Below are 70,580 nucleotides of genomic sequence, written 5' to 3'. Positions count from 1 at the left end.
TCTTTTTTAGTCTTCTCTTTTTTTGTTTTTTTTGACAAATGAGGAGGAGCTCTCTATTTATAGAGTTAGGAGAACCCTAGGGTTTCCACTTGACCTACCTCTTGGGCCTCACAGACATAATAGTCCAACTTTCATTTAATGAGTCCAAAACTCAATAATAAATGATTTAATTAAAATAGGCCACATTTAATGGTGAACCCAAATTAATTATTTTAGATGATCATTTATTAACAAAAGTCAACATTTGACTTTAATGTGTGACGTGGCATATAATAAAAATTTTATTCCTACAGGATTAACTCTGAATAAGCAAATCTTATGAGGATATGATCTTTTAATGTGTCAACAGGCAAACAACTTACTATTGTAGGTAACCTGTCCACATGTCTTATGTTTATTGGTTTAGATTTTCAATTCTAATTAATTTTCTTTAAATTCTAAATATTAATAAATTCAAAAAACATAAATAAAAAAATCATCTACGCTTCCCACCTAAAACCCCTCCCCCGCCCTCGCGAACACCCCCTCCGATCCCCCACCCCGTACAATCACCCCCTCCCCACCCTTATGCGATTCATAATCGTCGTACTGAAGCGCCGATTTCACCGCATTAATGCAAGCGGATTTCTGAGAAATATCGTCAAGGCGGAAAAGAGTGGCGGAAACACGAAACTGAGTTAGGTCGAGTTGGCGGACTTTGGCGGAGAAATTTTCAGCAAATACAAAGGTGTATCGGATAGAGAAGAGGATATGGTCGGAGTGATCAGATCGAACGATAGAGAGGATTTAGGCAGATTTGAGAAGAGAGAAAATGTTGTTGTCGATGGAAGAGCGTCGCAAGAGGAAGGATTCGAGGTCGAGATCGAGGGATCTTGTTGGGCAATGCATTCGTGGAGGATACATGCTATTGTGTTTACGTCGATGAGGGACTTGATTTGGGAGAGGGATTCTGGGGTGCCGAATATAGGGGTGAAAGTTGTTGGAGTTAAGGCTTAGAAAAGCCTTGGCTCATTTTCTTGTTTGTCCCACATTGCTTGTGGGAGGGAATTTCTTCATGTTTATATACTTCCTCCCTCCTTCCATCTATTGAGTTGTGACTAGAGATGCTTTTGTGGTTGGATGATATGTTTGGTTTGGGCTTGCTATCACACACGCGCGCGCGCCGCCCGCCCGGACCGAGCCATGGGCCTTGGGCCTTGGGCTTTGGGCTTTGGGGAATAAACTTAACTTAACTAAAGTTTTGGACCCGGGAGCTATGCGTGTGTGGCTGTTGGAATTCTGTAACCGTTACATTATTCATGGCAATCCCTAATTATCCGCCCAATTAATTCTGTCTTGATTGTTGCCCGTTTTTGGCCTGATTTTTCCCTATAAAATCAGTGCCTTCTGTTCAGTCAAGTACACACACACAAACACTCTTCTCTCTTCTCTTCTCTTCTCTCTTCCTGGGTTTTCGTGCTATTCTCTAAAGTTTAGTTTGCTAGTGGTGGTCTGAGCTACTGTGTTAACCTTGGGGAGCATTCCGGCCAAGATCGATAACCACCAGTGTCGGGCCGTAATTGCTTTCAAGTCAGTGATCTCCTATCACGGCACAGTTTTTTGAAAGCTTAATTTCTGCCTTTGCGAACCGATTATTCCAACAACTTGAAAGCAATTACCATTATTTGCAATGGCAGAAAGTTCAACCAAATCAATGGCTCATCTGTCCAAGCTTGAGTCTCTTGATGGAAATAACTACAAACGCTGGGCTCAAAAACTTCTTATGTTTTTCGAGCAAATGGATATTGACTATGTCCTGTTCAACTGTCCCACTGCCATTACGGCTTCTGCTGATTCACTTCTCCTTCTGCTGCTGTATTAAGCAGAATGAGGATAAATTCTAAATATGAAAAAGATAATAAAACAGTTCGTTTCCATCTCCTTAATCTGATGACTAATAATTTGTTTGATTTGTTTGGTTCATAAGATCTAAACTGATTTGGGAGGCCCTTGAGAAAAAATATGGGGCTGATGATGCTGGGAAACAGAAATACGTTGTAGGAAAGTGGCTGGCTTTCCAAATGGTTGATGACAAACCTGTCATGGACCAAGTTCATGTCTATGAGAATCTGTGTGCTGATGTTTTAAATGAGGACATGAAAATTTGTGAGGTTTTCCAGGCCAATGTTCTGCTGGAAAATTTCCTCCTTCCTGGAGGGAGTTCCGTAACAATCTGAAACATAGGAAAGAGTTCCTGTCTCTTCAGGATCTAATCAGTCATATGAGGATCGAAGAGGCCAACCGAATCAAGGATAATCAGGACTCGGTTCTTGTCAATGTCTCCAAAGCCAAACTGGTGGAATCTGCTGCTGCGCCAGGTTCTGACAAGTTCAAGGGTAAGGGTAAGAAGGTGTTCAACAAGGGTAAGAAGCAAGGAAAAGTGAACAAACCAAGTGGTAAGATTCAAAAGAGGACTTTTGTATGCTATGTGTGTGGAAAGCCTGATCATAAGGCTTACCAATGTCCTCAACGCCAAGGTTCTGTCCAAAAAGAAACTCCTCAAGCTAACCTTGCTGTTTCGGATGAAGTTATTGCTGCTGTGGTTGTTGAAGCAAATCTGGTCGAAAATCGTTCTGACTGGATTCTGGACACCGGGGCTTCAAGGCATTTCTGTTCGAACAAGGAGCTGCTCCATGACTTCCAGGATGCAACAGAAGGTGAGTGCGTCTACATGGGGAGACCAGCAACTGCTGGAGTGCTTGGACATGGAAAGGTCACTCTAAAACTTACCTCTGGAAAAACCCTCTCCCTTTCAAATGTCTTGTATGTTCCTACTATGCGTCGTAACCTAGTGTCTGGTGCCTTGTTAAACAAAGCTGGTTTGAAAATTGTTTTTGAGGCTGACAAGGTTGTAATGACTCGTGGTGGGGAATTTGTGGGGAAAGGGTATCTGAGTGGGGGTTTGTTTATTTTAAATGTTGCTTCTTCTGTATCTGCTATTAATAAAACTGTTTGTGGTTCTGCTTATATTGCTGAGTCTTTAAATTTATGGCACGGTAGATTAGGACATGTGAATGTTGCTTCTATTAAGAGACTAAGGACCTTAGAATTGATTCCTAATCTGTCCTCAACTGAGTTTTCTAAGTGTCCTATTTGTGTTGAAGCAAAATTTACCAAGAAACCTTGCAAAACCGTGACTCAAAGGACCACCCAACTTCTAGAATTGGTTCATACAGACTTAGCTGACTTTCAGAACACTAGAAGTAGAGGAGGAAAATTCTGGTATATTTCCTTTGTTGATGATTACTCGAGGTTCACTAAGTTATACCTTCTTAAGACCAAAAGTGAGGCAGGGGAAGCTTTTTTGAAGTATAAGGCCGAGGTAGAAAACCAACTTGATAGGAAAATCAAGAGGGTTAGGTCTGATAGGGGTAGAGAATATGAGAACTTCTCTTGGAATGACCATTGTGAGAAATTGGGAATCATTCATGAACTTAGTGCTCCTTATGTACCCCAACAAAATGGTATAGCTGAAAGGAAAAATAGGTCCTTGAAAAATATGATGAATGCTATGCTTGTAAGTTCTGGGTTGCCTGATGAAATGTGGGGGAAGCTGTTCTTTCAGCTTGTCATGTTCTTAACCGAGTTCCTCACAAAAGTTAGATAAGACCCCTTATGAGCTATGGAAGGGTTATCTCCAAACTTGAGTTTCTGAGGTGTGGGGGTGCTAGCCAAAGTTGGGCTTCCTGACTATAAAAGTAAAATTGACCTAAGACTTTTGATGCTGTGTTCATTGGTTATGCTCATGCTGCTTATAGATTCATGTCTTTGAGTGATAGGTCTATTTGAGTACAGAGATGCTGAGTTTTTTGAACATGTTTTTCCTTTGAAAAATGTGATGTTGCATCTGTGCCTTCTTGTTCTTCTCCTGCTGTTGATTTATCTACTTGTTCTACGCATGATGTTGTTTTGCCTACTATGTTACTCCTGATGATTTGACTTTGAGTAGTAGTTCAGTTGACATTCATGCTAGTAGTTCTTGTGTAGATGAGCCTAGGAGAAGTAAGAGACCTAGAGTAGCAAAAGACTTCGGTTCTGATTTTGTTACTGCTTTTCTATCTGAAAGTTCTTGTGTTGGACTTGTTGAGTGATGAACTAGTTTATGCTTTCATGATAGAAGAGGACCCAAAGACCTTTGATGAGGCAATGAGATCTGTGGATGCCAGTTTTTGGAAAGAGGCCATTAAGAGCGAGTTAGATTCCATAGTGTCTAACTCTACTTGGGAGTTGACTGACTTACCTAAGGGATCAAAGACCATAGATAGTAAATGGATCTTTAAAAAGAATTGAGACCTGATGGAACTATCGAGAGGTTTAAAGCTAGGCTTGTCATCAGGGGCTTCACTCAGAGGAAAGGACTAGATTACTTTGACACTTATTCTCCTGTGACTAAGATAGCCACTATTAGGACCCTGCTTGCTCTTGCTGCTATTCATGACTTAGTTATACATCAGATGGATGTTAAGACTGCTTTCCTGAATGGTGACTTAGAGGAGGAGATTTACATGTCTCAACCTGAGGGTTTCGTGGTGTTAGGTCAAGAAGATAAAGTGTGCAAATTGAGGAAGTCCTTATATGGTCTCAAACAAGCACCAAAACAATGGTATGAAAAATTTGATAGTACTGTGGTGTCAAATGGTTTCATTGTAAACAATTCTGATTCTTGTGTTTATTCAAAATTGATAGGATCAGATTGTGTGATTATATGTCTTTATGTGGATGACATGCTGATTTTTGGTAACTTAAAGGTGGTTAATGATACTAAACTTTTCTTGTCTTCAAAATTTGAGATGAAAGATTTGGGGGAAGCTGATGTGATTTTAGGAGTCAGACTTAAGAGAGTCTCCGGTCGCATTTCCCTTAGCAGTCTCATTATGTGGAAAAGGTGCTTAAAAAGTTTAATTCCTTTGATGTTGTTCCAGTGAGTTCTCCCATGATTCTAGTATTCATTTGACCAAGAACTTAGGTGAAAGTGTCTCTCAAAGTGAATATGCGAAAATCATAGGTAGTTTGATGTACCTCATGAACTGTACTCGACCTGACATAGCTTATGCAGTGAGTAGACTTAGTAGATATACACATAACCCTAGTAATGAACACTGGAGTGCTCTTCATCGTCTTCTCAGATACCTAAAAGGAACTGTTGATTTTTGTTTGCATTATTCTAAATTTCCTGCTGTTCTTGAAGGATTTTGTGATGCAAACTGGGTATCTGGTAATGATGAGATTAGTTCAACTAGTGGCTATGTGTTTACCCTTGGTGGTGGTGCTATATCGTGGAAGTCTTCGAAACAGACTTGTATAGCACGTTCCACCATGGAGTCTGAGTTCATTGCCCTCGAGTTGGCAGGGCAAGAAGCTGAATGGTTGAGGAACTTGTTGTCTGATGTTCCTTTATGGGGTGGACAGAGTTCACCTGTCTCTCTTCATTGTGATTCTCAAGCAGCCATTGGTGTTGCTAAGAACAGTGTCTACAATGGTAAGAAGAGACACATACGGATCAGACATGGAGTCGTCAAACAACTCCTGAAAAATGGGGTGATTTCTTTGGACTATGTGAGGTCCGAAAGAAATCTTGCAGACCCCTTTACTAAGGGGTTATCTAGGAGAGTTGTCCTAGAGTCGTCGAGGGGGATGGGGCTAAAGCCCATTAGTTGAGATCTTATGGTGGATACCCGTTTGTGGTCAAACGAAGCCATGAAATCTTAACTTGCACTACATTTCCCATCCCTATGACACATGGTAGTGCTTTTATCCATAGCCTATTGGTGGTGCTTCTGAGACGCACTTGATGGATATACATTGAGAGGTTGAGCATTTTCTCTTAATAGTTCCATATCCCTTCGGGGTGGTGTTATTGAGAAACACTTGATGGACTACCTACGTAAGTGTGGAGGTTAAGCCGCCTTCTATGAAAGACTGGGCTGTCTTTCTAGAGCACTTATTAGACCCAAGGAATGCGCATGGCTATAAAGCGCTTGTGATGTATCGCGGAGATTGCACGATCTTAAGGTAGGTATGTGTTGTGGGGGTCTCAACGGAACTCTGGTGAGTTCAAGAGTAATTCACTCACTAGATAGTAAGTTGTTGCCTCATTTCACTATGCATCAATTCAAATCGAAAGATATTGGTGCTTAAGTACTTTCCTTTCCTTACCCAGGAATTTCTTTTGCTTTTCTGAGCCTTTGTGGGGGATTGTTGGAGTTAAGGCTTGGAAAAGCCTTGGCTCATTTTCTTGTTTGTCCCACATTGCTTGTGGGAGGGAATTTCTTCATGTTTATATACTTCCTCCCTCCTTCCATCTATTGAGTTGTGACTAGAGATGCTTTTGTGGTTGGATGATATGTTTGGTTTGGGCTTGCTATCACACACGCGCGCGCGCCGCCCGCCCGGACCGGGCCATGGGCCTTGGGCTTTGGGCTTTGGGCTTTGGGCTTTGGGGAATAAACTTAACTTAACTAAAGTTTTGGACCCGGGAGCTATGCGTGTGTGGCTGTTGGAATTCTGTAACCGTTACATTATTCATGGCAATCCCTAATTATCCGCCCAATTAATTCTGTCTTGATTGTTGCCCGTTTTTGGCCTGATTTTTCCCTATAAAATCAGTGCCTTCTGTTCAGTCAAGTACACACACACAAACACTCTTCTCTCTTCTCTTCTCTTCTCTCTTCCTGGGTTTTCGTGCTATTCTCTAAAGTTTAGTTTGGTAGTGGTGGTCTGAGCTACTGTGTTAACCTTGGGGAGCATTCCGGCCAAGATCGATAACCACCAGTGTCGGGCCGTAATTGCTTTCAAGTCAGTGATCTCCTATCACGGTACAGTTTTTTGAAAGCTTAATTTCTGCCTTTGCGAACCGATTATTCCAACAAAAGTTATTCGGATAAAATCCAAAATCCAATCTAATCCAATTCAAATTAGTAATTCGGATCGGATTCAAACTGTGTTCGGATTGGATTCGGATTGAGAATTTTTGAAAAATTGGATTTTCGGATCGGATTGGATTGAGGGTAATTGGATCCAAAAATCCAATATAACCGAATAGTAATATGCCTTGTATTATGTATTTGAATTGGGCTTAAGTTCTTAATTGATTTTTCTATTATAAAAGAACGTACTCCATAGTCCAATACACATAGCACTTCAATCCTTTCCCTAAAACACTAACTGCACTTAATTCCTCATTTCCTAAACCTACTAGGCTGCTGTTGTTCTTAATTTATTTCATCGAAAAATTAATGTTTTGAAAAAATCGGATTTTCGGATCGGATTCAATCTAGGGTATGAAATTTCGGATTGGATTGGATCGGATTCAAACCCTAATTGGTTTGGATTCGGATTGAAAAATTGAAATCCAAATTTTATTCGGATCGGATTGGATTAAGCCCTAATCCAAACCGCACACCGAACTTTCACCCCTAGCCGAATATGATAGAGAATTGTTGGTGGTGTTATTATTCAGGGTGTTGGTGGGTGGTAGGAGAGTGGGTGGTGAGGGTGATGGGTAGGGATGTTAGTGGATAATGGACCCTACACGGATATGTGGATCTAGATCTGTTTTTAGCAGACATCGATCCTCAAATTTTGGACCCAATGGATTCGGCTAGGAACAGGATCCTAGAAAACGAATTTGGACGAGGTCCTAAATTATTACCCGAATCTGTTTACCCGTTTTTTATAAGTTATTTTAAAATATATAATTAAAAGGGTAAAACTTATTATTTACTTCAACATCGACACATGAAGATGCTAAATGGCGTTGTTTTGTTCTTTAGAATCTTTAATTATTGTGAAAATAAATTAAGTTCGTATGAAGAAAATAGGTTAGGAACCGTTTTGGATCCGGATCAATCGAATTTGAATCCTCACTTTTATCACCCATCGGATTTGGGCCGGATCTGGACCCATGCATGAAAAACGGATCGGGGTCTTAGAGGATCCGACCCATATCCTAATTGTTGACATCCACAGTGATGGGGGAGTATTGGACGCCATTGATAAGATTTAGAGAGTCAATGAGGTGAGAAATTGATGGTAGTTATTTGTTTGTTTAATATGTCGATTGGTTTGAAGAGTCATGAAATTGTGATTTGGTTTAGTAGTTGTAAAAAATTCTTACCAGTTGGCAGTTACCACAAATTACAATATTATGGGTTTCAAGTTGGTTTTTGTTGGCTTGGTGGGGCTAGGGTGGGGCTGGAGTGTTGGTCTTGGTGGTGGGGAGGAGCTAGGGAGAAAAAGAGGCTGGAGAAGATGGTGAAGTGAGAGAGGGATGGAGGATGAAGAAAAAAGGGAGGAGGAGAGAAATTAGTAAAAAAAAAAAAAAAAAAAAAAAAAAACTAAAAATAGAACTTAAAAAACAGATTTTTCACCAGGTATCCCTAAGGTTTCTTAATATCCACCTGGTACCCTTGCGTTTTCCAATATTCACCAGGTATCCCTAAGATTAAGGAAAAATTCTTGAAATGCCCATGCCGTTAAATTTCCGTCAACTTCGTTAGGTTTCCGTCGAAATCATTCATATTAACCCAAACCAACTCTAATTAAACTCTAATTAACCGTAATTAACTCTGATTAAACTTTAATTATCTTTATTAACTTATCAATATTCACCAGGTATCCTTAAGGTTTGGAAAAATTCCTAAAATGCCCATGCCGTTAAATTTACGTCCAAATCATTCATATTAACCCAAACTAACCCTAATCAAAATCTAATTAACCGTAATTTACTCTAATTAAACTTTAATTATCCCTATTAACTTTAAACCTCCACCCACCATCACCCCAGCCCCCCCAAAATCACCCACCCACCCACCTCCCCACCCCCTCCCCAAAACCACCCACCTGCATCCCCTGCTCTCGAAAACCACCCAGATCCTTCACCACCCCTCCCTCCCCCTGCGAATGACCCCCCTCCACCACCCCCTATGCAAAACTCCCCCACCCTTCCACCACCACCTGCACAAGACTCCCTGTCATCCCTCCACCACCCCTTGCGCAAGACTCCCTGCAACTCCCCCCCCCCCCCCCCCCCCCCCCCTACGTACAATGCCTTACCACCCCTGTGCTGAAACGGGGGAAAACCCATGTGCTGAAAGTAGCTCAACTCCATCTCAAAATATCAGAAATCAAAAATAAAGGAAAAAGGGGAAGAAGAAGGTCATCTTCGTCCTTTGCCAATGGCGTGCAAGACCAAGAAAGAAAAATAATAGTTTTGACTTAAATCCTCCTGTTTCAAATGGTTTTGAGAATTTAAAATTCTGAAAATCCATCTTCTTCGTAAGCCATGGCTCTATAAATAGGGAAGAATAAACAAAATTTACATCACAAACAACAACCTAACATTCAGAAACTAATTCCAATAAAAATGAGTTAAAAACTCCTATCTTCATCATCCTCTGTTTCGGTATCATAGCAACCACCACAACATCCACCATTGCTCCACCGCTCGATCGCCACTGGCGAGCTCTGCCAGCGCCACCAAAATTGGCTCCCAGCAGTCATCTCCCTCCTTTTAATCTCGCTGCTTTCCCTTGCTATTTCTCTCACCCTCGCCCCACTCTCTCTCCTCTTTGCTGACAGCACTACAACACTCCCTACAACCTCCCTCTTGTCGCCTTCTGTCGCCACCAACACAAGAACCCCATTTCCTTTCCTCATCCCTTGTTTTCGTGGGTGTATGGTTGTAGAAGACCAAGCTTCCTTAGCTCATTGTGTTAGTGTGAGGAGAGAATCTAGACTGAATTATCTAGTAACAACACTTTATTCATAAGGTTGCTTCCAATTTGGCTAAAGTTTTGCAAAAACTTCAAAGAGGTTAATTTCAATTGGAATTCATGGGTGATTGGTAGTAAGTAGTAACAGTGGTGAGTTGTAGCGAGAGAAATGAAATACAAGTGAAAATGTTGGCAATTGTCGAATCTTAAATTCTCACAAACCAGTGAGGTAAATGGTGAATTAAGAATGTGACGGAAACTTAACGGTAAGGGTATTTCAAGAATTTTTCCAAACCTCAGGGATACCTGGTGAATATTGGAAAACGCGAGGGTACCAGGTGAATATTAAGAAACTTTAGGGGGTATTTGGTGAAAAAACCGTTAAAAATAATTCTTTTGTAGACCCATCATTCAATTTTTTTAAGAGTATAATAGATAGATATTATCCAATTTTTTTAAGAGTATAATAGATAGATATTATCGAGATGGAGAGAGAAAGAGATTTAGAATATTTGACCCACTCAAGTGACTCAACAATTTAATTTATTGGATATTTTGGCCACCATATCATTAGATATATTTAAACAATACTATACATAATGTTATGTTTTTATAATTTTTTTCAAACATATAAATAAGGATTTAATCTCAAATATTACGTTAATTTTGATTATTGTACTTCCATATTGTTAGTTGCAACTATACAGAATTATCCGAAATAGAAAATATTACAACTAAAGAAATCCAAGATACAATTTTATAGAAGTGAATATATTGAGTTTTGACCGAGATGCATTCGCAAAGGAAAATGCTAGTTGAAGAAAAATATTACTTCCTATTCATAAATAACTATGAAAAGGACTGGTTGCCTGGTTGGTCGATATACCCAGGGTTTGTAGTTGCAGGTGTACAAAGAGCCACTTCGCACATGGCCTCAATCTAAAATTGTTTGGTTTTATTTGAAAAGTCCCAATTTCAAAATTATCATACTTTATATAAACGTCAAACACTCCAGTACTCCATATATTCACGCTATCCCCTATCATCTTGCTCAATCTCTTTCACTAAAAATTCAACCTTTTATATCTTTAACTTTAATATTGTCATCAAAACTTTTTCATAATTATCAATAATAAATTAATCTATCAATTAGTATTAATTTTGTGAAAAATTGCGGTTCTTTTCTCTCATTAAGAAAAAAGAAAGGGCATGATTTTCATTATAAAACAGAGCTCCATAAATATCCAAGACGACCCTACATATCCCTAATACAAATATACAATCTTAATGTATGAAATTGTAACGAATAGATATCCTGTTACTATATTGCACAATGGAGGTACAAATAACAATAATTGACAAATCAAATCTAACAAAAAGTATTAAAACTCACCAAAAATGAATAAAAATCAACACACCCAAAACACCCAACAACAAAAACTTACTACAACTCATACTATTCCCAACTCCTGAAGTTAGCTTAATCCCTTTTTTCTTCTTCCTCTTTATCAAACTCCCTTGTTCATTGACTAATAAATCAGCTTTCAAATCCAAACGATGTCGTTTAGTCTTCCAAAACACAATCTTAAACCTCACTAATGTATTAAGCTCCACCCTAAACACAGCCGTCGTTGCAGTAGCATTTTCCCATTTTACCCCTCTAGCATCAATGCTTCCTTTACGATGAGTGTTCTTACCATACCCTTGATAGAAAGGGACATAAGTGGCATTTCCAAGGGTATTAATTAAGGTAAGATTAGGCTTATAATAAAAAGTTAAGTTAAGGGTATCATAGTAAATACCCTTATCTTTATTACCTTTGTTGTTAAGCTTCAAATCATAGAGTATAGTATGGTTGTTTTTGAAGGTGGAATTTGCAGTTTTGTTGAGGATAAAAACATCAAAGTTTTCAATGGAACAAGTTGGGTTTGATGGGCGTAAACTTAGCCATAAAAATAGAGCTGTTAAACCTGAAGTGAATATGAAACTTATGCAACATCTGCAACAACTACTTTCTTCTTCTGCCATGAAAATTAATAGAGCTGTTTTCAGTTTTTCAGGGTGGTTTTTGTGGGGTTTATGAGTGGTTTTCCGGTGATTGAAAAGTGGTTTTTTTTTTTGAATGTAAGAGGAGAGGGGAGAGAAGGGTTGATGTAAAGGTTGAAAATGATTGGACTGAGCTGAAAAATGGTGGGAACAAGGTTCGATTTAATGTGATAAAAGTGTGGTTCTAAATAGGAGGACTGTAGGAGTAATAATATTTATAGATAGGATTTTTTAGAACATAAATGTATTTTGTAGACTTATTTACATGTAACATTTTAACTTTCACGCTTATATTTAAATTATTTATATTTTTAATAATTAAATAATGAAAAGTTTTTGAAAAGTTCTAATATTTTGAAATTTTGCATTATTGAAAGATTTGAAACCGATGCAACATTTTAATTTCTAATTTTCTTTTAACAAAAAAATAAATATATTTTGTTTTAATTTATAATAAGAATAACCAAATGTTACACTTGTAAAATATACTTCCTCTGGTTTAAAATAGTTGCACCATTTGGCTTTTAGTCACTATTCATGAACCAACTTTGACAAGTCTTCCCTCACCATTATATAAGAAAAAACATAGTCGGGTGGGATCTTGTTAAATTCGTCTCAATACGAGGATTTTAAATATCAACTTTTTATAATTTTTACTTATACGCAATTAGAGAAATTAACGTTTAAAAAAGCGTATTAACAAACATGAAAAAGCAAACGGTGCAACTATTTTGAAACAAAGGAAGTATGTAGGTAAAATGAACGTCCCTTCGATTTTTTATAGATGTCGTAATTAAGTGATCTTTAATAAACTCAGTCCATGTAAGTAATGAGTAAGTATCACATTTATCCATAAAATTCAATGGACAATCTATATAGTACTATCTATCAAGGGGGTAGATAATTTCTCTAAGATAAAGGAAATAGGTGAGAAAAATTATACTACAGTTCCTTAACGTCCAACCAAGTAGGCAAGTATGCTAGTCTTAAGAAAATAAAATTATTATTACCTTAGACTAGTAATATTAAAACACTACTTGTGGATTAAGCTAGTTGTCTAGTTGGATGATGTGGTTAGTTCTTGAAAATTACGATGAATCAATGAGAAATTAGTCCGAGTCTAATTGTACTTTTGTGGTATATACAAATACAATGTTAAACGCGCTTCCTTTCTATTGATTTTTGATAGTGGACGTTGATGTGGGAGTGTGGCCCAAATGAGAGTGCAACACAGACTAATTAAACCAATGAGGAATTACCTTAGACTAAACAGACTAATTAAAGAGATGCTTTCTTTAAAGTATGGTGAATTTGCACCACAAGTGTGTAAACTTATGCACGACCATATAGACATCTTTGCACACAAAAAAGATGGGAAAAAATGGATCTCTTTATTTTTTTTCCATGGCACATAATTATAATGTACTTATTACATTGTATACAATATTATAAATATTTTAAATAATTACGTTTGATAAAATCATAAATATCTTGTGTGTATATCGAGATACAAGATTACTCAATCCGTTTTGATATAAAATTGTCTTCAGTAATAATAGATGTATCAAGTTTACATACGATGTTGTTCATGAGAAGAAATAAGAGATGTAAGACTACATAGCAAATTGAGACATTCATTAACTCATAAACGTATCACATGTAAGAGCCAATAATCATCATAAAAGAAAAAATAACAATTTTTCCCCTTAAGTAACTCAAGCACAACTAAATTTTCCTATTGCCACCACCACACACATAAATGGAGCAACACTATTTCTATTCTCATCATAGTTAATCAAGCCATAATTTATCAACTGTCAATCTAGCATTTATTACCCATTTTGTTTCGAAAGAAAAATAATAAGAAGGGAGTAAATTCACCAAAAACATGAAAAAAAATTTGACAACTTTAACAGAACAACTTCTCGCCCGATACATTTACTATATCCAACCTAACAATAAATTTTCTACTAATCCCATTAGTTCTTCTAATAATATACTAAAAACTTATCTTCATAGATAGTCACATGTCAAGTAGAAATTTTTAAATATAGGTAAAACATTAATGACATCCATTGATACATAACTCTATTTTAAATCCTAATTAAGTCGACCTTGTCATATATCCTAAGCTCCTTTTATTGAAAAGAATAGGTCTAAAACTTCTAATTCTTAGTGGAAGAGTTTGCAAACATAATTTTGTTTTTGATAGGAAAGTTAGCAAACATATTACTATTGCATACTATATACTTATGAATCAACACAAATAGACAATAATTGTTTGACCCAGATATCATAATTCACTTACCCCCGCGCTAGTGTAACCGTGTGGGGAATAATTTGGATATCAAAGACAGGCGACAGCCCGGGTTCTCAGAACATTCACCAACGCTTCTCAGCATACTCCTTGGTTCTTACCCCCTAACTTGCCGAGTATGCAGTACACCACAAAATTTCATTAATACAACACTTTGCTAAGCAAAGGCACATTAGTTAAAGATTACTCCCTCCGTTTTTTTAGATGTAACATTTGATTTTTCATATTTGCCGAGGCACAACTTTGACCGATAATATCTCCAATTGTATAAAAGTAAAAATTGTTTACGTGACGAATCAAACAAGATCCCACATGACTATATTTTTTCTTATGCATAAATAACAATGAGTGGTCAAAGTGTATTTGATGAATAGTGCCCAAAGTCAATATGTTACATCTTAAAAAAAACGGAGGGAGTATATTACGAGGGGAAAACAACATTAAAAAAACAGTAGATAAATTAATTCATCCTGCGGAAAAATACTTGAGTGGGTAGATAACCCGCTAGACACAAACAGTTAAAAAATAATTTTTGATGCTAAGTTATAATCAACTAATTTTAATTTAAAATGGGTCATCTATTCACTAGGTAAACAAACGATAGAAAAAAGTAAATCTCACATCAAAGCTTATAATGTGACTCACTAAAAAAATAGTCAATCAGCAATCTATGCAACTCAAATATCCTTTTAACCTGGAATCAATTAGTGCCTTCGATCCGTGTCTGTATTACCTATTAAATATAATCAACAGCTCTCTACCATCAAACCCACAAAAAAAGCTTCAAACCTTCAGATTTAATAAATTAATTTCAGTAACACATACACAGGCAAACAACAACCACACAAACATCTACCATGAATACATAAAATGCAAAGTTCTACATCTGGAAAAATCAAAGACATATATCAACCATAAAAACATCTACCACAAATACTTAATATGCCAAGATCTTGGAAAATCAAACTCATATTCACATCATCATTCCTACAATCGGTCGAGCCTCACAAACCACAAGGTCATACGTCCAGAAAGATTATGGAAAACCTAAAAAGAATATCAACAATTATAAGATGAAAGAACTGTTTTCCTATCACATCAAGTTGAAAAATAATATTGCCTTGTAATCTATTTCAACTTCAGAGAAGGAATTAGTCCGAGATAACTACATGAAGAACTTACAATAAACTGATCCAATAGGAAAATGGCAAAATTTCCTTGCCAAGCTGCATGAAACAGATTCCGAAAGTCCACAGAAAAATAATTACTAATTGCCCAAAGTGAGAATCAAAAATATTCTGATAAAGACGTTCTTTAGTAATATCATCATGACTCTCGAAGTCATATGCAGTAGCAATAACAAACCAAATATGACGAGTAGTGAGATCTTGAGTTAAGCCTTAGCTAAACCTTGAAAATCTTGATGCCATAATGCCTTTCAAATCCTCCTAGCCATTATCCTACTGCAATAATTCTTGCTAAGAAGAACGCCCATGTTGTGGCAATTCCACCTAAAAGGTAATGGGTTACTCCTACATGCACGTCCTTACACAAATCTCTAGCCTTACACAAATCTCTAGGCTAGCCTAGTGACACATAATGCACAAAATACAGCGTCAAAATCCACAATGTATTCTGACAAATTTTGAATCACTATATCTCAGCAACCTCAAAAAATAGAATGAGAGAACTAATTACTCTCTTCGGGGGTAAAGGAAGTAAGACACAACTCGAACAGCTCAGAGCTCCCTGTTTCCTAGTAATCACCTCAGAACCAAGTAGAGTTTCTACTGAACAGCTCAAATAACAGGCAAGAAAAGTACTAAGCACAGTAATGAGAACCGACCTCGCTAAAGTGCAAACATCAACCAAAAGTTAGAATAGAATTAATACTGGGTCGCTAAAAGTACCAAGCCTAAATTACACCATACAAACAGAGGTGATTATTTTGCGAACTTGGACGAGTTGTAAAACAGGCCTAACTTTTGATGATTTGTCCAACGGACCTAATTTTAAATTTTTGTCCAACGAGCCTAACATGTCTAGTCCAAACTTTATGCAGACTTAACTAATTGTTCATAACCCGTCCTAATAAACGGACAAGCTTGCTTGCAAGCCAATTTTTCAAATAATTTCTCTTCAGCAATGCCAAAAGAAATGATCGTATTTATTTTGAGGGAGAGGAGTGCAGCATGAGGGAAAGGAGTGCAGCACACAGTTCCAAAAGCTGATCTACAATCAAATTCCATACAAGAGAACTTACCAAACAGTACAGAGAAGACGGACCAAATTTTTGCAAGTGATTATACATGAACAAAGAGAGTAAGCGCAGCGAAAATAAATTCACACCAAGTTAGTGACAACAGGAACTGCATCAAACTTCTTTTTGTACATTCCAAGCACCATAACTGTTATACAAGTTATTAAGCAAGCAGCAAGCTAGACAGAGTAGGCACACCGAGAATAAATCTGTATGATGTTGGTTATAACATACCGAGTTGAAAACTTTTGGTCTACACTCCAGGGTCTGCAAGTAACATCAGAAGGGCAAAGATAACTACTCTAATAAAAGAGAACATTAGATCAGAAGCCACAAAATCCCTTCGATTATATTTTCTTCCTTAGCTCCTGTAAGTTTAACAGTAATCAAAGTACTGCAGAAATTATAGTCCATTGTTTGATTTCAAAATTTCAGATCAGCTCAAAAATCAGCATACACTAGAGACGACTTATTTAAAGTGAAATCTCAATGCACTCAATTTTCAGCAGTGGGACTCATAAAGCTTATGAGCAAAGGTGAGGCTTACCCAAAATGGATTAGGCTCATAGCATCTCTTCACATTTAGATTCAACAGTAAATATCTTTCCTTCCCCATCGGCATTTATGTTATGAATCACATTTCAAAGATATCAAAAGGGATCAGCAACACACTAACGGAACTCCTACAATGCTGTAACATTGGTAGTAATGGAAGATGCACCAGCCCGAACTCTCAGATCAATGTTCAATTACAAATATACTTCAAAATAGCTCACAAGACATACCGTAACAGTGCATACAAGCCAGAACAATAGACACAACATATGTGCAAAAGCATCAGTCCTCGACTCCTCGCATACATCAACACCACCATCACTCAAGGTCATCAAAAAAAAAAAAAAAAAAACAACCAGAAAAACAGAGATGCACCCCCTTGCCAAAATCATCACATTTGTTTTAGGTGAAACCACAAATGAGAACAGAGTATACAACCAAAAAAAAACCATAAACAAGAGTGTAGCAAGATAAATGGCACACAATCTGCAAACACAAAATGTGTGCATACTATGTGAACACAAATTTTGTTCCCTTTATCTACAATCAACAAGCATAAAAAGCCAGACAAAAAGTTAGGTAACAATAAGCTGAGCAATATCATTCTGGAGAATATAATCAAACATACTCCACAACTCCACAAGGCAAGGCATGAAGCATGATAATGCCACTTAGAAATCAGGAAGATAAAGTGAAACATTAAAAACATAGTTGCAACAAAAGGAGAACAAAGTAGACACAAACAGAGAATATTATTCACAACTGAACCTTAATAGTTCATAGTAACCCAACAGACATACGACGATATAAAACCAACATTTGATAACCAACATTTGATAACCAACTGAAATTAAAATTGTTCAACATAAACTAGATGATAGATGAATTCACAGATTATAGGGGGATAAACACCCAACAAAGCCATTGTTCCAAGGCCAACAACCAACGACGAACCACCACAAGCTTAGAAACCACCACGAAGACGGAGGACAAGGTGAAGAGTGGACTCCTTCTGAATGTTATAATCAGCCAAAGTACGTCCATCCTCAAGTTGTTTCCCAGCAAAGATCAACCTCTGCTGGTCAGGTGGGATACCCTCCTTATCCTGAATCTTCGCCTTGACATTGTCGATTGTGTCCGAGCTCTCAACCTCCAAAGTGATGGTCTTCCCGGTCAAGGTCTTCACAAAAATCTGCATACCACCCCTCAAACGAAGCACCAAATGAAGAGTAGACTCCTTCTGGATGTTGTAGTCAGCCAAAGTTCTTCCATCCTCAAGCTGCTTACCAGCGAAGATCAACCTCTGCTGATCTGGGGGAATACCTTCCTTATCCTGGATTTTCGCCTTGACATTGTCGATAGTATCGGAACTCTCCACCTCCAAGGTGATAGTCTTGCCAGTCAATGTCTTGACAAAAATCTGCATACCTCCCCTCAAACGGAGAACCAAGTGAAGGGTCGATTCCTTCTGGATATTGTAATCAGCCAAAGTACGGCCATCTTCGAGCTGCTTACCAGCAAAGATCAACCTCTGCTGGTCTGGAGGAATACCTTCCTTGTCCTGAATCTTAGCCTTAACATTGTCGATCGTATCCGAGCTTTCAACTTCCAAAGTAATCGTCTTCCCGGTGAGAGTCTTCACAAAGATTTGCATACCACCCCTAAGACGGAGCACAAGGTGGAGAGTTGACTCCTTCTGGATATTGTAATCGGCGAGGGTTCGCCCGTCTTCGAGCTGCTTTCCAGCGAAGATCAGCCTTTGCTGATCTGGTGGAATGCCTTCCTTGTCTTGAATTTTGGCCTTGACGTTGTCGATAGTATCGGAACTTTCGACTTCAAGGGTAATTGTCTTGCCAGTAAGAGTCTTGACGAAGATCTGCATACCTCCTCTTAAACGGAGGACAAGATGGAGAGTTGACTCCTTTTGGATGTTGTAGTCGGCGAGAGTTCGGCCGTCTTCTAGTTGTTTTCCGGCGAAGATTAAACGTTGTTGGTCTGGAGGAATTCCTTCCTTGTCTTGGATCTTTGCCTTTACGTTGTCGATGGTGTCGGAACTCTCAACCTCGAGAGTTATGGTCTTGCCGGTAAGGGTTTTCACGAAGATTTGCATCTACAAAATCGAAAGAAAAGGATCAGAAATCATAAATCAAAACAACAATTTGCAAAATTTTGAAATTTGTTGACGAGATCTTTAACCCTAGATTAACCTATTCAGAAATTAATCGATTAGAGAATTGCGATAAATTGTGGCAAGATTTTTAACCCTAGATTATTCCAAATCGAAAATTAATCGGATTGCAGAATTGTGAAAATCTATGGCGAGATCTTGAACCCTAATTTTTCCGAATTAAAAATCAATCGACTGCAAAAGTGCGAGAAATTATGGCGAATTTTCAAACCTAAAGTTTAGAAATTGTAACGATGATCAGATCTGTATTCCAACAACACAAGAAAGATCAATATGAAATGAAAAACACAAATTTGATTAAATTTTTTGTCGAATAAAGCGACTAAAAATCAAAATCCTGAGAAATTGAAGATCGAAAATAACAAAATTCCAAACGAATTTCATAGATAAAATCAATCTTATGCTAATTATGTTGTTATCTTACAAACAAATCAGATGAAAATTTGTGAAGAAAATTGAGAAGAGAGAAAAGGAAATTAGGGATTTACCTTGAAAGAGAATAGAGAGAATAATGAATGATTGTTTATGTTCAAATGAAGGATGAGAAACCAATGAAGGGAAGAGGCTGTATTTAAAGACTTGTTTGACCGACTTAATTAAGACAATTATCTCTAGTTTACCAATCATCGTTTGACACGTGTGATGTATGACGTGTCTTGACCTAGCCCTCACGGGTAAAGCTACTTTTCTTTGCTTTTGAGGCGGTTCAACTAAGACGGAGATTCTCACGACTTCCCGAACTTGGGAAATTATATAGTACGTGCTACCTACAAGATTTATGGTGAGGGTTTAATCTAACTGTCTAGATTAGTGGAGGTGGACGACGCAGTCGTTATTTTTCTTATTCATATGAGCCACGAAGTCAGTATAAAGTACAAGAATGAGGAGGGGAGATTCGAATCTGTGATCTATCGTTCACAGCACTTCAATTTTAACTATTAGACCAAGACATTATTAGTTACGACGAAGTCGTTATTAGATGGTAAAGAAGTTGTGTCGTGTCAACTTCATTGCTAAGATAGTTCATGATTTTTGGGCTCCAAGAAGCGGAATTAATTATCGATTCTTTTATTTTTTGTTCAACTTCTTATCAATCCATATCCATTATTTTGTGGTAATGGACTCTTTCAATTTATTACCTTTCCCTGCCACTGCCACTAAAGTAACAAAAAGCATTATTTGGTGGTAATGATTACCATTCTATTTACATTACATGACTTGAACCAAACACATAATAAAGATAACCGTTTTTGTTATCATTCCTCTCCTCTATTTGTTTCCATTCACTTTCATTCCATACATTGAACCAAACAACGACCTCTAAATGGGTTGAAAACTCTCAATCTTTACCCGACTTGTTTACTAAATGGGTTAAAAACACTCAATTCTAACTCGATGTATTTATTAAATGGGTTGCTTGACTCGTTTTCCAAGCGTGCAATGTGCATACATACGTAAACTAAATAAACTTATGGCATGTATTTCTTGACCCATGTTTCATAAACTTAATTTTACCTAGATATATCAAAATTGCACAACCAAATAATTAATCTATTTATGAAAAATGTTCAAATTATTTCAAACCCAACTATAATATTGATGGAAGAGATAGTAGTGAAACGAATGCAATGTCGGTTTCGGATTAAAAACTTCAACTCTATTCGAACAAGTTTAATAAACGAGTCGTGTTGGATCAACCCATTTTCTTAAACGAGTTGAAGACCTTAACACAAACCCACCAATTTAGGATTCGGGTTGAAGTAGCGAATTGTGTATTTTTTACCACCTCTAGTTGTTATGAAGGTCAATAACCATTCCTTACATTGTATGTACAATAAATTTATGGTCAACCCATTTCATTTTTTTGCTAAATATTAAGCACTTTATACGAATATATAGCAGTGTATCTTGCATGTGGCTGGCGACACGCGAAATTACAAGTGTGGTCGCGCGCGACACGCTGTCAACTCGTCAGCTCATTTTCAAATGGTCATATCTCACTCGTTTAATCATACGAGTAATCTCATTTTATCATATGAGTAACCCAATTAATTCATGCTAGTAATGTCATTAATCTATGAGTAACCAAATTAATTCATACTAGTAACCTCATTTATCTATACAAGTAACTTCAACAAATCATACAGTAACCCCAAAGGTTCACAAAAGTAACCGCATTTGCTTATAAGAGTAACCACGTTTCTTTATAGGAGTGACGCCCTTTTGTTGTTAAAAGTAACCAGATACTGGTCATAAGAGTAACTCCATGTGTTAATAAGAGTAACTCCATTTGTTTATAAGTGTTTGTGCATAAGAGTAAACTTTAAAAGATCATATCTCATACCACACTTAATATTTTGGAAAGTTTCAAGTTGAAGATAAAAAATTGGCTCGATAGTTTTCCAACGCTTGGTAAAAAGCTCGATTATGATGAAAAACGAGTGAGATATGATGATTTGAAAATGAACTGACGAGCTAACAGCGTGTCGCGCGCGTGGCCACACCTGTAACTTCCTATGTGACCGGCCGCATATAAGAATTTGTGATATATTAGAATTTGTGGTATATTAGAATTTGTGGTATATTAGAAGGCGTCTCTAAACAAAGAATTATTTCACTTGACCTCATCCATTATAATAATTATTTCATGTACTTCACATACAATACAAAAAATAGAAAATAGTACATGATATAAGAATAGATCATATTACTTCAAAATAGTTCATACAAAAATTTAACAAATGCTAATTACCTGAAACATTATATAGACCTAAAAATTAGTTTAAGTTGAAAATTTATTCTTATTTCACGATAATTTATTGTATACACGTCTTGTTTAAGAACTTGGTTACGAAAGTAGGGTAGGTGTTGATAGTTGATACATTGGATTGGTTCATTGTTTGGTGATTATCCATTGGTTAGGTCGCCGTTTGTTGTGCCGTTAAGTGAAACGACTATTGTAAGTGGTGACGTGGGGTAACAAGTTGAGAGGTGGGTGGGCCAGGTAAATGCCGTTGCCGTCACTTGCGAAGATTTTAAAATCGGTACTCAATTATTAGCCATCCATTTAAATATATAAAGTTGATGATTGATGAGATGAGACTAGATATTCCCGTTTGTTGTTTAGCTTTATTGGGGCTAGTTTTACATTTTTTATGCTCACAATGATCAACACATAAACCTTTACTTTTATTTTTTAAAAGTTGAAGAGGTCTTATAGATCAGTATATTTGGCCTCCAAGAAATGAAATATTACCGATTTTCTTTCTTTTTATTTGATACTAGTCTTCATCATCTGCTACAAATACTTTGTAACAATGGATTTCTCAGCTTGCTTGTTACCTTCCCTTAAGTAACAAAATATATTATTTGATGATTGTTTGGTATACATGAAAATGACCTTAGAGGTTGTTTGGTTAACATTATTTAATATAGGAAGTTAAAAATCCTTATAAATTGGAATTGTTTAGTGTTGTTTGGTTGATGAATTCATGGAAAGTAGAAATTCCTAGGAAGTTCCACTTCCCACAAAATGGAGGAAGTTACTTACCTATGGGGACCTAGGTAAGTGGAAATTCTCATGGGAATTTTTATTTCCCTTGAATCACCAAACAACATCAAGCAATTTCTAGGAAATACAATTACATGGGAAGATAATATTCCAAGGAATTTGCACTTCCTACATTCAACCAAATGAGCACTTAATATATTTAGTTGACAATAAGGAATTTGCAATTCTCAAGTATTGATGTGGGGATTCTGAATGACCAAGGGGGGGGGGGGTGGGTGTATAATTTTTCACGTTTTGTAGGAATTTCAATTTGTTAAGGAATTTTCATTGCACCCGTTGTACTTACTTCATGAGAACCAAACAATTACCGACATTAGGAAATCATGATAAATTTTATTGCATACATAATTTCTAGTTACCATTCATGTCCATTCCTTGCCTAGAACCAAATGCTCAATAAAAAGTATCATTTTTTTCCATTCCCCTAGACTCTACTCTATTATTTGTGTCCATTCCATTTCCACTTCATATCTTGAACAAAACAACCTGTAATTACTCTTTTTGTTCATTCTCTTTTCAATTGTTATTTTTTTTTCGAAGATCACTAAACTTACAATTTCTAGTAATGGTTTTGAAATATAAAAATTATTAGAATTGACAGTCTAATTTTAATATAAAATTATTCAAACCCAGGCCATACATTCTCCTAACTAGTTCATTCCATCTGACTCCAACCAACACCATCCCTGAAAATGTCGCACCAATCTACTCGTCTCTTTTTCCTTTGTTTCCCTTTGAATCTCGTATTACAACGGATGCTTTTACCGAATTGATTATGTTATTTACGACTTGAAATCTTGTGAATGGCATAAGGCTGAATTTGAATGCACATATCTCTCAATATATATGGTTTTGATGTGATTCAAATTGGAAATGATAGCTTGTTCAAAGAGCTATCCAACGATAGGTCATATGCCTAATTTTGCTAAGAAACGAGAAGGTTATGACTGTTTTACGAAGAACTGACGAAACTGTTTCCCCTCGTGTCCGACCCTGTTGGGCGGAGCACCGGTTTTTGCGGTACATGCATTTTTTTTGGTATTTTTGAGTTATTTTTAGGGTTTGTATATGATTTCTTATGATTATAAAGGGGCATCCTGGTGTTCATTATTATTGACACAACTTGTATTATTATCCCTGATTTTCTCCATCATAGTGAAGAAGCTCTAATCCCCAAGTTGTGGACGTAGGTCAAATTTGACTGAACCACGTAAATTCTTGTGTTCTTTGTTTGTTCATCTTTATAGTTTTCTCATCTTTATTATTTCATTGGTTTTCCGTTCCGCATTAATCAAACTACAACACCCTATTTCCTAACAGATTAAGTTGTTCACTAAATGTATTAAAGAGTGTGATTACTAGATGGATTAATCTGGTCACTAAATAAATTTAAACTAGTTAGTATATTAAAAAAGCCGGTACATCTTCTTCTTAATATTGGATTTAAAATATTGTATAATTTGAATTGAAAGTAGGAAGTCTCTTGAAAGACCAACTCGTCAATTATCACGCAATTAAACGGGAACGCCATTCTTTTGGAACTCGCCAAGTATCTTACATGAGAAACGTCATTCTTTTTGAATTTCTCATCATATATATCAATTTATCGAAAACCCTTTTCAAATCCGTCAAACCTTACTAAACACTAACTCATAAAATATATCCAACTATACTCCTAGTAGTTGTACAATAGATAAACTATATCTCCTAATTCTATCATATGAACTTTACTCATATCTCCTAATAATAGAATTCCATTATCATAATAATATCATATATGATATTCTATCAACTAGGATAACGAACATATGATGTTATGTAAATCTTGTTTAATTTAATATATGTAACTTTTAAAAATTATTTTTCTATAATTGTTACCAATAGAAAATCCAAAAATATGCTTGATATCTTGGAAATTGTAGAATGTTATAGACGAACTACACTTAATATATTTAAAAGTAAGTTTTCAACAAATGAAAAATTAATTGGACAACCATTTTTTTGGAAGTTTCCTATTTACTTCTGGAAATAGCTAACCATCATTATGTGATCAATAATTGTGTAGACGAGCAATTTGTATAATGTATCTTGTGCCTATTTCGCTCTTATCATTTTTGCATACATGTGAGCAAGACACACTCCCCTCAGGCCTCAAGTAAACCGTAAACTAATGTATTGTTTTTCCACAATTTGTTTAATTATTAATATCTTCAACTTTTAATCTTCTTTTTTCTTACCTTAATAAAAAAAAATATCTTCAACAACATATTATGTTGATAAATTATAAAAATATGATGTTAAATTATTTATTCGTAAAAACCTACTAAGATCACCCATTATTATACTGTTACTTTTATATATGTTTTCCTATTACAGTCAAAATTTGTATAAGAAAGCCCTAATGTTTATATGGGAATTCAATATTTTAGTTTTTTCTGTTTTGATATAATGAAGCGTTTTATTTATTTCAAAAATTGAGGATGTATTAATTTCAATGGTTCAAAACTTAAGAATGGTAGTGCTTCGTGTGATTTTTTTCATTAGAAATTGGAATGGTGGTGTGACTGGTGTTATTGTGATGGGTGCTCTTGCTCTTTCATAATAGTACTTCTATTCTGTTGGCTTAAATGAGGGAAGGGATCTGTGTTGATGTGGCTTATGGTAGTAATAATGTTTATGTGGAAGGAGATAACCTTGTATTCATTAACTGATCTCTTCGGAAGGTCTGGAAAGTCTTGTGAGAGATTGATGATGTTGACAATGTTGATTTTCTTAATCTTGGGAATGTTTCATTATCCCACTGTGTCAGAAGACCAATTACGCGGTGGACTTCCTAACTCATAAAGGCCATTCGTATCTTTTTCTTCACCACTAGTTTGAACTTCCTGATCTCAACTTTCTTTCTATAATCTGTACTGTAAAGATGTTTTAGAGCTAACCTAGGTTTCTTTCCTCAATTAAAAGATTTTTTTTTTCTTTTTCATGTTTCTCGAGGCACTTTTTTTAGCGTTCATGTATCTAATTGCATATAATAAGTAAAAAAAATAATTGATATTTAGAATCCTCGCATTGAGAAGAATCTAACACATCTCACTTAACTTTTTTTTAAATATATCATGGTGAGAGAAAGCTTATAAAAGTTGGTTGATGGATAGCGGTTAAATGTCAAATAATGCAATTAAAAACACATAGGAAGTATATAGTGAAACTATTGGATAATATTATATGTAAAGGGATAATATTATATTGTAAAGGGTAGAATGGTACTTTCATAGTCATAGGTCTGTATTGTAAACTCTATATATATTGAATGCTAGGTTAACCTACAACAGGTTAACACAATTATTTCCCACACTTGTACATGGTATCACAGCCAGAGATTCCCTAAAAGAATTTCTATTCTTTTCCATATTTTTTTCCAAGAATTTTTTTTAATTCTCAGATTTCTTTTACGTGCTTTTCTTTCCTGGCCATGGATTCCTTCTCACCAACTTCCGCTGTCGCTGCCTCCTTCACGCAGCCTATTCCGGCATCTTCCTCCGCCGCCTCGCCGTCTTCGTCGGCGCCCCCAACCACAGCTCCGGTGTCCGTCGTTAATGCTAGCCTGCAGCCATCTGCCGCTGCATATTTCTCGCGCCCTCTCTTTTCGGGCCTCGACTTCTCCCAACCTTGGTCGGCCGAAGTTTCATCACCGGCATCCGCCTCGCGAGCAACCCCGCGCTTTCCGCCGGGTTTTCCGGTCCCCTCCCACAGTGGCGCCACGCCGGTTTCCTACCACGTACGCCATGTCAACCACCCCTCACGGTTGGCCGAACACCACCCCGTCCATGCCTCTCTTCAGTTCACCCAATCCAACAACCGCTTTCAATCTTCCGACTTTATCCGCCCCTAATTTGACGAATCTGGTAACCATTACTTTATCTTCTCCTGAAGATTATTATGGGAAACACAAATAACTTGGCTATTACTTTCACATCAATTACTTGGCATTGTTGATGGTACTGCTATTATTCCTCCTGCTACTGTTATTGATGAATCTGGTAATACTGTTCCCAATGTTCACTTCTATGAATATTTGCGTATTGATCAACAAGTTAAATCATGGATTTTTGCAACTTTATCACGTGATGTATTTGTGGATGTTCATGATTTGCATACCTCTGTGGATATTTGGACTAGATTACAATCTAGATTTATGCATGCTAGTATGGCCAGATCAATGGAATTAAATGGCCGGTTAACTCGTATTAAAAAGACTGCTTCCCAGACCATGGATGGATATTTACGTGAGATAAAGGTGATTGCTGATTCCCTTGCTGCTATTCAGTGTCCTGTGTCGAACCAGGATTTATGCTATTTGCTGCAGTGATATTGCTGCAGTTTTACCTATATGCAGCAATATAACACGCAAAAAAAAAATAAAATAGAAATTGACAATATTGCTGCGGTTCCCGCCCAAAACCGCAGCAATATTGTTTAACGGATACTTTTTAAAATAAAGTGGAGCCTTGAACAGCTAATATTGCTGCGGTTTCCAAGTAGGACCGCAACAATATATTAAAAAAATATTTTTTTAATATATTGCTGCGGTCCTACGTGGAAACCGCAGCAATATTAGGCTCCCCATATTATTTAATAGTATTTAAGATGACAGTCATGGCACCTCTCTCACTAAACCCTAAAGAAATCGCTCACATCTCTCACTCTCCTCTCACGCCTCCCTCTCTCCTCTCTCTCTTCCTAAACTCACGCATCTCGCTCTCTCCTCTCCTTTCACGCATCTCTCTCTCCTCTCTCTCCTCTCTCTCCTCTCACACATCTCTCTTTCTCCTCTCAGATTTAACCACCCACCACATCAGTTTCACACCTCCCGTCGTTGTTCCGTTCCGGCGAAACCACATCTACGTCGTTCCAGTTCGTTCGTCGTCCCAGATCGTTCGTCGTCCCAATTCGTTCGTCGGTCCAGTCCTTCGTCGTTCGTGCGACGATCCAGTCCTTCGTCGTTCGTGTAGCGGTCCAGTCCTTCGTCGTTCGTTCTACTCGCGGTCCAGTCCTTCGTCGTTCGTTCTACTCGCGGTCCAGTCCTTCGTCGTTCGTTCTACTCGCGGTCCAGTCCTCCGTTCTACTCACGGTCCAGTCCTTCATTCTACTCGCGGTCGAGTTGTTGTTTTGGAATTTCTGTTTTTTTTTTTTGAAGAGATGTTATATTGTAAATGTTGTTATTTTTGTAATTGTTGTTATTGTAATATTTTTGTAATTATTTGTATACGATTACTTTCATATCTAGTGTTATATGATATTTCTATATTATAGTTGTTGTATATATTTTTTCTTATAGTTTTTTTGGAGTTACATTTCTATTCTTTTGTTGGGTGTTTTTTTATGATAATTGTTAGAATTTCTTTTTAGATTTGTTTTTTTGTACTATAATTTTAACTTTTTTACATCTGCCTTAAATATATTATAATAATATATTTCAATCTGTTTTTTTGTATTTTTTTATATTTTTGAATTTCGTATAATAATTGTTTGTCATTGATTTCAAGCAGTAATGTTTTATTTTCTTTTAGTTTTTTTGTCTTTCAAATTTAATGGCAAAATGCAAAAAAAAAAATTTTTTTTTTACCTGTACCAGTACCTATTGCTGCGGTTTTGACTTGAAACCGCAGTAATAGGTGTATTATAAATCTGATATTAAATTATTATATTACTGCGGTTTCACCTAGAAACCGCAGCAATATGTTCAAATATTGCCACGGTTTAAAACCGCAGCAATATATTAATTACCTATTGATGCCCCCTTAATTGCTGCGCGTCCAAAACCGCCGCAATAGGCCACTTTTTGACCGCAACAATAAGCATTTATTCTACTAGTGTACCCTTTTTGGTTTGAATCGTGATTCTGAGTATGATCACATTATCACTACTTTGCTGCATTATCCGTTCCCTATCAGTTTTGATGATTTGCGTCCTAAGTTGCTCCTTCACGAACAACGTGTTAATTATGACTTGAAATCTTGTGAATGGCATAAGGCTAACTTTGAATGCACATATCTCTTAATCTATAAATGATTTTGATGTGATTCAAATTGGAGGTGATATCTTGTTCAAAGATCTTTCAAACGATAGGTCATATGCCCAATTTCGATGAGAAACGAGAAAGTTATGACTGTTTTACGAAGAACTGACGAAACTGTTTCGTCCCGGGCCCGACCGGGCGGTTTTCGCCCGACCCAGTCGGGCGGTGCGCGGTTTTGAGCGCTGAACGCGTTTTTCGATATTTTTTCGTTTTAATGTTATCTTTTAGGGTTTGTACGTGGTTCCTTTGTTATAAAAGGGCTTCCTAGTGTTCATTATTATTGACACAACTTATGAAACACTTTTAGCATCTAGATTTAGGACTCCTTGTATTATTCTCTCTGATTTTCTCCATTATAGTGAAGAAGCTCTAATCCCCCGCCTGTGGATGTAGGTCAAATTTGACTGAACCACGTAAATCCTTGAGTTATTTGTTTATTCATCTTCATAGTTTTCTCACCTTCATTATTTCATTGATTTTCTGTTCCGCATTAATCAAACTACAACACCGATTTCCTAACAAATTGGTATCAAGAGCCTGGTTGTTTATGATCTTAGGTGTTTTTAGAACAAGTTTGATTTTTTGATTATGTCAATGAAATTCGATATTGAGAAATTTGATAGGCAAGTAAATTTTTGCCTATGATGAAAGCCATCCTGGTTCAAAGTGGTTGTCACAAGGCTCTAGAAGGTGCATCCAAAAAGCCTTCGGGTATGACAGATGAGAAGTGGGAGGAGATAGATTTGAAGGCACTCTCAGCGATTCATTTAAGTCTTTCTAATGAAGTTTTGAGAGAGGTTGCCAAAGAGACAACTGCTGTGGGTTTGTGGTTGAAGTTGGAGTCACTCTATATGACAAAGTCTGTGACCAACCGTCTACTACTAAAATCTAGACTTCATGATCTTCGTCTAGTAGGAAGGTAAACCGCTTGATTCTCATTTAGATGAATTCTTCTCTATAATTATGGATTTGCAAAACATCGATGTTGAGATTGATGATGAGGATATGGCTATTAGGTTGTTGTGTTCTTTACCACCTTCTTATGAGCACTTTCGAGATACTTTATTATATGGTAAAGATGATTTGAGTTTGCAGGATGTTTGGTTAATAAATCTAATAATTCTGCTGACACAAATGCTTTGGTTGCTCATGGTGGAAAGAATTCTGGTAAAATCTGTAACTATTGTCATGTGAAAGGTCATATTAAATCTGAATGTTGGAAATTAAAGAAGAAAAATGGAGAAAGGTCCAATGAGGATAAATCTGCAAATATTGCCGACGCTGTTTCTGATGATGATCTTGCACTTTAGGGTTACAAGATTTGGGGTCGCGATTTCTACGATCTTTCTTATGTTGGTGCCCTTTTGAGATCTCTTGGTAAAACGAGAAACCGGTGGATTTTTTTTGGAGTCTATGATAGATTGTTTTTGAGTTTTAAAAGTAACAATCTTGGTTATGCATTAGATTTGTTCTAGTTATGCTATTTCTTATCTCAAATTTGGTACTTTTGTGTTTATTAAGTACTAATTGCAATTTAGAAATTATTGTTGTCATTCAGTTTCTAGAATTGCTTTGAAGTTTGTTGTTGAGATGAAGAAGTGTTTGAAGAGAGTTTGGTCAATTTGAGAAGCATGCTTGGTGTTGGTGACTTTATACTCTCGATCTAGGCATGTGATGGTTTTGTATACGGATTTTGTGTTCGAAGACGCATCGGTACACAATTATAGAAGATGCGTTTTTCTGGATTGCTACAATGGGTAGGTTTATGGAATTTTGTTAAGGTGGAGGTTCTATGGTGTTTTTGGTTGAGCATCATTTTTGGTTTCAAGGTGGAGTTACCTTGTTTGTCGGTTTCAAATCAAGGTGGAGATTGTTAATTATGACTTGAAATCTTGTGAATGGCATAAGGCTAACTTTGAATGTACATATCTCTCAATCTATAAATGATTTTGATGTGATTCAAATTGGAGGTGATAGCTTGTTCAAAGAGCTTTCCAACAATAGGTCATATGCCCAATTTCGATGAGAAACGAGAAAGTTATGACTGTTTTACGAAGAACTGACGAAACTGTTTCGTCCCGGGCCCGACCGGGCGGTTTTCGCCCGACCCAGTCGGGCGGTGCACGGTTTTGAGCGCTGAACACTTTTTCGATATTTTTCCGTTTTAAAGTTATCTTTTAGGGTTTGTACGGGGTTCCTTTGTTATAAAAGGGCTTCCTAGTGTTCATTATTATTGACACAACTTATGAAACACTTTTAGCCTCTAGATTTAGGACTCTTGTATTATTCTCTCTGATTTTCTCCATTATAGTGAAGAAGCTCTAATCCCCACCTGTGGATGTAGGTCAAATTTGACTGAACCACGTAAATCCTTGTGTTATTTGTTTATTCATCTTTATAGTTTTCTCACCTTCATTATTTCATTGATTTTCTGTTCCGCATTAATCAAACTACAACACCGATTTCCTAACACAACGTTTATTAAATTCTAAGGATGCATCTGATTCTCCATCACATCATGCCTTAATTGCTGTTAAATCTACTGGTAATGGCTCAAATTCCTCCTCCCAGTCTGGTTCTGGAGGGAGGAATCGGGAAAAGGAATAACAGAAACAAAGGTGGTAATAATAATCGTGGGGGTAACAACAATCAGAATGGTTGTGGCAATAATGGTGGCAATGGGGGTAATAATAATAATCGTGGCTCTGAAGGAAACAACAACACTGGTAATCGGGGACGCTCAAATGGTATGAGTAAATATTCTAACTTGTCATCATCCTATAGTATGCCTTGCCTAGATTATATTACTAATAATTTGTCGTCTGCAGGGAGTAATTCATCAAATAGTAACATTGTTACCCCTACCCCTACCTCCGATACATGTGGTTTGTGTTGGTTTCCGGGTCACCAAACTGCCTATTGTCCCCAACGCTTCAATTCCAGCTTTGTTCCCTCCTCCTCTGAAAGTGTCACTCAAGCCTTAGCTGCACTGTCTGTTGGTGGTGAAGTTAATGGCTCAGTCTGGTACCCGGATTCGGGAGCTGCATCTCACATGACTCCTCAGGATGGTACGTTTTCTATTAAAACTCCTTATACTGGGTCTAGTTCTGTTGTAGTTGGTAATGGTACCTTACTCCCAATCAAAAGTACTGGAAATTTAACTTTAAACACTGCAAGTCGTCCCCTACGTTTATCATCTGTCTGTCATGTCCCTAATTTAAAACATAATTTATTGTCAGTTAACAAGTTGTGTCATGAAAATAATTTATTGTCAGTTAACAAGTATACATTTTTTTCTAACAATTTACAATTTTAAGGTATATAAAATATAAAATCATACTAACTAAAAAAATGAAATAATATAATATGATGGTAGAAAGAAAAATTAAGAAACAAGCTCGAGTTATTGTAAAAAGATATAAAAGAGAAAAGAAAAGTAACAAATAAAGAACATTCAAAAAGCAAAATGAAAGAATGCTATGACGGGAATTCGAACCCGCGAAGAGTTCAACACTTCCAATACCCCACATAAACAACTACCATCTTTGCTAAGCTTGATATTTGCATTTCTACTTATTCAGTTTCAAATTTATGGGCCCTACGCGGGCTCCCCGTCTGCCCCGCCCCAGGGCCGGGCCTGATGCATCAAATATAACCACATAAGGTATATAATTATGAGGATGAAAGTGTTCCTGAAAATACAATCATAGCTTTGAAGATTTTATTGTTCCTAATTTCCTATCATGATATCGAACTATCAAAATGTGTTTAGTGATTTATGATGGTTGAAATAAACAATTTGTCCCATAATAAAAAATTTAGGATGATTTGGATGTATGTCTAATAGAGAACTTTTAGGATGACAAGAGACTCTCCACATCTGTTCGTTATTTAGTTGGACTTTTTTTAGACCAAGTTTTGAGTTGGACCAATTTCTATGACGATTGAAATGGCTACATAATTATTGAAATTACTAGTTTGAAGCCCGTGCGTTGTACGTGTTGTTGTTTCTTTTATTTATTTTTTTTTCAAATTTTTAGTTAATATTGTTGGTTTTTTGTTGCTATGAAATGAGATTTTTCAATATCATTGTATTTAATACTTCCTCCATTATTTTTCTATTGCAACAATTATCAATTTTGGCTATTTTCATCTATTGAAACCTATTCACTTTTGGTAAAATAACCAACTATAGTTGATAACAACACCTTTACTTATGTTAAAAAACCATCATTAATTACTCAAATTGTCTCATAAAGTTGTGGTTACTTTATTAAGAATTTACTTATTCCCTACTCTAATTAACGTCTCTATGCTAAACTACCTATTGTTTTTTTTCTTAAAATCATGCCTAAACCCATTGTTGCAGTAGCAAATGACAAAATATTTTTCATTATACTTTAATTTCTAGATTTGTTATTGTTATACATAAATTTTTAAATTTTTAATGTTCGATTACATATTGCAGCTAAGTCTATTATTAAATAGTATCCCAATAATTGGTATGACTAACAATAGCTAACACAATTTTAACATAGCATACATCGAAATGATACTTTAAGAAAGTAAAGGGTAATAATCTAATCGATTTTTGAACCATATACCCCTAACGATTTTTTTTTTACCATATACCCTTTTGACTTTTGAAATTCACCATATACCCCCACTTTTCAAAAAATATGTTCACTTACCCTTAATGAACTAACGACGTTAAACTCCGCTAGTCATTAACCCCTAAGCCCTCCCCTCTAACCCTAATTAACTAACCTAAATCTACCTCTAACCCCTAATCTAATACTCCGTTTGAAATTAGATGATTTGATTCAGGATTTCGTGAATTTGTTGATAAGTTCATTGATTTGATACTTGAGTTTGATGAATGAAGGAAGGGCTTTGCTAAACGACGCTACTAACGCCCTAAATACAGTATTTTTATACCGTTTTTATACTCTTACATTTCTTTTCTCTCTCCTCCCTTTTGACTCACTTCCCTAACCCCACCTTCTCCAATTTCAAAAGTTCCCACCACACCACCATCACTTATTTTAACTTATATCAAGGACCCAAAACCAGTTTCTATCCTCTAGCTTAAGAAGGTGTCAGAAACATGTATTTTCCTTTTGACATTTATAAATCTGATCAAGATTCTATGACCGTTCCTTGCAAAAATACCATGGCAAAAGAGAATTATGTGTTTAATCTGTCTTCTTTCCATAGTAATGGCTTCAGGAAGAAAGATTAGAACCTGAATATCGAAAATGAGGATAGGCCAGCACATAATATGTATGTGCACAACTCGTTAAATACAAGTTGTAACAACCAGAAAGATGCTCCAGATAATGGACCTAGACTAGATAAAAGTTCCCACCACACCACCACCACCACCACCACCATCTTCTTCTTCTCCACGGCACCACCACCGCCAACGTATCCCGACACACCACCGCCACCGTCTTCTTCTCTCCTCTGTTTTTTCTTCATTTTATTTTTTTTTTAAAAAATGGGGTGCCCACCAAGGACGCCCCACCACCGGTGGAGGCGTCCTTGGCAGGCGCTCCACCACGGTGGTGGGGCGTCCTTGGTGGACGCCCCATTTTTTTCTGATTTTTTTTTTTAAAAAAAAGGTAGGCGTTCACCATGGATGCCCCACCACCTGTGGAGGCGTCCATGGCAGGCGCCTCACCATGTGGTGGAGCGCGCCATGGACGCCTCCACCGGTGGTAGGGAATCCATGTGGACGCCTACCTAGTTTTTTTATAAAAAAAATCCAGAAAAGAAATAAAACAGAGGAGAGGAGGGTGTGGGGCTACGGCGGTGGTGCTGTGTCGGTGGTGGTGCAGTGGTGTGGCGGCGGAAATGCGGCAGCGGTGGTGCGGCAGCGATGGCGAGCTTTTGTCAACTTGTTTGGTTTTTTTTCCCTCTTTTTTTTTTAAAAAAAAACATTATGAGAGGTGGTAGTGTTGGTGGTGGTGGAGGGGGGCATGAAGGTTATGGTGGTGTGGAAGAACAAGGGGAAGTGAGGAAAGAGGAGAAAATGAAAAAAAGAAATGAAAAATACAAAAATATAGTATACAAATACAGGGCGTTACCAGGAAATTCTAGGGCGTGATTTAGGTGGTATCTTAAGGAGAATTAGAGGCGTCGTCTTCAGGAAGAAGTCGATATTGCAACAACCATTTGAAGACGTCGTATCTAATCAATTAAATTTAAGATGGGTACATCTAGAAGACAATGATTAGAAGACTTAAAAATAACATTTCATTTATGGGTTCTTGAGTTATATTGTGTTGGATTTGGGTGCTGTTTATTTCATGGTGTCTCAAATAAAGTTTTCAGCTTTCAAATGGGCAACCTAATCTAGTTTTCTTATTCTTTGTTTCTTATTAAATAGATTAATTAGTTAAGTAAATTCATCAAGTTTCAATCTACATGAATTATAATTTGAAGATGTTGTTTATTAGTAACAAATGACAAGATTTAATATTATATTGTATTTTATTTTGATATAAAACTTGTTTGAGTTTTCAGTAATTATCATTTGTGAAATCTCATGTGTTGAATAAAATTGGCTCGTTTAATTTGTCCAAATTGCAAATTGAACTTCTGAAGAAAAAGAAAAAGAAAAAATACGTAGGATATTTCAAGTTTTTTTACAAAAAGTCGTCGTGAACAATTATACTAATTTCTATGTACTATTTGTTTCATTGGTTATAATACAGATATTTATTACTTTTAAATGGAAAGTTTTTTAAAAGATTAGGTTGTAGTCTTACAGTTATAATGTATTTGGTGGACGATGGAGTAATCAACGATTCGTAAAATCCTAGATCCATCACTAATTACATGTCAAACATATATTTGCATTAAGAAGTCAGGGGAAATATTGATCTGTTAAAGAATACACTTTTAAAGGACCATTACTTGGTTTTAGGACTAAGAGTGACTAAGCGAGACAAATTTTTGCCCATAATTTTTAGAGACCTACGCCTGATACATGTTATCTGCTAGGATGCTATAATATATCCAAAACCAGCTTGACTGAGTTTTCAATCGGTTGGTTGAGACTTTGAGAGTGGTCGAAAACAAAACAAACACTCCCTTTTTTTTTTTAACAACCAAAGTATCCACCACTAATAGTCTGATAGCAGTGACTAATTCTCTCGTTTTGGGTGCTCCACTTAAGGGTAAAGGGCTGGTCAAGAATCTCTTTCCATTCCCAAAGATTAAGGATCGAATCCATGATCAATTAATTAAGGGATAAAGTGAGCAACCACTATGCCAAAACCACTTAATTAAAAAAACACTCCTCTATCCTCTCAAAGTTACCCACCAAAACAAATGAAATGAGATTGCATTTGTCGTATTCTCAATCATGCACTACTATTCAGTCCAACGTAACCTTGCTTGTATATATAAAAGGGGCATGAACGCATGATCCTACAAATAAAACTTGGCAACAACTCAAAAAACTTACTACTTGCGTCTCTCCTTAGCTCCCGTTTTGTAACTTTTAAGGGTGTTTAAAATGGGTGTGCTAGGGAAGATGGAAGTTGAAGTTGACATCAAGCTATCTGCAGATAAGTTGTTTAGATTATGGGCCAGCAAACCATACCATGCTGTCGACATTCTCCCTCACAAATATCAGAGTTGCGAACTGCTTGAGGGTGAATTTGGGCAGCCTGGTTCTGTAGTCTTATGGACTTGGTTCCTTGGTAAGAAAAGTTATGCTTATAGAGTTATAGATATCATATCATACGTATCTAAAATTGGATTTACTTCCTCTAGAATTATATGCATCTAAAGTATTGTAGTTTTACTCCTGAATTTCAGTAAAATTGGATTTACTTTCTCTATAGAATTACTCTTGAATTTCATCAAAAGTGAATAGTGTCATCCTGGAATCGAGTCTCACCCGTTATAAGAAGAGATCCTCAACTTTCCCTCTCCTTACAAGAGACTTCATCTTACCTTAAAAAAAAATTTGAAAATACAAATGGATGATTAAATCAATTTTCAAACAATTATAAAAGCAAAGTTTTACAGAGATTCTTATTATCTAAACTCTCATTTGCGATAAGAATTTTAAATAACATGCATTAGCAAAAAAGAATTAAGAAACTTAGCGAATATTGATTTTTTTAGTTTTTGGCCAGGACTCACAATCAGTTGGGATAATATATAATTAAAGAGATAAAGATACATTATCAGATAATATCAATTTATAATTTTTTTTTATTGAAGCATTACTCATAGTATGCCTAAAAACCTCAATTACCCACTGAAATTAAGTTGAACTACTACTTATAGAATACACCTCTAAAATATATATTTTTTAAATAAATAAAAAATAACATAACCTAGATCATTGATTAAAAGAGAGTGGTTGAATTCTCTTCCAAATACATGATAACATATCTTACTTCGAGATAGTTCTTTCTAAAAAACATTACTCTTAGAGCAATGCGAATAAAAAACCATAAGACTCATCAATATCCTTCATAAATATTACACTCTTACGTTAGTATTTTAACACTTTTTCATGTCACTATTAATATTAATATACTATTGCACTAATCGCATGCATACAGTGGTTAAATCTCCATATTCCTATTTTATCCCAAATGGATAAGACTTTATCAACATACTTTGTAAAATATTGGCATAAGATATTCATTGTCTCCTATGAAGGGTAGGAAGAAATGCAATGACGTGTGCAAATTTATACAAACTTATACAACGAAAATAGGAAAATATATTCTCCTATGAAGCGTAAGAAGAAATGCATAGCTTTTAGAAGAATATTAGTCTCAATTCATTAGGTCGCAACACTTGTTAAGCAATATCTTTCGCATTGTAATTTGTACAGATATGTTTAAAACTGCTTTTATATTATTATCAGATGGGAAAAAGCGTAGCGACAAGGGGATATTTGAAGTTTTAGATTACGAGAACAAGTTACTGAGATTCAAAATCACTGAAGGATCAATTTTACAAGAGTACAAAAGATTCACAGTAATTACCCAGGTTATGGAAAAAGGTGCAACGACTACAGAAAAATGGGCTGTTGAGTTTGAGAAGTTCAATGACTATGGGCCTTACCCAAACAACTTGATGGACTTCTTTATTGGAGTAACAAGAGATATTGAGGCCTATTATCTCAAGGAGTAATGAACTTAAAATCCTCTATATCACTATGTATCCAATTATGTAGTACAACATATTACATATGTATCGTAAATTTATGGTGTGATGCTTTATATGCAACCTACAACAGGTACACTTATTTTATTTTTTTAATGTAAACAGAGGCATCATAATCGAATCGAAACCTCGATCAGGTCAACCCGACCCGAGTTTACAGGCAAGGCCCTTTGAGAGTAGGGGGAATTGTAAGGGCAAAAATCTTCACCCCCAAAGTGCCTCTAGTGAGGTTTGATCCCACAACCTTAAGATTGTGAGATACAAACCAAACCACTAGACCAAGTACTACTTGATATAACAAGTACACTTATGTGGTGAGGTGTAGAATTGAATACACATTGTATCTCTTGGGGTGTACATATATGTTATTATCATTGTATGAATAAAAGGGTGTAAAACAAGTAATATTAAGGTTGATATTCGCAGTATTTATATATGTCTTGTAAATGAGATTCTATTTGAAGTCTTCGCGTCCAATCTGGCAACATATGTTGCACTTAAATAAAAAAGACTAAACGTATGTTGAGAGCACTTCAGGGCACTTATGCAATTTACACTAATTTCATGAGCTCATGAGTTACCACCTCTACTATCTCCTAATTCAAACCTAAATAGAACCCCATCACGCCATAATAAGGATTTGTTTTAGTGAATCTTGCATGCATGGGTGCTTAGTGAATTTACTGTAAAACCACTCCCTTTTATCCCAAAAGGTCACCTTTTAAGAGGCCTATCGGTACCTCCAGTCTAATGTAGTTGAAGTGAGGGATGGTGATCGTGATACCAGTTATTTCCACCATAAAGCATCTCAATGTCGCAAATGTAATTATTTGCATGGCCTTTCTGGTGATGATGGTGTATGGCGTGATGATTCCCAGGACATCACAAAGATTTTTTATGCCTACTTTTCCTCAATCTTCACTTCGACAAACCCCTCAAATTCGGAACTCCTTGAAGTTCTGAAATATGTTGAGCCGGTCATCTCTAATGCTTGTAACCGAGATCTTCCTCGCCCTTTCTCTAAAAATGAAGTGTTTGCTGCTTTACAACAAATGCATCCATGTAAAGCTCCTAGCCCTGACGGTATAATTGTTATTTTCTATCAGCGCTTCTGGCATATTGTTGGTGATGATGTGACTCTCTTTGTGTGAGTAATAATTTACATGGTGTTTATTCCTCTCCCTCTTGTATTAATGCCACAAACATTGCTTTGATTCCATAAGTGAAAAATCCAATAAAAGCATCTGAATTCTACCCCATTGCTCTTCGTAATGTGCTTTATAAACTTGTTTCAAAAGCTATTGTTATTAGATTAAAAAATTTCCTCCATCCTATTGTATATGAGAATCAAAGTGCCTTTGTTCCTGGTAGACTCTTAACTGATAATGCCTTTATAGCTATGGAGTTTTTGCATACTATGAAGTATAGAAATAGGAGTCGAAGAGGTACTATTGCAATAAGCTGGACATGAGTAAAGCTTATGATAGAGTTGAGTGGGATTTTTATTTTGAGAAAGTTATTGCTTACTATAGGTTTTGATGGAAGATGGGTGAATCTTATCATGCAATGTGTACCCAGTGTTTCTTATTCCTTCATTATCAATAATGGGTGCTGATACTTTTTCAAAGATGATTCAGAGGAATGTGCAGGATATAATAGATCCATGGGGCTAAAGCCAGCCGTAGTGGTCCAGAAGTTTCTCAACTTCTCTTTGCAGATGAGAGTTTACTCTTTACCAGAGCAACCCGATAGGAATGTGCAGTAATAATTGGTATTGTCAGCAAATATGAAGCAACATTCGGGCAGAAATTTAATTATGATAAGTCGGAAGTCTCTTTCAGTAGAGGTGTCAGCAGTGATCAAAGGGACGCTATGTTGAATGTTCTGAATATGTGGCAGGTTGACAAACAAGAAAAGTACCTTGGTATCCCTATATCTCTGGTAGATTGAAGAAAGTTGTTTTTGATTCAATTTTAGATAGAATTTGGAAGAAACTCTACGGTTGGAAGGAGAATTTTTTGTCTAGAGCAGGTAAGGAAATTCTTTTAAAGTTTGTTATACATGCAATTCCAACTTAATTATCTTATGGGAGTTTACAAGCTCCCTTACTCGGTTATCCAGATAATTCGACCAGCTATGGCCCGATTTTGGTGGGGTAGTTCAGCTACTCATCGGAAGACTCATTGGAAAATTTACGACTCTATATGCTCCATGTAGTGCCTTGGTAGGATGGGCTTTAAAGATCTTTGGATTATTTTATATTTTTCTTTTATTTTTATGTGATATATTGCTGCGTATATATAGGTAAAATCGCATCAATATCACTGCAACAATAAGCAATTATTTTACTAGTGTAATGATGCTCTTTTGGCTAGGCAAGCCTGACGGCTAGCTCGTGAGCCAACCTCCCTATTTGCATGTGTTATGAAAGCTATATTTACCCTAATAATGAGTTATTTGATGCCTACTTAGTAAACTCTAATAGCTACTCTTGGAGAAGCATTGGGATCTCTATCTTTACTTAAGGAGGGTGTGGTGTGGCATGTAGGGACTGGTTCCAATATCCATATTTGGGATGACCCGTGGGTTGTGGACGAGGAGGGCCGTTTTCTCACGAGTGAGCCGAGTAAAGGGCTAGTTCTGTTGAGTGATTTGGTGGACTTAGATCGTATGGAGTGGGAAGTTGAGATGATTGAAGCGACTTTCAAAGAACGGGACACTCGTTGCATCCTTGTTACCCCCATTGGTAGGTGATCTTGATGATGAACTAACTTGGGCCTTCTGTAACACCCCGACCTCTAAGCATCTTTATTAGCTTAATTAATCTTGATTATCAGCAGCGGAAGTCCTAGCCTTTGGTCGGTGCGTTACTGCCGTACTTTTCATTAGGAAAATATAAGGCAACATACTTACATAAACATATAATAACATGGAAACATAAACGTACTAGATTATATTAAGGTAAAACAGAGTTAATGTTAATTAAGCTAACTAACTACTTAAGTTACAAAATCTATAAATGTTTGAGTTATTTCAATAACATTTCCTCACTACCAAGCCATTGCATCATCCTCATCGGTACCTAAAACAGAAAACAAAACGTCATGAGTCGAGGCTCAGTAACATACTACTCTAACAACGTAAATTCATTTCAGCTCATTTTATTTGAACACAGGGAGAAGAGCATATCGCAAACATCATTTCATAAACATATAAATTGATATTAGAAATCCAACCATTTTGAGATATTATCCTTTATAATCTTACATCATTTTTAATGGTAACTTGGCAAGTACAACATCATAACGTCATAATCATTAAACCGAAAGGCGGCCACAACAAAGGTGACACCTGCGGTGCCCATAACATCAATCCGAAAGACGGTCACAACAAATGTGACACTTGCGGTGCCCATAAAGTACTGCTAAGAACCGTCTTTCACTTTCATTTATCAAGTTTCGTTATTTTTATAGTTATGTCATAAACATCTCTTAAGCATCATGAAAACCAGTTTATCATCATAAACATCATTTAGCAAAACATTTCATATCCCGCAATCCATAAACACATATCCTCAAAATATTATGTAAAACCGTCATAAAACGTAGTTGGAAGGGGAGTGCGGGTGTTAGCAGTAGACGTTACCTCGACTCGCGATTATTATACTTGATAGCCGGGGGAGGCTTGTAATACCCCTTTTCCTTTCTAATCTATTCAAGACACTAGTAGAATAATTGCTTATTGCTTCAGTAATATTATTGCGGTTTTACCCATACGCAGCAATATATCACGTAAAAAGAAAAGAAAAATATAAAATAAACATATTGATGCGGTTTCGGCTAGAAACCGCAGCAATATAGATCTCAACGAATTTTTTTTTGAAATTTGTTTGACTATTTGACCAGATATATATATTGCTGCGGTTTGCAGTCGAAACCGCAATAATAGATTAAAATATTTTTTTTAATAATATTTAAACCTATTGTTGCGGTTCCTAAAAAACCCGCAGCAATAGTCTCTTTTAATATATAAAAGGATGACACGCCCCCCATTAGGGTTCTTTACATCTCTCAAGTCTCAGCCGTCTATTTCCTCTCTCTCCTCCTAACCTCGCACACGACGTTTCCTACCTCTCACTCTCCTCTTCCTCTCTTCCTCCTATCTCTCACTCTCCTCTTCCTCTCTTCCTCCTATCTCTCACTCTCCTCTTCCTCTCATCCTCCACCGGCGAATCCAGTGGCGACTCTCACTCCGAGTCTCCGACGAGCAACCACTGGCGACGACACTGTCAATCGAACGAATTCTTTCCAATTTTTGAAGGATTGCGTCACCAACTACCCACCCAGGAGGTTGTCGATTTAGTTCGAGGGGGAAATGGCTACGGTGGTGGTGGGGTTGGGTGTGAAAGAGAGAAAGGAGCCGAAAAAAATGGAGTCTCAGCCGCCATAGAACAACCCGCAAGAAGAGAGAAAGGGGTTCGAAGGAGAGAGAAAAAAGGGGAGGTGCGCGCGAAAGTTCCGTCGGTGGCGCGCGAAGGTCCGTCTGTGTCGCGTGATTTTGTTGTTGAATGTCGACGGTGGTGGCTGGTTTCATCAACCAGATTTCGTTGGTTTTGTTTTTTTTTTTTTAACTTTCTTTTATTATTTTTATTTTCTATATGTCAGATTTGGATAAAAAAAAATCCAGATCTGATTTTTTATTTTTTAAATGCTAAAGGAAGAGCATGATTTTGATATGAATGTAATGAATTTGGTGAATGAATGGTGCACAATGTTTATTTTTATTTAAATGTTAGGGTTTTTTATTGTTTGGAATGAATTTTATATCAGAGTTTATGAATTTGTAAGTTTGATTTTGATATGAATGTGGTGGATGAATTTGTTTTAGCATGCAGTAGATTGTTGTAGCTATGTTTATATTATAATTACAAAAATTTTACACTTTGAGAAATGAATTTTTTTTAAAAACCCTGCTATGCATCTATTGCTGCGGTTTCGGAAAGAAACCGCAGCAATAGACCTATATATTTAATATTGAAAAAAGAACCTATTGCTGCGGTTTTTGTCGGGAACCGCAGCAATATCTTGGTTTATTGCTGCGGTTAAAAACCTATTGCTGCCCCCTTAATTGCTGCGCGGCCAAAACCGCCGCAATAGGCCATTTAATGGCCGCATCATTAAGCATTTATTCTACTAGTGAGAATTAATAAAGGACGACTTATTAATATTTTATTCTAGATCATGTGTCTATGAATTAGTAGAGTGTATAATCTGATTTTTCAACCTTTAAAATCCTAAAAATCCATGTTTTGATAATTAAAAATCTAATTCAAACATATTAAGTAAATGTGAAATTTTATTTCTTCAATACATAAATTATATATACTTAGATTCACAATTAAACCATGAAACTATAACTTTTTAGACATAAACATAATAAAACAAATCTTAAAAACTTAAACTTTGCATTAAAATAAAACTTGAGGAGGAAGTAATTAACCAAATCAAGAAGAGGAGGAAGGAAAGACCGGCGGCCAAGGCGGCAGCAAAGCGACGGCGAGACTGGTGGTCAGCGATCGGCGGTCGACGAGAGCAGCGGTCGGCGAGAGCAGCGGTCGGCGAGGAAAAGGAGGAGAAAACGTGAGAGAGAAGAAAGAAAAGAAAGAGTGAGGAGAGAGAGAAAGCCGAAAATCTTGGGAGGAAGGAGAGAGAAAATAAGTTGTGTGGGAAATATTTGGGGGTTTATGGGGTTTTTTTTTATAGTTTCCCCTTGTGAGCTTAGGAAAAGGTGATTGGGCTCAAACTCGAGTTTAATGATTGATCAATTTAGTGTTTGGATTCCTCATAAACAACTAGGAATCCTTTTCCAAATCCAAAAAGTATTTTAACCTTTTCAAATATTTTTTAAAGCATGTATAGACAAAATATTTAACTTCTTTAATCATTAAAAGAATTCCTTTGACTTTCAAATAGTCAACCTTTGAATAAATAAATTATTTAAATACTAAAATATATTTAAATATAAATAATTATACATTAAAATATATATTTATAAAAAATTTATAAATTAAAAGGGGGTTACAATCAATTTGATTAATTAGTGGAAAGTGATGTGAACAAATGAGGTGAGAAGAGAAAGAATAAAGGTAGCCCATGGTTATGGATGCTCTTAGTGGAGTTTGAATGACTTTGGGTTTCTAATCACAACTTTTTAGTGAGATTCTAAGTATCGTTCATACATATTGAACTTTATCCTCCGCTCTTTATCTTTCACCTCTCATATTCCACTCTTCTTCATTGTATAGTTATTTAATTTTAAAAAAAAAAATTCAATTTTCATATATGTTTTTATAAAAATATTGGAAGTTTGATTTTGTATTTCAATGACATATGTCACTTATTATATATAGTAGCGGAGCTATTCATGGTCCTGGTTGGTCACATGACCAACCACTATTTTTTTTTAAAATTAACTCATGACGGACACGTGTCCTGGCCATGCATTCTATCTCTTTGACTTCCTTAGTTTTTCCCCCTCTCTCCTATGTGACCATCTCTTTTATCTCTCCAAATTTCTGTCTCTTCTTGCGGAACTATATTCAGAATTATTTATATCGAACAAAAGAAGTTTAGGAGAAAGAAAGTTTTTTTTTTGTAATTATCCAGTGAAGTTCTTTTTTGAAACGTCCTCTTGACGCTCCTCTTCCACGACTTTCCGGAGTTAGGATTTTCGTCTTGTGTAATTTTGTTGAAATTAGATGATTTTTATTCTAGATTTCTTGAATTTGTTGATAAATTCATTGATTTGATTGTTGAGTTTGGTGAAGGAATCAGAGGCCTCGTCCTCTTGGAGAAGTCAGTTTTGCAACAACCATTTAAAGACGTGGTAGCTAATCAATTTAATTTAAATGGGTACATCTAGAAGATAGTGATTAGAAGACAGAAAATAAACATTTCTTTTTTAGGTTCTTGTGTTCTATAATAAAATCAGGTCCGATGCTGCCTATTTCATGGTGTCTTAAACAAAGTTTCTAGCTTTCAAATGGGAAACCTAATCAATTTTAGTTTTTCTTATTCTTTATTTCTTATTAAATAGATTAATTAGTTTAGTGAATTCATCAAATTTCAATCTACATGAATTATAATTTGAAGGATGTTCTTTATTAGTAACAAATGACAAGATTTAGTATTATATTTATTGTATTTTTTTTATAACATAAAAGTTGATTGAGTCTATGATAATTATCATTTGTGAAATCTCATGGTTTGATAGAATCAGCTTGTTTAATCTAATCCAACTTGCAAAATGAAGTTCAGACTAAAAAGAAAAAATGTGTAGATACTTCAAGTTTCTTTCTAAAAAGTCGTAGTGGACAATTATAATAATTTTGAAGTACTATTTATTCCATTGGTTGGTTATGATACGGATATTAATTACTTTTATATGGGAAATTTTTTATGAAATTTTATTAAACGATTAGGTTGTATATTTATAAGTGTAATGTGTTTGGTGGACGATGAAATGACCAACCATTCGTAAAATACTAGATCCGCCACTGATTACATGTCAAACTAAGATATATTTGCATTAAGAAGTCAGGGGAAATATTGGTATGTTTAAGAATACACTTTGAAGGAGCATGACTTGGTTTTAGGACTCGAAATAAGACAAAATTTTCCCGTAATTTTAGAGATCTACACCTTGATACTTGTTACTTGGTAGGTATGTGATTTCATCTTATCTTATTAAAAAGAAAAAGAACAGAAGGTGATAATCTAGTGATGTTGGCATCGCCTCCAATCTTAGAAATTCCGGGATCGAGTCTCACCCCATATAATGAAGGATTCCCACTTTTTCCCAGCATAGGATTTCATCTTTCTTTACTAAAAAAGAAAAATATGTTACCTGCTAGGCTGCTACTATAATACATCCAAAACTCGAGTTTTCATTTCCATCAGATTGACTGAGTTTTCAATCGGTTGGTTGAGACTTTTAGAAACACTCCCTCTACCGTCTCAAACTTACCCACCAAAACAAATGAAATGAGATTGCATTTGTCGTATTCTCAATCACGCACTACTACAGAGTCCAACGTAACCTTGCTTGTATATATAAAAGGGGAATGAATGCATGATCCTACAAATAAAACTTGGCAACAACTCAAAAACTAACTACTTGCGTCTCTCCTTAGCTCCTGTTTTGTAATTTTTAAGGGTGTTTAAAATGGGTGTGCTAGGGAAGATGGAAGTTGACATTGATATTAAGACATCTGGAGATAAGTACTTTAGATTATGGGCCAACAAACCATACCACGTTGTCGACATTCTCCCTCACAAATATCAGTGTTGCGAATTGCTTGAGGGTAAATTTGGGCAGCCTGGTTCTATATTGTTATGGATTTACACACTCGGTAAAAATAATTATGCTTATAGATTTTTACTATTTACTAGTTTTTGTGCCAGTACCATGCCTCAATATATATTTTGTTTGTCATTCCCTCTGTCTTAATTATTTACTGCATTATTGTGAGCATAAGTATTTAGGAAATGGTAAAAGGTATGGTGAAAATCATAACTTTATGTGAAATTCTATATTTCAAAATTATAGGTAGAAATGACAAAAAGTAAAAGGAATAATGATACTTTTTGGTGGACCGTGCTTGCCAAATGCAGAAATATAGCAAGTAAAAGAGATATCTATATATGGAAAATGTGGAAAGTCTTTTTGGTGTTGAACAACGCTGGGAACGTCATTGTCTAATAAAGGGGTCTCCTTATATACTTATGGACGTTCTGTCCATAAATTAATTTAATCCACCTCTATTTTCCTCTAAAAAAAAGAGTAAAAGAAGGTAGAGGGAGTATTATTTAGCAGTTCAATGCATAGTATGATATTATTTGGCGTTGAAAAATGTCAATCGCAGGAAATAAGCCATTTCGTTTAATATGCATTTAAAATATAGTAGCTTCACTCTTGATTTCCATTAACAATTTATAATATCATTGTTAATTTTGATAAAATAAGCAATTAAAGTGCAATTTAGGGGTGAATTTATCTCATTTTCCCACACTTTAGGCGCGGGTGATGCATAATGTGCTGAGTTTGTCTTGTAAGAGACTACCTACTTTTGAATTAAAATTAGATAATGGTAAGCCCAATAATATTAAAAAGAGAATCAGCCAATAGTGAGTAAGTTAATTTCTTAAATTGACTAGTTTAATTCATTTAGTGACTGGGTGTACTTTTATATTAAAATTAGACAATCTCTTTTAATAATTTTATTAATGTGCTATAATTTTCGGCCAAGCGTTTTTTAATAAGATCTCTATTATATAATCCAAGGGAGGAGCTATTGTGTCCCCTTTTAAAAAGTCATTTTTGTCCATAACCAAATATATAATTGGATATTCAAATTTCTACAATATATTATTTCCTAATTTTAAGATGGGGTCAGAATTCTAATGTTAAATTAAACTAAATAAGCATTAACAAAGTAACTTGACACAATGAGAAAAATGGTTATTTAATTTTTAAAAATTTCAAATTTAATTTGACTATAAGACCTTACATCTAAATGTTCATTACAATTTCTAAGCACTTTACATTAGTTTGTACAACAATAATTATAAATCACACTTCTAAAATTATATTTAGATGATAAGAACAAGCCCAAACAATAGACGCAGGCACCGCGTGCATAGAAGGCTATTAGGCTAGTATATATCATATCTGAAGCCTTTACATGTATAATTTTTTTTGTCTTTTTTGGTTGATTAATTTTGCTTAAATTTGAGTAGAAGTCGCAATAACACAAACCTATGGAAACTTAATGGATTTAAGAGTTAATCCCTTGCTTCTTTTATATAAGGGCCACTATCTTATCCCATGCACGGCGTAAGTGAACAATTTTTTTTTTTTGACATCGAGAAAGTTTGCATTAATTAAAAAACGAGAGTACAGCTTAGGCTAATACAATCAAACGAACATAAGAACTAAAATGAGCTATAATCGCTCTTACACAACAACTACAAAAACATAAAAACCTTAAACTAGGATAGGTCTGCTCGAACTGGAGGATCAATTCCTGTAAGGAACCTCTTCCACTGGTGGATGACGAACGCCAAAATCTTGTTGAAAGGAGTGGGCGGGAAGGCCTGATTTCATAAGCGGGACAACCAAGTACCAGAGCGAGATTAGGATCTCGCAATAGGACTAAAGCCAGTGACCTCCTGTCACATGGATTTCTGTGGTCATGTTCCCTGAATGAGTCACATTCCTGTGTGACTCAATACCCTTTTGAAAGGGTATTACTGGCGTCTCCATTACAGAGAAGCGCAAATGAGTTGACGCGCTATATACCCAATTAACAAATTGGGAAACCATCTTCAGATATCGTTTTGTCAAGGCAATGATTGAAAAAATCATTACCAAGCGAGTTTGAGATCTAACCAAGGTTAGAGCTCGAAGAACCGTCCGATTAGTAAAATCGGATAAGACAAACCCCAAATATGAAATCATTATCCACGCAAATCCTAACCAACCACATGAACCAGATCCAACCTTTTGAAGATAAAGACTACCTCCATATAACAAAAACACTAAGCAGACTGAATTAACAAACAACACCACCATACTAGTCCAACCAAGAACGCAATAACAAAAATAGAAAAGTAAAGGACGCACTTTGATGAAGAACCAAAGAAACACTATATGAAAGGGTTTAGAGGCACAACCACCAGAGGACAGACTACACAACACTAATAAGGGGGAGGGGATGCCCTGCAATTTAAGTTATTGCCTACACAATACTAAGGGGGGAAAGGTAGGGATGGCAGTGGGGCGGGTTAAGTAGGAGACCCGCCCCATCCCCGCCCAATTGGGGCGGGGATGGGTCTAGGTTTGGCGGGGATGGGGCGGGGATGGGGATTAAAATTGTACCCGCAATGGGTGGTGGAGCGGGTGTGGATTTTATGTTATACCCGCCCCATCCCCGCCCGCCCCGCCCCGCATATTTATTATTAAAATTCTATCTATATACATATATTATTAACGTATTTGAAGACACTTTTGAAATGTAATAAAATATTGTCTTTATTAATGTATTTTAACTTTTCTTTTACTATATTATATTGTGATTTTGTGAAGTAGACAACTATAATGGGCTTATGGCAGATTTTTTTGGTGGATTTTTTGCGAGGATGAAGTGGGTATGACGCGGGTGCGGGGGTGGGGCGGGGGTGGGTCTAGAATTTTCTCCCGCAATGGGTGGTGGGGCGGGGATGGGGATGAAATCTTTCCCCGCAATGGGTGGTGGGGCGGGGATGGGGATGAGAATTTAATGCGGGTGCGGGTGTGGAGGTACCATCCTTCGCACCCGCCCCGCCCAATTGCCATCCCTAGGGAAAGGGGAGGGGAAGCCCTACTATTTTTCTTTGAACCTGACACAACACGACGGGAAAGGGGAAGGGGAAGCCCAAAACTGACAATTAAGGGTAGGGGGACGTTACTTAACCACGAAACAGGGGAAGGGGAGGGGATGCCAAACAAACCGACTCACGGTGGGCGGTGGAGACACAACCGCGACGAGGAGCGATGAACAGAACTTGAAGGGAAGAAGCGTCCAAGAGGCTGCGAGGTTGGAGGGACAGTGGTGCTCGAAAACGAACCGAACGACTGGACATAAAATAGGAAAACCGTCTGAGAAAGAGAAAAAACGAAGAAAAAAACACAAGGGAACTCGCCGGAGACCCGCCGGAAACTTGCGCTGCGCCGGATCTCCGGCGAGTTCTAGGGTTTGGAGGGTTGAGGGTGCTGTGTTTGTAGAGAGAAGGCAGAGGAAGTGCTTTTAGTGAGAGAAAGTTTCCTTATTTTGTGACTCATTAGTTAAGTGAACAATTTAAGTAAGTATTTCATGACTTCCAAATCATGGTTCTTAAATAAACTAAAACAGACTTCTTTGCATGGAATTTTGTCCGTTTTGATATTTCACAATCCCTTAAATTTGATCTATAAGCTCATCGAAATAATCTCCTCATTAGATAAAAGTTGTCTTAAATTTATGACTCTATTTGTTTGTCTCTTCAAAAGTAAATCATTATCGAAAATACATATATTTATGAATGCGTCTTATGTATAACATGTTAAACCATAACTTATTACGTAATATCTAACATTTGTAAACTAATGTAACTATTTTATGTCATTATAAAACTCTTTAATGTCATTATTATTGGTATGTTTTATATCATTTTAGAGCTATTTGATGTTTTTTACTTAATTTGTTTTATGTCTTTTTTTAATTTATTTCATGCCATTTATAAAACTTTTCTACATTGTTATTGGTATATGTTTCATATCATTATTACTGATTTCTATGTTATTTTTCAGCAAACTTGTATTTTTTTCTCCTATTTCATTATTATTTTTCAACTGTTTATACCTTATCATTATTACACAAACTGATATCATTTATAAGAGAAATTATATCATTGTTACAAATTATATTCATAACATCTATCATGATGAAACGAAAGAATATATATTTGAAATTGACATAAACAATATGCTAATCAAATATATATTTTGATACAATCCAAAAAAATCCGAAATAAATTTATGGAGTTGGTAAAAAAACTGACACAACCCATCAACTTGACCCAAACCCGATATAATAATAGCGGGTTTTGATTGAGGTTTCAACTCAATTGAGCAAGCAGTTTGACCAGACAAGACTCATTTATAAATATGCTATGTTAGTGTTGAGCTTTCTAACCTAAACCCGACACAGAAACCCCTTTAATGCATATGCTACTATTAAAATTATTAGTTTTTTTGGTATGATGTTGGTCTGATTAGTTATAGTAGCTATGCTGAATCTGTTTAGATACTTAGATTTTTCTTTGGTATTGTTACTGCTTCTAGAGGTTGTTCCTGAAGCTAGTTTGGTTGCCTTGAGATAGCACATGAAGTGCCTAACTATTGATTCAAAGTTGGGATAGTTAGGAAACTGATGCTCTTGTATCTCTTGGTCGTTGCATTGGTGATTGTAAACTTTACCAAAAAATAATTTCAATAACAATTTTAAATTGCCATAAAAAATATTATTAGTTTCAATTGTGAAATTTTGAATTTTTTTTAACTATATAAGATTTATAATTTACTTGTTCTATTTGCTTTTATTTCGATATAAGATACCAATATATATGAAGTAGGTTAACAAATATAGGAGATTGATTTTTTGGTTTATATATATGTTCGCGCTTGATAAACGGCTCAGGTAAATTGGTCGAATTAGGCTTGAAGATTGTTGACTCTTTAATAAACAAGCCGGATTATAATTGAATATGTTCAACCTATTTACTAATGAACCCGACACAAACTTGAAATAACATAACCCATTTACCAACTCTACAAACAGATAAGACGATTGCCATGTAGCTCAAGGTGAGCGAAAAGATTGCTTATGTTGTATATAGGTTAGTTTCTTTACATATTGAAGTTAAATCTCCACATTCCTATCTTTTTCCAAATGGATATATCTTTATCAACATAAACTTTATTTATAAATTAGAAAAAACTCGTATGAACTAGGTGCACACTAATTGTAGATTGTAATTATTACAACTTTCACTATTTTGTCTTCTTCTCTCCTCATTCCTTGCCTTTTCATTTTCTCTCTTGTAACTGCTTCATTTTCTCTCTTTTTAAGTTCCTACTCTATTTTCAATTTTCGCGATATAGTTGATTATACAATTGAACCTTTATAAAAGATTAGGATTATATTGTCAGTTTCGATATAGTGTGTTTGTGTGTGGTATAGTGTGTTTCTTTGTGCTATAGTATGTTTATTTGTGATAGTGTTTCTTTATGCTACAGTGTAATATAGTGTATTTCTTTCTAATATAGTGTATCTGTTTGTGATATAATGTGTTTCTGTGTATTATAGTTAATTGTACAATTGAATCTGTTATTAGGATAATATTGTCAGTTTTGATATAGTGTGTTTGTATGTGGTATAGCGTGTTTCTCTATGCTATAGTGTTTTTTTGCAAGAGCTATAGTGTTTCTTTGTGCTATATTGTATTTGTTTGTGATATAGTGTATTTCTCTCTTACTCATAGTGTCTCTGTTTGTGATATAGTGGGTTTCTGTGTTTTATAGTAGTGTGTGTCCCGATTTACATGCGTGAGTCTACTGGTGCACACTAATTTTACTGTGAACCAGGTCTACACAAGTCGAATTGTTGTAAACTAGGAAAAATTGTCAAAAATAAGCTAATTTGCCAACGTTCGCTAAAAATAAGTCAACCATTTGATTGTCTTGAAATAAGCCTACCTTTAATAAGAATTTGTTTTTAACAAGCCATGACCTATTGTTAACCCATTAAGCCGGTTAAATATGCTACATGTCACAATTTAATTGGTTGTTACCAAAAAAATTATATTTTTGAAAATAAAACCCCTTGTTTCAGAAAAAAATAATAAAAACCTTATTCCTACCATACCATCACCCCAAAACCACCTAATCGCAACCCCAAAGCCACCATACAGCCCGAAACCCACCCACCTAACTACATTATCCTGCACAACATCAGATACCATCAAACAGATCTATAAGAATGATACTTTCACAAAACAAGAACATCCTTCCAGTAATCATGATGAACTTCAAGCAAGTTAAGGCTCAGTCTTACTAATCCTATTATGATGAATCATAATAATTTGTTGACATTCCTGTTTAGAACATAGTTTGCACTTCACTGTATATGTTTTCTATGGTGAATTTTTTTAGGCTGGTTATTGGTGATTCTCTCTTGTTCACTGCTTGAAGGTGGCTGGAAGGGACACGATGGTTCATGGGTTTTTTATTTTGGATGGAGATGGAGTGGGATTGATGGTCGTGGGTGGCGAAAATAGGACGGGATGGTGGGTGCTGGTGGGCGGGGTGGAGAAGGGATAAAAGGGTGGTGAGTTGCTAGGTTTTGGAGGGGAAGAGAGGGAAGATGGAGAAAAAAGGAATTTAAAAATTACAAAATTAAAAACCTTAATTACATGTCGAACAGGTTACAATTATTTGACTTGTTAAAAGTTTAAGTGATATCAAAGTTAAGTTATTTTAGGATAATTAAATAGTTGATTTACTTTTAGCGGATAGCCAAAGGTTGGCTTATTCTTGATGATATTTCCTATAAATTATTGGCATATAGGATATGACTTGAGAAAACTTGAGACCGAATTTTTGTCTAAACTTGTTAGAACATGCAAGGGTTGCATGACAGTGACCATGGGAACAAGGCGCAAGCGTTCAGCCTGGATAAGGACTTGATAAGCCCGATCGAAAAAGGGTAAAGGATCTTGGGCCATAATTATTTGCTATCGAGTTTGCGCATAATTAGAGTCCAAACCCATCAGAAAATTGTGGAGCATGGTAGTGTGATGGTGGGAAGCTTGTTGGTCGCCAGCGGTACAAGCTAAACAACAGGCGCAAGAAATTAGAGGTTCATGATGATATAACTCTTCCCATAAGGAATTCAATTTACCATAATATTAGGAGATAGACATAGATTTTGTTTGTTTACACTTCGCAATAGAGGCGTGAATTTTTTGAATACGGTGGCCATTAACAACATAAAATCGGGTCTTTAAAGTATCCCATAACTTCTAGGCATCACGATATTTCGTGAGAGTAGTTTTGACTTTCGGGTCAATGGTATTCATGAGCCATGAAATTAACTTGGCATGAATTGTGGTCCAATCGAAAAAAGTACAAGGGGACGTAGGAGTAGTGATGGTGCCATCTAAAAATACAAACTTTCTTCGAGCTTCTAAGACAGGTTGAATATTATTACTTGCCCAATCATCATAATTGTCGCTACCTAGGCGGGTGGGGTGATAAAATCACTGGGTCAATCTTGGGAGCCAAGGTAATAAGGAGAATTTGCTTCAATTATTAGAAGAGTATTAGGAGGTGGCGGGGATGTCTTGACCGCCAGTCATGGTAGTAGGCGAGGTGTAGGAAAAAAATCTGGTCTTTGTGTATTATGTATTTGTTGGCTTTGATACTAATAATGAGACTAAAAAGCTTAAAGTATTGTTATTAAACAAGCATATTTATAATACAAAGTATCCTAAACTAGTTAGAACTAGGAAAATATATCCTAAACAATATATGTTTACTAATCCAAATCATATTGCTCTCTACAAAACTAATTCATTTGTGGCTCCTTATCCAACAAAAAAAACTTTAGAACCCCTTCTCATAAGTCATGAGGGGAATGTTAGTCTCAATCCGTTAGTTTTAGGTAACACTTGTTAAGCAATATCTTTCTATTTGTTCGAAAATGTTTAACTTGCTTTTATATATATTACAGCTGATGGGAAAATGCGTTACGCGAAGACCATTATTGATATAGATGAGGAGAACAAGTTAGTGAGTTTCAAAGTCCTTGGAGGATCAGTTTTGGAAGAGTATAAAAGTTTTACAGTAATTACTCAGGTTCTGACAAAAGGGACAATGACAACAGCAAAGTGGGTTGTGGAGTTTGAAAGGTTTAATGATTATGGGCCTTATCCAAAAGACTACATGGACTTCTTCATTGGAGTAACAAGAGATATTGATGCCTATTATCTCAAGGATCATTGAACTTAGAATGAGGATAGTAAAATCCTCTATATCAATATGTGTCCCATTATACAGTACAACATATTATATATGTACAATAATTTTCTTGTGTGATGCTTTGAATGTAAAGTATAATAAAATACACTTATGGGGGTGTTTGAAATTAAATATGTATTGTATCCTATGGGGCGTATATGTGATGTGCACGAGTGGCTTTCCTATAACAAATCCTAGTTCTGTTAGGATTTCTTATGTAATTTTCTAGTTATGTTAATAAAACCATATATAATTTAGTAGTTTTATTTGCGTTATGATTTTTTCATATAGGTTTTTATCTTTCATTTGAGAGGTTTTCCTATAAGTTTTAGGAATTATTTGCTTTATTTACTTTGTTTTTGGCGTGTAACAGAAATTGGGCCGAGCGATGAATCATTCACCAATGTGAATTTGACGTCTTACATCAAATACTTGGAGAAAAGTGGGAAAAAAGAGTTATCGGCATTGGATTGTGTTCAGAAAATGATCTTCCAATTCCTTTTAAATTTTTACATTCTAAATTATAATATGAATCACTTATCAATATGATCCTTGGTTTCAAGAGAGTAAATATATGTAACACCCCGATAATTCTCTCTTTTACAAAATAAATTTTCAATATAAAACTCAGAAAATCATCAAAGCATTATCGCCCGTGTGATAACGTATCGGCTTATTCAGAATTTTGCAGCGGAAAACATATAACTAAACTTTATAATTGAAATATAAAAAATAATCAAAGTACTTAAAAATCAAACACACTATTAATGTTAACTTCATACCAAACTTAAATAATATATTCCTACTAAAAACAACAATTAAGTCAATCTGTTACAAAAACTCTCCATTCCCAGATCTCCATGATGCAACATCTGCAAACCTGTACATGTCAATGCTCTAAAGAATTTGCTCACCAAAATGGGTGATCACAGGATTAATAAGGCAAAGTCATGATCAACATACACAAACAAGGCACGTAATCAGCAAAGCTGCGTGCTACATAATAATAAATAAACATTTCTAACATGATACTAATAAATAATAAGCAGGGATAAATAACAATATAATAATCTATCAATCTGCAGATAACTTTTAGTGAACTAAATTTTAACCATCTTTTTATTACTTTAATGAAATCATTATTGGACCGAGTTATCTAACTAAAAACCAGCATTCACCTAGGAAAACGAAATACGGGCGCGACTCCGTATTCCATAATGACCTGCGATATCGAGGAACCTTTGAATAAAAATAGGAACGATGATCAATCCAATTCCCAAAAAAGCCATGACAGCTCACCATGTACCCCAACTCCTGATTGTCCAACTTCAAACGTGCACTAGTCGAAAGTTTATTACTATCCATGTTACACTTTACATGATTTACCAATTGTTACTTGTTATGACAATACAAACACATATAATCAAACATTCACAACTTAATTCCTTTTTATCTTAGGATTAAATAAGTGATCATACAACTTACAACTCAAGATTAATCCCTTAGTATTTCAATCCTTCGTATTTGTTGAACCTAGCCAACAACCAACTTACCTTTCAAAGGCATAACTTATCAACTTACCAAATATGGCCCACAGTCCCCATAGAGTAGTGAAGATAATTATATAAGGGAACATATGATTCAAGATGATCAAACTCAATAAATATATTGATTCCGCCATGTGAATTAATAAAAAAAGTTCCCGGCCAACATGCTTGCATCAATATTCCATACAAACATGATATTCAACACATAATCAAATCTCATACTTGTTTGTACACAAGCATAAAACATGTAAAATTCAATCATAATAGATTTCATATATGAACTTACAAAGATCCTATACATGATGCTACAACTTTTTCTTCCTAAACTTATGATACTACATCACATAACACAAAGGTATGTACGTACCTTGTGTAAACAAATTGGTAGGCCACCTTTAATCACCTTAAAAATCACCTACTGAATAATCTCCACCTAAAACAACCAATATAATTCAAACGCAATACTCCAAATAAATTCCAGAAACTTTAAAATACTTTAAATCCCCTTTAAAAATATTTAAAAGTTGTTTTTATCATTAAAACCTCAATTAGCTATATTACCTAGCATAGTACTACTATACTAGTCATTAAAATTCATAAAACTCCATTAATAACAATCTTTCTAAAATTCTAGCAACTTATAAATTATTGAAACTCTCTTTAAACCTATTTAAACATGCTTAAATTCATAAGTTAAATCAATTTCATAGTTTATAACATGCTACTATGATTTTCAAATTTTTAACTAAAAATTCTTGCTTTGATAATTAAAAACTCAATCTTAATATAATAATCAAATCTGAAATTTTATTCTTTCAATACATAATTTATATAGTCATAGATTCATCATTAAAATAGTAAATTAAAGTTACTAATCATAATTAGTACTAAAACAAAATATAAAAACATAATCTTTAATCAAAACTTGAGGAGGAAGAAAAGAATTAAACCAACAAAACAAAGAGAACAAGAAGGAAGAGGTCGCCAGCAAGACAGTAGCAGCGGCGCAGCAAAACAGTCGGCAGTGGCGGTGGTGATTTCGGTGTTGTGACGTTTCTTGATGGAGAAGAAAGTGTTTCTTGAAGAAGAAGAAAACAAATAGGAAGAAGAAAAAGAAAACATGAAAGAAGAGAGAGAGAAGTAGGGCGGCGGTTTGGTGAGTGTGAGGAGAAAAAAGATTTGTGTGGGTAAAATAATTTGGTTCAAGGTATTTATATGTAGGCTTTCCTTTTGGGCTTAGAAAAAGGCATTTGGGTTTCAATAGAGTTTAATGATGAATAGGATTGATGATTTAAAACTCCTAACATTAATAGAAATCATTTTCCTAATCCACTTAGAATTTGGGTTCCTCAAGCCCATTTAAACTTATTTTCCAAATCCAATTAGTATTTCAAACATTTTTTAAAGCATGCCTTAACAAAAATATTTTAACTTTCTTAAATCCTTAAAATAATTCTTTTGACTTTCAAAATAGTCAATCTTTTTAAATAAATAAACCATTTTAAACTAAATTATGTTTAAACTTAAATATATATACTAAAATATATTTATAAAATCCATAAATTTACGGGGGATTACAGTCTACCCCTATTAAAAGAAGTTTCGTCCCGAAACATGACACGAAAAACTCATCTTTCATTTGCGAAATATTGTGTCACTCATGTACACACTTTTACCAACTTTAAAACACTTGTGTTACTCATGAACACGTTTTCTTATGCAGAGAATCTATTTATTTTGCACTAATATATGCAAATTGCCAAAATAAGCATAAAGATGCGTAAAAATCTCATAAAAATAGCCAAAAAGCGCAAAATTCTATTGCATTCTATCCCCCTTAAAGAAAATGAGTTACGCCCTCGTAACTCACCTCAAGGAACAAGTCTGGATAATTCTTCTTCATTTCATCTTCGACTTCCCACCTTGCCTCCTCAGACTCGTGGTTAAACCAAAGTAATTTCACGATGTGGACGTTCTTATTGCATGTACTACGCACTTTCCTGTCAAGAATTTTGACAGGTCTTTCCTCGTATGTGAGGCTATTATCGATCTGGATCCTCTCAGGCTCCAAAACATGACGCTCATCAAGGATATCGCTTAGGTTGGGAAATATGGAACAGCATGCATCTTCTCAAACTCCATTGGCAATGCCAACTTATAGGCTACTTTCCCAATTCGCTCCAAAATCTAATATGGGCCTACATATTTTAGCAATTAACTTGCCCTTTTCCCCAAATCTCATGACGCCCTTAGTTGGTGATACTTTTATAAACACTTTATCACCTATTGCAAACTCATCTTCGCGTCGTTTTAAGTCGGCATAACTCTTTTGCCTATCTTGAGCATCTTGAGTTCTAGCCTGAGTCAGTTTGACATTCCTGATGGTTTCCTTAATAAATTCTGTCCACAAGACTATATTCTCACTAAAATCATTCCAACAAATGGGACTCCTATACTTTCGTCCATATAGTGCCTCAAAAGGTGTCATCTTAATGCTCGCATGGTAGCTATTATTTTAAGAGAATTCAATCAGGTCTAATTATTGGTCCTCCCAACTACCTTGGAAATCAATAGCACACGCTCTCACCATGTCCTCCATTGTTTGGTTAGTCCTCTCAGTCTGACCATCAGTCGTAGGGTGAAAGGTTGTACTCATCTTTCATGTTGTCCTAAGATTTGATTGGACCTTTTTCCAAAATTTCGAAAGAAACCTCGAATCCCGATCAGAAATAATATCCCTTGGAACCCCATGTAATCTCACCACATGCCTAATGTACGTCTCAGCAAGTTGTTTCTTTTTTCATGTATCCTTAATATCTATAAATAAGGCGGATTTTGTTAATCTATCCACAATAACCCAAATAGTATCATTACCACTCCTCATTCTAGGCAAAGCAGTCACAAAATCCATCGAAATAGAATCTTACTTCCATCCAGGAACCTCTGAGGATTGAACCTTCCCCATGGGTCTCTTATAATCTATCTTAACTTTCTGACAGGTTAGGCACTTAGACATATATTCGGCTACCTCACGCTTCATATTTGACCACCAATAGATACCCTTAAAGTCTTTGTACAACTTGTCACCCCCAGGGTGCACAGAATATGGAGTGTTATACCCTCATCCATAAGACGTATCTTAAGGTCATTACATTTTTGTGGTACACACCACCTTCCCTTAAACCTCAAACTTTCATCATAATGAATCTTAAAGTTGACTTCCTTACCTTGCTTCATTTTCTCCTTAATCTTATCTAGGTGCTCATCCCCAACTTGACCCTCTTTGATCTCGTCGAAAACTGTCACCCCCAGCGTTCAGTCTTGCCTCACTTTCCCCAGGATTTAAAATTTCTATGCTCAGCCTTTGCATATCTCGACACAACCCCTTAGGGACTATCAAGACACTCACGCTATGACTCGACTTTCTACTCAAGGCATCGGCAACCACATTTGCTTTCCCCTCACAATACTGGATGTCTAGGTCATAATCCTGAATCAACTCCAACCATCTCCTCTGCCTCATATTCACGTCTTTTTGGGTGAAAATGTACTTCAAGCTCTTATGGTCGGTAAATATCTTACACGTTGCCCATAGAGGTAATGTCTCCAAATCTTCAATGCAAACACTATGACAGCTAACTCTAGATCGTGAATAGGGTAATTAGCCTCATAAGGTTTCAACTAACGTGACACATATGCAATTACCTTCCCATTCTGTTGTAATACACATCCCAAACCATTTTTCGAAGCATCATTATACACCTCAAATCCCTCATTCCCATCAGTTTGGAGGTTAAACGTTCCTTCAAATTCTGAAAGGCTTCTCCACACTTTTCACTCCACTGAAATTTTAACTCTTTCTTTATCAAGTTGGTCATGGGTCTCGCTATCTTCGAGAAATCTCTCACAATCTCCTGTAATAGCCATCTAGACCTAGGAAACTTCGAATATCTGACACATTCTCTGGAGTTGGCCACTCACTCACAGCTTGAATCTTAGCATGATCTATAGAGACTCCTTCCTTAGACACATAATGACCCAAAAACGCTACTTTCTCCGAACGGAACTCACACTTAGAGAGCTTGGCATACAATTGGTTCTTCCTAAGCGTCTCCAAAATAATCCTTAAGTGCTCATCATGCTCTACTTCGTTCCTCGAATATATCAGTATGTCATCAATGAAAATCACCACAAAATTATTTAGAAACTCATGGAAAAGCATATTCGTTAAGTCCATAAAGATAGCAGGAGCATTGGTTAACCTAAATGGCATTACAGTGAACTCATAGTGACCATAACGCATCCTAAAGGCAGTCTTAGGTACATCCTTATCATCTACCCTCAATTGGTGATACCCCGAATGCATCAATCTTTGAGAACACACTCGCTCCATTCAACTGATCGAATTGGTCATCTATTCTAGACAAAGGGTACTTGTTCTTGATGGTTGCATTGTTCAGTTCTCTATAGTTAATACACAACATCATGCTTCCATCCTTTTTCTTCACAAAAAACACAAGAGCTCCCCAAGATATGCACTAGGCATAATATCACCCTTATCCAGTAATTCTTGCAATTGCATCTTCAACTCACTCATATCTGGTGGTGCCATTTTATAGGGTGCCTTGGATGTAGGTGCAGTTTCGGGAACTAAGTCTATGGTGAACTCAACAGCTCTCACAGGTGGCATACCTGAAATCTCACTCCCAAATACATCCATAAACGCATTCACAATTAGAACATCCTCAATATTCACACCAACTTCCTTACTCACATCCTACACACTATAGAAAAATACTTCACGCCCCTTTTTCATCAACTTACTTACTTGCATCGCAGAAATAGACCCAAGGTTCTTAGGCTTCCCAAAACGTCTATAGGATGTCAATTTTCTCAAAGGGTTTCTCAATACTACCTTCTGAACCTCATAGTCTATATTGGCTTTGTAAAGAATTAACCAGTTCATCCTAAGAATAACATCTAGGTCTCCCACAATTGAATTCTATTAAGTCAGATGGAAATAAACAGTCTCCTATCTTCAAAGGTAAATTTCTAAACAATTTGGTACACCTTATGATTTCCCCAGTAGGTATCTAATAGGCAAGTCAATTTATTCATAATCTACCAATCCCATACTCTTTAAGACAGATGATGACACAAAAGAATAAGTCGCCCCCGAATCAAACAATGTTTTAACAAGGACGGAGTTAATAGAAAAATTACCAAAAACTAAGTCAGCAGATTTTTCAGCTTCATTGCGACTCATCACGTACAGTTTACCTACAGCCTTATTTTGGTTGAGGTTCTCACTGGCAGGCTTACTATAGTTCCCTTGGTTGTTCTGTGTCCCTACAGGCTTAGAACCTTGGTTTCCTGACTGGTTGAACTCCGATCTGACCTGATTACCACTCGCCTTTCTGTTCTTTGCTCTGCTTAGTATAGCACTCATACTCCTTATTGGCAGTAGTTATAAGTCACTTGGTCTCTCTTACAATCTCTATCAGGGTGGTTGTTGTTACACTTCTTTCAGTGATACACTCTTCAGCTCGACCTCTATTGCGATTATCCTGGTTGTTCCTCCCATAGAAATTCCCATTACCAATCCTATTTTTCTTGTAATTCCCCTGGTTTTCCCCAGCAAAAGTCCTTCCTTTTCTCACCTACACATCATTCTTCTTATCCAACGTCGACTGGAGTCCATAAATGTGGGTGACTCTCCCATACACAATATTTAGGGATGTAAAGGTCTCACCTCCTAACCCCAGTTGTATCTCATCAGTCAACCCTTAATCAAACCTTTGAGCTTTCAACTTCTCAGTAGCTACAACCTCAAGTGCAAACCTCGACAGTGCTATGAATTTACTATAATACTTGGAGATGGTCATACTATCCATCCTAAGGTTAATGAATTCATGGGCCTTCTGCTTCCTCATAAACGCATATTAAAACTTCCCTCAAGGCAATCAAAAAAGCATCCCAATTGAATCCTTTCATAACACTCGATCTAGCTCCATTCTCCCTCCATTATAAATCAGCCTCATCCTTAAGGTACAACACAGTCTGACTCACTCTCATTCAGGACAATGCATAACCCCAAAGATTTTCTCAAACTCCCTAATCCAGTTTTCTGGGAAGGTAGGATTAGCTTGCCCTTATAGTATGGTGGCTTAACCTTATCTAACCTCTCAAACATGTCCCAGCATTATCTGGACCCTCAGCTCTCTCCAGAATCAATTTTTCTGCCAAGAGGCGAATAGCAGTAACTAGGTCGTTTTTGTTAGCCATTCTACTTCGTGACCTGAAAGTAATAATATAACTCTACTTTAGGTTTCAATATGACTTATATGCCAATATAAAAAGGCAACATTTGATTTGATCAAACAAGATCGCATCAACAAACAATTTCTCAAACAGATCCAAGTACAACATAAAATGTTCTCTAGCAAACACATAATCATCCATGAGAAAATATTCACAACAAAACATACACGTGGAAACAAACAAGAATTTAATCACATAATCAAAATTTAAATAATAAAAAGATTCTCAACACGTGTTCAGAATAAATTCTTGCTCACTCGAATAAATAAATATTTAACTTTTATTTCTCCAAAAGGGTATTATTAAATAATTGTTGTAACTATAACATTATATTTTCCTAAAACAAAAGTACTATAAAATAAATCTAATCACTGTATGCCAACTATCCAATATTATTATATTATTATACTATATTGTTTTCCTTAATCATAAAGATGTAAATAGTGATCTAAGGTACCACTTTATCATTTTTATCCTTAGATTTCTTGTACCGTTCAGACGTGAAGATCTCATCTATGTCCTCAATGTAGTAGTCGACATATCTCTTTGGTCTTTTAGATCTTGTAGGTTGAGGCTCTTCATCCTCCGACTATGAATCAGTTTCATACCTGAAGGAAGCACGGTAAATGTCTAATATGGTCTGACCTCTAGCACGATCGAACTCCACAATGAGCTCATCATCATTGTCCATCCCTGACCCTAATATAGAACGCATATCCCAATCTAGTATGGTATAGTTATTATTATTGACAGGTACATTAACACCATCACCTTCATCATCACTTATTACAATAGAATTTTGGTAACTTCCTACTCTATTACCTTGCCTGGCAGACATGATTACGGATCTACACGCTTTTCAGAGTTAGGGTTTTCATCTTGTGTAATTTTGTTGAAATTAGATGATTTTGATTCAAGATTTCTTGAATTTGTTGATAAATTCATTGATTTGGTTGTTGAGTTTCGTGAAGGAATCAGAGGCCTCGTCTTCACGGAGAAGGCAGTTTTGCAACAACCATTTGAAGACGGGGTAGCTTATCGATTAAATTTGAAATGGATACATCTAGAAGACAGTGATTAGAAGACTGAAAATTAACGTTTCTTTTCTAGGTTTGTGTTCGACAATAATAACAGGTCCGGTGCTGCCTATTTCATGGTGTCTTAAACAAACTTTTTTATTTTTAAACAAAGGGGCAACCTAATCAATTTTGGTTTTTCTTATTCTTTATTTCTTATTAAATAAATTAATTAGTTTAGTAAATTCATCAAATTTCAATCTACATACATTATAATTTGAAGGATATTGTTTATTAGTAACAAACGACAAGATTTAGTATTATTATATTGCATTTTTTGATAACATAAAAATTGATTGGTTATAATAGGGATATTTATTACTTTTTTGTGGGAACTTTTTTTTATGAAATTTTATTAAGCGATTAGGTTGTATATTCATAATTGTAATGTGTTTGGTGGATGATGGAGTGACCAACCATTCGTAAAATACTAGATCTGTCACTGATTACATGTTAAACTAATTAACATATGTTTGCATTAAGAAGTCGGGAAATATTGGTCTGTTTAATAATACAATTTGAAGGATCATGACTTGGTTTTAGGACTCAAAATGAGACAAAAAAATTTCCGTAATTTTAATTTTAGTGATCTACGCCTTGATACATGTTATTGCTAGTACCTCATTAAAAAAAAAAAAAAAGAGCAGAAGGTGATAATCTAGTGATGTTAGCATCACCTCCAATATTAGAAATTCAGAAATCGAGTCTCACTCCATATAATGAGGAATCCCCAATTTCTCCCAGCATAGGATTTCATCTTTCTTTACTAAAAAAAATATGTTACCTGCTAGGCTGCTACTACAATACATCCAAAACTCGAGTTTTCATTTCTATCAGATTGACTGAGTTTTCAATCGGTTGGTTGAGACTCTGAGAGTGGTCGAAAACAAAAGAAACACTCCCTCTATCCTCTCAAACTTACCCACCAAAACAAATGAAATGAGATTGCATTTGTCGTATTCTTAATCACGCACTACTATTCAGTCCAACGTAACCTTGCTTGTACATATAAAAGGGGCATGAATGCATGACGATCTTACAAATAAAACTTGGCAACAACTCAAAAACTAATAACTACTTGCGTCTCTCCTTAGCTCCTGTTTTGTAACTTTTAAGGGTGTTTAAAATGGGTGTGCTAGGGAAGATGGAAGCTGACATTGACATTAAGACATCTGGAGATAAGTTCTTTACATTATGGGCCAATAAACCATACTATATCCCCAACATCACCCCTCAGAGAATTCAGTGTTGCGAATTGCTTGAGGGTAAATTTGGGCAGCCTGGTTCTATATTGTTATGGATTTACACCCTCGGTAAAAAAAATTATGCTTATACATTTTTACTATTTACTAGTTTTTGTGCCATAGTACCATGCCTCAATATATTTTGCTTGTTATTATTCCCTGTCTTAATTATTTACTTCATTATTGTGAGCGTAAGTATTTAGGAAATGACAAAAGGTGTAGTGGAAATCATAACTTTATGCAAAATTCACACATATATCAAAATTATAGGTAGAAATGACAAAAATTAAAAGTAATAATGATACTTTTTAGTGGACCGTGCTTACTTAATACAGAAATGTGGCAAGTAAATTTCGGTGTTGAATAGCGCTAGGAACGTCCTTATCGAGCAGAGGTGTCTGTGTATGTTCTTATGGACGTTCTGTCCATAAATTAATTTAATCCACCTCTATTTTCCTCTAAAAAAAAGTTAAAAAAAAAAAAAAAAAGTGAAGGGAGTATTATTTAGCAGTAGCATAGTATGATATTATTTGGCGTTAAAAAATGTCAATGAAAAACAGGAAACAAGGCATTTCCTTTAATATAATTATGCATTTAAAATATAGTAGCTTCACTCTTGATTTCCATTAACAAATTCATAGTATCATTGTTAATCTTGATAAAATAAGCAATAAAAGTGCAGTTTAGCGGTGAATTTATCTCATTTTCCCACACTTTAGAGTTAGTCCCTTGCTTCTTTTATATAAGGGCCACTATCTTATCACATGCACGTCGTAAGTGAACAATTTAAGTAAGTATTTCATGACTTCCAAATCATGGTTCTTAAATAAACTAAAACAGACTTCTTTGCATCATTGCATGGAATTTCGTCCGTTTTGATATTTCACAATTCCTCAAATTTGATCTATAATCTCATCGAACATAATCTCCTCATTAGATAAAAGTTGTCTTAAATTTATGACTCTCTTTGTTTATCTCTTCAAAAGTAAATCATTATCGAAAATACATATATTTATGAGTGGGTCTTATGTGTAACATGTTAAACCATAACTTATTACGTAACATTTAATATTTGTAAACTAATGTAATTGTTTTATGTCATTATAAAACTCTTTCATGTCATTATTATTGGTATATTTTATATCATTTTAGAGTTATTTGATGTCTTTTACTTAATTTGGTTTATGTCTTTTTTTAATTTGTTTCGTCATTTATAAAACGTTTTCACATTGTTATTTGTATGTTATATATCATTATTACTGATTTCTATGTCATTTTTCAGCAAATTTGTATTATTTTCTTCATTTCATTATTGTTTTTCAACTATTTATATACCTTATTGTTAGTCTAGTATAAACACTAAATCAACTATAAGAGGGGGTGAATTGTAGTTAGGGAGATTTTCGGACTTTATGCGGATAATAAGACTTGAAAGATAATGAAGAGAAAAGATAATAAGGAAGAACAAAAGAAGATCCTTTAACAAGGTTTTGTTCCTCAATTCTTTAGCAATACCTTGCTCTTTTATTTATAATAGTTATTACAACTTATTCTAAATCAATCGTCACTTAGTTCCTCTAGGAACCAGTTTCCAGTCACCTTGTTCCCCTTGAACACGTGACTTTCCTCACTTGACTCTACTATAAGTCTTCTCTTTCTCTCTTCTCTTTCTCTTTCTCTTTCTCACTCTTGATTACAAGATTTTGTTCTCTCAACCCACACTCGAAAGTATTACAAGAATGATTGCTTGAAGAGTAATAAAATCAAAATAAACTTTCTTACAAAATGAGACAATAAATCTTGAAAGGTATCCGTTTATTCTGGTTCTTTGTTGAGTTATATATAGAAGACCAAAACAATTATCTTTTTGAAAATAAAACCCCTTGTTCAAAATAAAATATAAAAAAAAACTTATCTCTCCCACCGCACCACCACCCCACACCTAATTACCACCCCAAAGCCATCTAACTACACCCCGAAACCCACCCACCTAACTACATTATCCTGCACAACATCAGATACCATCAAACAGATAAGAATGACACTTATTTTTTCACAAAATACGAATATCCTTCAGTAATCATGATGAACTTCAAGCAAGTTAAGGTTCTGTCTTATTAATCTTGTTGTGATGAATCATAATAATCTATTGACATTCTTGTTTAGAACATAGTTTGCACTTCACTGTATATGTTTTCTATGGTGGATCTTTTTAGGGGTCGTTTGGTTCGAATTAGGGAATGGAAACGGAGTGAAATGGAGATAAGGGGTGGAATGACAATGAAATATGTTATTTTTCACATTTGTTTGTTTTAACTCAGGAATGGAATCATTTTTCTACTACTCCCTTTCTCATTGTTTGGTTCACATTTCTAATGGATTCATATTTTTTAATATTATCATAATACCAAAAAATATAACTTTCTAGAACACGATAATTTTCTACCCACATCAAAATAATTCAATCCCATTTCATGAGTCAAACAAAATAGATATACCTAAAATCAATTATACAATTTACATCCAGAAATCAAAATTCAGAAAAAAGCAAGAAAAAAAAAACAGACAAAAAATTACAATATGAAAATAAAGAATTATAGAATCAAGACTTGCAAAATATTAATAAAAAGACAACCAAAATCAATCAACCGTCCAAAAATCACAAAACAACACCAAGATTCACAAATCTATTTCTCCAAAATGACAAAATGAAAACCAAAATCAAGAAAAAAGAGTAACCAAGCAGTTCTTCATGTTCAATTATACCATAGTTATTTTCGAATTTGAACACGATAAGCTTGGTTTTTACTTTCTTTTTCAAGCATGTAACATCAAACTTGAATTTTCGCCAATCTCTTCGATTATACCGCCGATTCGAACATCCGCCATTGTTGATTTGAGTGCAAGTGTTGAAATTTTAACAGAGAAATTCAACAAATTTTTGTAAATTGGGAAACCCTATTTTTTTTAGATTTGTTTTGAAGACATGGAGGAGAGAGAGGGTGCGAACAGAGGAGAAAGGAAGAGGTGCGAACAGAGGAGAGAAAAAGAGGTGCGAACAGAGTAGAGAGAGAGGAGAGAGAGAGGTGCGAGGAGAGAGAGGTGTGGACAGAGGAGAGAGAGAGGTGCGAGGAGAGAGAGAGGTGTGGACAAAGGAGAGAGAGAGAGGTGAAGGGTTTGAGAGGTGAAGGGTTTGAGGAAGGTAACAGATTGTTTCCTCTGATAAGATGAGGGTTTCAAATTAATGGATTCAGAATTGGGCTAGTAATGGAGTGAAATAAGTAAGCAACCCAACCAAACATATTAAAAGGGAGTCCATTACTTCAATCCGTTTCCAAGCCCAAAAAACCTCCAACCAAACAGGCTATTAGGGTGGTTATCGGTGATTCTCTCCTGTTCATGGCATGGGTGACTTTTCATCTAGGAAAAAAAAATCTGATTTTTGTGTTTTATGTATTTGTTGTCTTTGATACTATATAAAGTTAATAATGAGGCTAAGAAGCTTAGAGTATTATTATTAAACAAACATATTTTACAATACAAAGTACCCTAAATTAGTTAAAACTAGGAAAAGATATCCAAAACAAAATATGTTTACTAATCCAAATTATATTGATATCTCTTTAAAACTACTTCATTTGTGGCTCCTTATCCAACAAAAATAGCTTTAGAACCCCTTCTCATAAGGGGAATGTTAGTCTCAATCCATTAGGTTTAGTTAACACTTGTTACAAAAATTATTAAAAGAGACGATCTAATTTTAATATAAAAGTAAACCTAGTTACTAAATGTATTAAACTAGTCATCGAAAGAAATTAATTAACCTAGTCACTATTGAGCTAATTCTCTTTTTGATATTGGGTTTACCATTGTCTAATTTTAATTTAAAAGTAGGCGGTCTCTTACAAGACACTGTTACAAAAATATCTTTTTAATTGTTCCGAAATGTTTGATTTGCTTTTATATATATTACAGCTGATGGGAAAATGCGTTACGCCAAGACCATTGTTGATATAGATGAGGAGAACAAGTTAGTGAGTTTCAAAGTCCTTGGAGGATCAGTTTTGGAAGAGTATAAAAGTTTTACAGCAATTACTCAGCCTCTGACAAAAGGAACAATGACAACAGTAAAGTGGGTTGTGGAGTTTGAAAGGTTTAATGATTATGGGCCTTATCCAAAAGACCACATGAACTTCTTCATTGGAGTAATAAGAGATATTGATGCCTATTATCTCAAGGATTAATGAACTTAGAATGATCGAGGATAGTGAAATCCTCTATATCAATATGTGTCCCATCATACAGTACAACATATTATATATGTACAATAATTTTCTGGTGTGATGCTTTGTATGCAAAGTATAATAAATACACTTAGGGGGGTGTTTGAAATTAAATATATATGTATTGTATCCTATGGGGTGTATATGTGATGTGCATGAGTGGCTTTCCTACAACAAATCCTAGTTATGTTAGGATTTCTTATGTAATCTCCTAGCTATGTTAATAAACCATATATAATTTAGTTGTTTTATTTGCATTATTATTTTTGCATATAGGTTTTTATCTTTCATTTGAGAGAGGTTTTCCTATAAGCTTTAGGAATTATTTGCTTTATTTACTTTGTTTTTGGCGTGTAACAGAAATTGGGCCGAGTGATGAATTCACCAATGTGAATTTGACGTCTTACATCAAACACTTGGAGAAAAGGCAGGGAAAAAGGATTTATAGGCATTGGATTGTGGTCAGAAATTGATATTCCAATTCATTTTAAATTTTCTACATTGTAAATTAATGAATCACTACAATATAATCCTTTGCTTCAAGAGAGTACATATATGTAACACCCCGATAATTCTCTCTTTTACAAAATACCTTTTCAATATAAAACTCAGAGAATCATCAAACCATTATCGTCCGTTAATAACGTATCGACTTATTCAGAATTTTGCAGTGGAAAACATATAACTAAACTTCATACTTGAAATATAATAAATAATTAAAGTACTTAAAAATCAAACACACTATTAATGTTAACTTCAAACCAAACTTAAATAATATGTTTCTACTAAAAACAACAATTAAGTCAATCTATTACACAAGCTCTCCGTTCCCAGATCCCCATGATGCAACATCTGCAAACTTGTAGATGTTAATGCTCTAAATAATATGCTCACCTAAATGGGTCATCACAGGATCATAAGGCAAAGCATTGATCAACATACACAAACAAAGCACGTAATCAGCAAAGCTGAGTACTACATAATAATAAATAAACATTTCTAACAATCTAACATTCTGCAGATAACTTTTACTGAACTAAACTTTAACCATCTTTTTTATTACTTTAATGGAATAGTTATTGGATCGAATTGTCTAACTAAAAACCAGCCTTCACCTAGGAAGACGAAATACGGGAGCGACTCCATATTCCATAATGACCTGCGATATCGAGGAACCTTTGAATAAAAATAGGAACGATGATCCATCCAATTCCCAGAAAAAGTCATGGCACGCTCACCATGTGCCCCAATTCCTGATTGTCCAACTTCAGACGTGTATCAGTCTAAAGTTTATTACTATCTAACAACTTAATTCCTTTTATCTTAGGATTAAATAAGTGATCATACAACTTACAACTCAAGATTATTCCCTTCTTATTTCAATCTTTCTTATCTGTTAAACCTAGCCAACAACCAACTTACCTTTCAAAGGCATAAATTATCAACTTACCAAATATGGCCCACAGTCCTCATAGAGTAGTGAA

The 70,580-nt window shown here is 35.5% G+C and overlaps 4 protein-coding genes across 4 annotated transcripts; 3 read left to right on the top strand and 1 right to left on the bottom strand.

Annotated features, from left to right (window-relative positions):
* Positions 1-17,663: 17,663 nt before the first annotated feature.
* Positions 17,664-19,765, bottom strand: LOC104907074 (polyubiquitin). The gene is made up of 2 exons (XM_010695939.4): positions 19,607-19,765; positions 17,664-19,040 (listed from the first exon to the last, which is right to left on the bottom strand). The coding sequence occupies exon 2, from the start codon at positions 19,038-19,040 to the stop codon at positions 17,895-17,897; it is 1,146 nt and encodes a 381-aa protein (XP_010694241.3). The 5' UTR covers positions 19,607-19,765; the 3' UTR covers positions 17,664-17,894.
* A 16,467-nt stretch (positions 19,766-36,232) lies between these two features.
* On the top strand, positions 36,233-38,065 carry LOC104907073 (MLP-like protein 31). Its single transcript, XM_010695938.3, has 2 exons — positions 36,233-36,480; positions 37,668-38,065. Exons 1-2 carry the CDS (start codon positions 36,294-36,296, stop codon positions 37,934-37,936), a joined length of 456 nt encoding a protein of 151 aa, XP_010694240.2. The 5' UTR covers positions 36,233-36,293; the 3' UTR covers positions 37,937-38,065.
* Positions 38,066-46,128: 8,063 nt separating this feature from the next.
* On the top strand, positions 46,129-54,895 carry LOC104907071 (MLP-like protein 31). The gene is made up of 2 exons (XM_010695937.3): positions 46,129-46,379; positions 54,339-54,895. The coding sequence occupies exons 1-2, from the start codon at positions 46,193-46,195 to the stop codon at positions 54,608-54,610; spliced, it is 459 nt and encodes a 152-aa protein (XP_010694239.2). The 5' UTR covers positions 46,129-46,192; the 3' UTR covers positions 54,611-54,895.
* Positions 54,896-64,628: 9,733 nt separating this feature from the next.
* On the top strand, positions 64,629-69,353 carry LOC109136431 (MLP-like protein 28). The gene is made up of 2 exons (XM_019252531.3): positions 64,629-64,882; positions 68,789-69,353. Exons 1-2 carry the CDS (start codon positions 64,696-64,698, stop codon positions 69,055-69,057), a joined length of 456 nt encoding a protein of 151 aa, XP_019108076.2. The 5' UTR covers positions 64,629-64,695; the 3' UTR covers positions 69,058-69,353.
* The last annotated feature ends 1,227 nt before the right edge of the window (positions 69,354-70,580 follow it).

Source organism: Beta vulgaris, chromosome 4 (genome assembly GCF_026745355.1).
Source record: "Beta vulgaris subsp. vulgaris cultivar EL10 chromosome 4, EL10.2, whole genome shotgun sequence".
Taxonomy (NCBI): domain Eukaryota; kingdom Viridiplantae; phylum Streptophyta; class Magnoliopsida; order Caryophyllales; family Amaranthaceae; genus Beta; species Beta vulgaris.
This window is presented reverse-complemented; position numbering and strand designations above follow the sequence as displayed.

What these genes read in the sequence shown, in the direction of transcription:
- LOC104907074 (XM_010695939.4), bottom strand. Translation starts at nt 19,040, where the DNA reads ATGCAAATCTTCGTGAAAACCCTTACCGGCAAGACCATAACTCTCGAG.
- LOC104907073 (XM_010695938.3), top strand. Translation starts at nt 36,294, where the DNA reads ATGGGTGTGCTAGGGAAGATGGAAGTTGAAGTTGACATCAAGCTATCT. An exon ending in CTTATGGACTTGGTTCCTTG is followed by an intron (nt 36,481 to 37,667) that starts GTAAGAAAAGTT and finishes TATTATTATCAG; the next exon opens with ATGGGAAAAAGCGTAGCGAC.
- LOC104907071 (XM_010695937.3), top strand. Translation starts at nt 46,193, where the DNA reads ATGGGTGTGCTAGGGAAGATGGAAGTTGACATTGATATTAAGACATCT. An exon ending in GTTATGGATTTACACACTCG is followed by an intron (nt 46,380 to 54,338) that starts GTAAAAATAATT and finishes TATATATTACAG; the next exon opens with CTGATGGGAAAATGCGTTAC.
- LOC109136431 (XM_019252531.3), top strand. Translation starts at nt 64,696, where the DNA reads ATGGGTGTGCTAGGGAAGATGGAAGCTGACATTGACATTAAGACATCT. An exon ending in GTTATGGATTTACACCCTCG is followed by an intron (nt 64,883 to 68,788) that starts GTAAAAAAAATT and finishes TATATATTACAG; the next exon opens with CTGATGGGAAAATGCGTTAC.